The sequence below is a fragment of the Manihot esculenta genome, chromosome 11 (assembly GCF_001659605.2).
Source record: "Manihot esculenta cultivar AM560-2 chromosome 11, M.esculenta_v8, whole genome shotgun sequence".
Lineage (NCBI taxonomy): Eukaryota > Viridiplantae > Streptophyta > Magnoliopsida > Malpighiales > Euphorbiaceae > Manihot > Manihot esculenta.
The window spans coordinates 277,916-347,256 of NC_035171.2; the positions used below are offsets into that span (position 1 = coordinate 277,916).

Genomic DNA, 69,341 nt, shown 5'->3' on the forward strand with positions numbered 1-69,341 from the left:
CCTTGGTAATCAGGAAGCATCCCATATTTGGATCTGTTTTCAAGGCTAAACTTGTTTAGTTTGTTCACTTTGAATCTGCTGTGAGATTGGGGGCCAAAGATCAATGAGAGAGATTGATTGATTATGAGTAGAGAAGGAAGAACGGGAAGTTTTCTTTGGCAAATAGCTATTCCTTGAAAGATACCATCAGACAATATTATAACACTTAATTCCAAGATTTACTCAAAATGCTTTCTGCGACTGCAGCCAGCCATTGACCAAGTTTTCTCCTTTTCCCTCAATTGTGCCACTCCAGAGGAATCTTTCTAGATCCACATAATATATTATTCTGAATTCTATTTTTCTTTTTCATGCCTCTTTGATTCAATCTTAAATCATATAACATGAGCAGCATTACAAGTACTCTTCATTCTATCACATGTGGGAAATCAGGCTGATGTGGATATGTGGCAAATGCATAAACATTTAAATTCTGAAGATTTATTCAAAGTCTTATTTGGTACTTTCTCTTGATGGAAACAACTAACGAAAATGATTTAATGTTGAGATGAGCAAATATGGGTACCCACCAGGCCCAGTCACCCCCACCTCATCACCACTAAGATAAAGAAAAGCATTAAAAAAAAACAGTTGACAAAAAGATCTCCTTTCTGCAGAGAGCTTTTTCTTACCCCAACAATCCCAATGTAAATGGGAACTTACAATCCAAGAAAAAGTCAGCAATCCAATTTGGTAGTTTGATCCAACTGCCCATTTGCCTTTCATTTTGAGTTTTTATTGATCCAACGCATGGTCCTTGAAATGACTTTTGATGGTTTCATTTCTTTGTTTTAGCAAATAGAAGATAGATGCTTCCATCAGAAAGCTAAAATGACAGCTCAAAAGGCTTTAATGACACTCCCCCACACAGTCAGCAATTGAGATAAAGATCAAAAGAAATAAATGTGGTGTTGGTTAGGATTGTGACTAAAAAGACTCTCTCAACTAATCAGCTATTTTCTTTTTTCCTTTGTCCCATTTGGATGCCGATGAGATTCAAGGAAGACATCCTGTTTTGTTCAAAGAAATTCTCCAGAACCCTTATGCTCTAGCACCGCAACCGAATGATCTCAATGAGTATAACCAGAAACACACCCTCCAAATTCAATGGCCATAGAGACTACGTATTTAAAATATTTGAAAATTTGTGGTGAGAGAGATTTTTGGATAACTGAGAATAGGAAGGATTTTGCCTAGAATATCTTCTCTTAAAAGAAAACAGACATGTCATCTTTTCTTATATCTTTACTTAAAAATATATCACGTTGAGTCAATATTTGTGACTTTATCATTGTGGATGAGCCATGGGTGACTCATGCAATGAAAAGTTGAATTCACCAATCTCACCTACCCTTTTATATATGGTTGCAGGACACAAGTTTTCATCAACCTAAATAGCTTAGCTCCCTCTCCATATCTCACAGCAAAGCATATTCTGTTGTTCCAGCAATTCACATACAAGTTTTTAAGGCAAAAGGCTAGAAGTGAATCTTCTCCATTCCTTCTTTAATCAAATATGAAGAATTTGTCTAAGGACCAGGTTACTGGGATTCCAATCACTAGATCAGCAAAGCCAGTTCAGAAAATGCCAAGATTCTTACTTAAAAATACATCCCCATGCTATATTCCAACTCCTGCAAATAAATCTCTCACGGTCAAGCAAGGTACACCCTTTTCCCCCTCACTATCTCTAGCTTCCGCTTCCAACACTCGAATAATGGAATTTAACTAAGCTCTAGTTTTGAAATTGCAGATAAAGTAGACTCGTTGCTTAAAAGGATGAACAAACTAGGGAAAAAAGCTGACAAATTTGCACATGGAATCCGAGAGCATGGTAAGATGATAGCATTTCCCTTATGACTAAGGCTTATTCATTTTGCGTATGAAGATGCGCTGTAAGAACCTCAATGAACAATGGATGATGGCTAAATTCATCTCAATTTTGTGCGTTTGCAGTGAGACTGGGGACCAAGATCACCGAAACTCTGAAAGGGAAGCTCAGCTTGGGAGCTAGAATTCTCAAAGTAGGAGGATTGAAGAAAGTTTTTAGACAGTTATTTACTGTAAGAGAAGGAGAAAGATTGTTGAATGCTTGCCAATGTTATTTGTCAACCACAGCCGGCCCTATTGCTGGACTGCTCTTTATCTCTACTGACAAGATTGCCTTCTGCAGTGAGAGATCAATTAAATTATCTTCTTCAGAAGGAAAAATGGTCAGAATCCATTACAAGGTAATCAAGAAAATAACACTGCATCTCCCTCTCTCTCTCTCTCTCTCCCTCCTTATCCATTGCTTTCTGATGTCTTAATATTACATTTCTACTTGCTAACAACCTTGAATTGTCCAACTCCATGCAGGTCTTGATCCCACTAAGAAAGATAAAGACTGCGAACCAAAGTGAAAACATAAAGAAGCCATCACAAAAGTACATAGAAATAGTGACGGTTGATGATTTTGATTTCTGGTTTATGGGTTTCTTCAATTATCAGAAAGCTTTCATGGGGCTTCAGCAAGCAATATCACAAAATTGGATGAATACAAGTCATCCAAATGTCTAAACAAAGTTGACTCTCTTTTCTGCATCAGATGTAACTAAACAGCAGGATGACTGTCAACGAAATTAGTTGACCAAAAAAATTGTACAAAAGTTCTTTAGAATGAGAGTGGTTGATGATTTTCAATGTCGATTAATCAAGCTTATTTGAAGAAATCAGCTCATTTAGTAGTCATAGACTATTGGTGTAGCCAAAATTCTTTTGGAGCTGCATAATCACTTACAGTTTGTCTTTTGCATTCTAGAAAGATATTCTAAACAAGCTAAGAGCCATCTTCTTTTAGCTAATTCTGTACTCCACAATTACTTTGGAAAGGATGGTTTGTTGGGATGCTTGGGATATGTCAGTAGGCTGATTGCAACTTTTAAGCAGCTTGCCAAGTAATGGAAACCAGTAAGCAAGCGTGTGCTTGCAGCCTCATTCAAAGACTAGCGGAGCAATTAGGCAATTAGGTCACTTGATAAGCATTTGAATTCGCCTTCGAATGTTATATGGTAACTTAGCCTGGAAAACTCTGTATTTGCAGAACCCTTAATCTGGATAATGGAAGTAAATTGCTTTCAGCTCACAGCCCAGTAAATTATGAGCCTTAATTTTATGACAAAAGAAAAAGGTTCACCTTCTATTGGTGGTGTTTGTCATCTGTCGCAGACCACGATTCTCTGTCCTGCTTTCCATTCCTTCATATGGTAGGCATAATAACAAAACCAACATCAGGACCCACAATTACCATCATGAATCTCTAACTACCAAAGTGCCTAATGCATGATCCGTAGCTGCATGCAAGACCATAGACCATGGAAAATAAATCAGATGGAATTTTCAGGCAATATCTTGAATGTATTTCACATTTTAATCGTATTATTTTGGTTGGCAACCACCTGGAATCGTTTTAAATATCACCTAATTAGTATTAAGGATAAAGACTAACTATAACAGTTTTATCTATTTTTAAGTATTTGAGTTATAGTTGTATACTTATCTTGTATTTAGTTAGTTGTAGATATTAAGGATAAAGACTAACTATAACAGTTTTATCTATTTTTAGTATTTGAGTTATAGCTGTATACTTATTTTTAGTATTTGAGTTAGAGCTGTATACTTATATTGTATTTAGTTAGAGACATTATATAAGCTTCTGTAATACGTTCAGTAAATAATACAAAAACCCTTTTCTCTATATGGTATCAGAGCCGCAATCTGCTCTCACGAGTTTTCTGATCCAATTTTCTTAAACTTTAATTGATGGCTTCGTCATCTATTACTATTATTCAATTAAATACTCCAACGCATTTTCCTATTAAACTTACTCAAGAGAATTTTCCTGTTTGGAGAAAACAGATCCAATCAACCTTAATTGGTCTTGATTTACTTGATTTTATTGATGGTTCACGGGTTGCACCATCACAATTTCTTTCTGAAAAAGACAAAACAGCCAACCCAGCTTTCGCCTTATGGTTTCGACAAGATCAAATCTTGATCAGTGCTCTTTTAGGAAGTTGTTCCGATACTATTCAACCCTTGATTTCTTCAGCCAATACTGCCAAAGAAGCATGTGATCGGCTTCACCAGAGTTTTGCTAATGTTTCTCGTTCTAGAATTTTGTCCTTAAAGACTAAATTAGCACAGAACTCTAAGGGAACCAAACCGATTGCTGTTTTTCTAAATGAGATGAGGGCTATTGCAGATGAGCTTGCTCTTACCCAGAATCCGGTGAGTGATGATGATTTAATTGTTTATATTATCACGCGATTGGGAGATGATTACAGTCCTATAGTTGCTGCGTTAAAAGTTCGTGAAACCCCAATAACCTTTTCTGATCTCTTTGAAAAACTTACTGATCATGAACGATCCTTACAAGAAAAAGATTCCACAACTGTTTCAGCTACGTCACAAGTGATTGCTACTGTCAATTACACTCAACGTTCTAGAGGGCGTTCACAAAATCAGAATGGCAATTATAATCGATCTCCACAAAACTACAATTATTCTGGAAATCGACGTGGTGGTCGTGGTTCTTACTCTGGTGGTCGAGGTCGAGGTTCTTATCGACCTGATGTGGTATGTCAATTTTGTGAATATACTGGGCATACTACTGCTGAATGTCGCAAATTGGCTCGCTTTCTTAAGGAGAATAATATGTCTTTGAAGACTGATACCTCTCATTCTTTAGCACCGATACCTGCAGTTAATGTTACTTCTGCTATGGCTGCTTCTTCTCCACAACAATGGTTATTTGATAGCGGAGCTTCTCATCATATTGTGTCAAATCCAGCTTCTTTGCAAAGCTATTCTGACTATGGAGGTCCTGAGGAAGTACAACTTGGTGATGGTAAAACGCTTGCTGTATCACATACTGGTTTTGTGCAAATTCCTGCTTACTCTAAGAATTTATTATTGCCTAATGTGTTATGTGTGCCTAATCTGCGCAAGAATTTGGTTTCAATTGCTAAGTTATGTCGCACTAATCATGTTTCTGTGGAATTTTTTCCATCTTATTTTGTTGTGAAGGATCTGTACACGGGGGTGTCTCTGCTACGGGGAGAGAACATTGATGATATATACTGTGCAAGTTTTTCCAGAGTTAATTCTCAACGTCCTCAGGTAAATGTTACTACTCGGTGTCTGTCTTTGCTTTCTGAATGGCATCACAAACTTGGTCATCCCAACAATAAAGTCTTTTTGTTAGTACTTCGAAATATTGGTCTTCAGTCTATGTCTAACTATGTTTCTAGTTTTCATTGTACTTCCTGCTCTATGAGCAAGAGTCATAAATTACCATTTTCTGAGAATTCTCTTGTTAGTAATAAGCCTTTGCAACTTGTTTATTCCGATGTTTGGGGTCCTACACAAAAATCTATTGATGGCTATGAGTATTACGTTACATTTATTGATCACTATTCTAAGTATGTTTGGCTATATCCCATGAAGAAGAAATCTGATACTCATGATTTGTTTATCCACTTTCAGAAATTGGTTGAAAATTATTTTCACACTAAAATTGTTTCTGTGTTTACTGATAATGGTGGGGAGTATCAAAAGCTTAAGCATCATTTTTTGTCTTGTGGTATTTCACATTATACAACACCTCCACATACGCCAGAGCATAATGGTACTGCTGAACGTCGTCATCGCTCAATAGTTGAAACAGGTCTTGCTATGTTACAATTTTCGTCTTTACCTTCTAATTATTGGTCTCATGCTTTCCAGGCTGCTGTTTATTTGCTCAATCGGTTGCCTTCGTCCGCTATTTCGTTTCAAACACCTTTCTCTAGATTGTTTGGTATGTCTCATAATTTTAAGCGATTAAAATCTTTTGGTTGTCTTTGTTTTCCATGGCTAAGGCCATATAATAATTTTAAACTTCAGTGTCGTTCATTGCCTTGTATTTTTCTTGGATATTCTCCAACTCAATCTGCATATAAATGTTATGATCCAAAGGCTAATCGTTTGTATTTGTCTCGTCATGTTCAATTTGTTGAGCATATTTTTCCATCTGAAACTTGCACTAGTTCTCATCAATTTACAGATTATTTTCGAGATGCTTCTTGTACAGGTTCGGCACAACAACAAAATTCATCACCTGTTGCACCAACTGCAGTTGCTTCGGTTCCATTGGCAATTTCTATTCCAAGTGATTATGATTTGTTGGTTTCGAGTACTGGTTCAGAATCTATTACAGCATTATCAGCAGAATCTGATCAATCTGCCATGCCATTAATTAGTACTGAGACTCAACAAGTTGAACCTTTGATGACTGAATCTTCTACTGATGATTTAGATTTGCCACTACCGATTGTTTCACAAGACTCAGTTCCAGCTCCTGTACAACGGCAGCAGCGACAAAGGAAGCCTAACTCAAAGTATTTTAATTCTTCCTTTGTTAATCTTACAACTAAATATCCTTTACAGGATACACTCGAGCCAAGAACAGTTAAACAAGCTCTGGCAAGTTCACTTTGGCGGCAGGTGATGGATTCAGAGTACAATGCTCTTTTGCAAAATAAAACTTGGGAGCTGGTTCCGAGAGACAAACATCATCTTATTAGTTGCAAATGGGTGTTTCGGATTAAGCGTAAACCGGATGGTACTATTGATAAGTACAAGGCACGTTTGGTTGCCAAAGGATTTCTTCAGGAACCTGGGCGTGATTATTTTGATACATTTAGTCCGGTTACAAAACCGGTCACAATTCGGGTAGTTCTTACTCTTGCAATTTCTAAAGGATGGCAGTTAAGGCAATTGGATGTAAATAATGCCTTTTTACATGGCACACTTTATGAAAATGTCTACATGCAGCAACCTCCAGGATATGTGCAACCTGAGTTTTCTGATTATGTTTGCAAACTGAAGAAGTCTCTTTATGGTTTGAAACAGGCTCCACGAGCTTGGTATCTTGAACTTACTTCTTTTTTGCTCAAACTTGGTTTTCGCAAATCAAATGCTGATGCGTCCTTGTTTATTTTTTCCTCCAATGGGATTACTGCATATTTTTTAGTATATGTTGATGATATTGTACTTACAGGTAATAACAATCATTTTCTGAATACCTGTGTACAGAAGCTTTCTGCTCAGTTCTCTATCAAAGATTTGGGAATACTAAATCATTTTTTGGGGGTTGAAGTAATTTCTACAACTGCAGGATTATTTCTTTCACAACATCGACATATTGCTAATTTGTTAGACCGATTTGATATGGCTGGAGCTAAAGAGGTGAATACTCCTATGTCTACAGGAGACAAGCTGATCTTAAATGATGGTTCTAGTTCGACTGATTCCACCGTATATCGCCAAATTGTTGGATCTCTTCAATATTTGGCAATTACGCGTCCTGATGTTTCTTTTGCAGTGAATCGGCTGTCACAGTTTATGCATGCACCGACGCAAACTCATCTTCAAGCACTGAAACGTGTTTTGCGATATCTCAAAGGAACCATACATTATGGCTTATTTCTCAATCGAAATTCCACTCATACTCTGTCTGCCTTCTCTGATTCTGATTGGGGTGGTGCCCTTGATAATGGGAGGTCTACAACTGCTTATGTTCTATATCTTGGTTCTAATATTATCTCTTGGAAATCTAGTCGGCAAAAGACTGTCTCACGATCTTCTACAGAGGCTGAGTACAAAGCCTTAGCCAATGCTGCAGCAGAGGTATTTTGGGTTCAAAGTTTATTACAAGATTTGGGAGCACCAATATCACAACCACCAGTCCTTCATTGTGATAATCTTGGTGCGACTTACTTCTGCGCCAATCCAATTTATCATACTAGGATGAAGCATCTTGCACTGGATTACCATTTTGTTCGCGAGAAAATTAATGCTGGACAGTTAAGGGTTCTTCACATAAGTTCAAAAGATCAAGTTGCTGATGTGCTTACAAAGGCTTTGGGAAGAACTCAGTTTTGTTACTTTAGAACCAAGATTGGAGTCTCCAATGGCGCCTCAATCTTGCGGGGGAGTATTAAGGATAAAGACTAACTATAACAGTTTTATTTATTTTTAAGTATTTGAGTTATAGTTGTATACTTATCTTGTATTTAGTTAGTTGTAGATATTAAGGATAAAGACTAACTATAACAGTTTTATCTATTTTTAGTATTTGAGTTATAGCTGTATACTTATTTTTAGTATTTGAGTTATAGCTGTATACTTATTTTTAGTATTTGAGTTAGAGCTGTATACTTATATTGTATTTAGTTAGAGACATTATATAAGCTTCTGTAATACGTTCAGTAAATAATACAAAAACCCTTTTCTCTATAATTAGCAGTCAACGAATTCTAAAGCTGCTTCTTCCAATTCCTCTGAACAACTAAATAAATAGATAACAATAGAAATACTTTCAAAAACTCCCACCTATTCATAAATTAATTATTCACCGCAACTACAACTGTTGAACATGTTAGAATATTGATTACACCGATATCTATATAGAACTCACCATAATTAATAATTATATTATAAAATTTATACTATCTTATCCCCAACCGCATAATTAAGCATAACGTTCTATAGGAGGAATGAGCAAAAGAGAGGGGGGGGGGGGATCATAAACAGGGTATTATGGCCAAGATGATTGAACATCTTACAACAAGATTCCACTGCAGAAAGGACAAAAGGAACAAAGATAAAGGTGAAAATAGTATGCAAGACAACAAAAGAAACAATGTACATGAACATTCTAGATGATGAATTAGATATGGTTATGAACTTTTGCAATAATTGTGAGGGGGCTGCATTGTGCTCTAGGCAGTAGGCAATGGCTGTTTTCCGTTTGATAAGTTTGTTAATCTCTACGTAATGCTTATATTGATTCATATATCGGTTACCACGGTAGCAGTTATTATCTCTTTGGCATGGAATCTGAACCTTTTCAGAGTGAAGTTTACCTGTCCACCCTCTCTTTAACCCCTTCCACCCATTCCAATGCTTTAGTAAGGAACTGAAAAATTTGAAGTAACAAGGCAGGCGAAACTTCACTGTGTATGCTAAACGTGAGGGATGACGAATGACGAATGACGAACCCAAGCACTGTCCTCCCGATTGGCCATCAACAGAAACGACATAAAAGTAGTAGGCTTTATATATATATATATAAATAAATATATTTCTACGTTGAACTGTAAGCAAGCAGAAGCAGAGATAAACGCTTCACATTTTTGCATCTTATAGTATGACACGTGGAGGTTTCCTTTGCCATCCGAAGGTTTTGAAGAGGAAAATTTTCGCTCCGAATATTTGTCAGAATATTCTACCAAGTCTTTCAACCTCAAGAAAGTCTTCTAATTCTTGGTTGGATATCCCTGAAAGACTGGAGGAGAAAAGGAGAATTCATGTAAAACCAGAGATAATTATACATCCGATATATAAAAGTAAAAATTCAATGCTGATTATGCATTTATTATTTACAATTTCAGGAAATTAGAACACATATTTAATAGCAAGCCAGCCTGCGTGATATTGCAGCGGAAAAGATGCCAAATTCCTCGCGGCCACCGCCACCTCCTTCATCGAATCCCATTTTCCTCTGTTGATAACTGCGGCATCTCCAATAAACCAGGAGACTCTCTCTCTTTTAAAAGGGAAACGAAGAGCAAGAATAAGCTGCAATAAGCTCCATTCACATTAGGTCAGCTGTAATCCATTTCCTTTTTTCTTACCCTGCGATTTTCATATCTTTGATTTTCTGTTCTGCCCGTCCCTTCAGTCTGTAATCAAGAGAAATTATTATTATTATTATTATTTCTTTTCCTTGTAATTTTTGTTATAAAATTGATTTTCCTCGCCGAGAGTTTCATTTTCCTTTGAAAATATCGCACGCACGTAGTAGAGGGCATAAAAGTACTCTGGTGTGCTGGTTTTATTTGTGCTCGTAATTTTAGCGGTTCGAGCCTTCCATTTGTGTGTCTCCATGTCCGGTACTTTCCGGTAATCGCGTTAGTTAATTCATTTTTCCAATTATACCCTTCGTTCTTCTAGAAGCTCTTAAACTGCGTTTTCCTTCCACATTTTAGACACCCTGTTTGTATGTGCTTGACTAGACTCGGGAGGATTAGGAAGGTCAGGTAAGAGTAAACTGGAGAACAGCGATTCCTTCCAGGGATGCATTTCCTTTCCTCGCGTGGTTAAAGTTAAACTGTGCTTTGATTTCTTTATCATATTTTTGAGCTTCTCAACTGCGGCAATCGATTATTGACTTCATAATTAGCTATCAATCACCGTCATAAGAAGAAACAAGGAGGCATGGTTGAAGATTAATATATTCAACTTGTTTTATTTGTAGGGACTCAGTTCGGTGAAAGTAGACCTTTTGGCTCCAAAATAAAAAGGAAATTTCTTGGTCGGTGCAGTGTTGTTATTCGGGCTGTCAAAGGAGGAAGCTTGACAGCCCGATTGTCTTGGACCCTTTAAAGTAAGGTAAGAATAAGAATCCCATTGAATTACCAACTCCCTAACTTTGCATGTTTCCTCGTTTGCATTAGATTTGGTCACGTTGTTTTTTTTTTAATCAAATCCAAACCATTCTTTTCTTTGATTCTTCTTTTTTTTATATCATTGTTGGTCTATTCTTCGAAATTGTTCGACTTCGATTTGCTCCAATTTTCTGCAGGTAATTGTCTCTCCTTCCATATTTGGTTATCTGGGTTGTGGTCAGATTCGGTTTCCGCCTCTGTACTTTATTCCACGTGAAATCCTATATGATTGCCTTCATGTTCTTATGAGAGATCTTTTCTTCTATTTCCTCAATGGGTTCCTTGTCTGGAATCCTGCAAAGACCGATAGTTGCAGCTGCTGCCGTTGCCTTGGCTTCTGTTTCTACTGACCTATCAGATAAATTCCCATCTCTTAAATCATTAAATACCGATTCCGCCCTAGAACAATCACATTCTAAATTATCTAATTCAGTGCAAGAACCAAACTTTTCATGGGTTTCTCATATATCGGTTTCTAAGCTGACCGACTTGTCCTTTGTCACTAAAATTCGTGTACCTATACCAAACGCTAACTTTCCAGTTGCTAATTCAATTCAGAAATTTGTCCCCTGTACATTAGCTTCTTCTTCTCCTCTTCTTCTTAATTCATATCAGTCTGCAGAGTTGGTAAAAGTGATAGAGATATACTATTAACCATGCAAATGTAATAGTATAGTTTTTATGTTTTTCTATTGACAATTATATCTATGTATTTAATTAGATTTTTGCATTAAATAAATTGGTTTTCAGCATATGATCAATAATTGTGATTAGTACATTTTGTATGTATCTAATTGGACCAAATAGAGAATGGATGTTTATACTGGCTATTAAACATATTCTCTAGGACATTAGAAATATAGTTTATGTTCTTAATCTTGATTTAATTTAATATGAGCAAGCATTTGTTATCTTGTGCTTTGATTAATTAAAGGGTGAGTTTCATTATTGGAATAATATTCTCGGTGGATTGGGCAAAGATAATTTGTGTTTGTGAAATATTAATTAATGATGGAATCCATGTCTCGATTTAGAGATTGATGATGCACTTTAAGTATGCTTATAAGGTTTCATTGTGTAAACCCTGCAGGTGGATTTTGAATCCGACACATGAAATAAGTTGAGCGACAATCTTAAAGTTGTATTGTTATTTAAATAAATTGTCAGTGAGTTATTTAAATAACAGCATCAGTAATCTTAACATGGAGAACATAATATTATTATGTTGTGGAATTGTAAAATAAATAAGGAGTTCAATCATGAATTTTTAGTGGTATAATTCTTGATTAATTATAATAAGAATATGTTGGTCCTACATAGGTTCTTATTGTAATTAGTAGCCTAATTTATTTTATTCCTGCGGTCCCTGTAGTACCCTAGTTGTTTGGAATAATAGGGTTTTTATTTAAATAATAAATGGATTATTTTATTTAAGTAATTGATAATTATTTTAATAAAATAATTTATTATTTATTTATTTATATTAAATGTTATTTTCCTATGGAAAATACGTTTTGAAGAATATAAATAAGAAAAACCCTAAGTTGAAAAGACGCTGGCGTTATTCTTTTCTGCCCACTCAGAAAAACTTTCTAGAGAGATAGCTAGGGTTACTGCAGAAGATCGTGGGTGACTCCAAGATCTTAGGAACAAAGACCGGTGAGCGATTCTGCGCTTCAAGAGGTCAGTTAATATTTATGTTTTTAGTTTCCCTTGATATGTGTTTCGGATCTGGGTTGTTTCCGCTTAATACCCGCTCCCATCAATTGGTATCAGAGCCTTTCGAAACCATACAGGGTGGCTAAATTCATTTTGCCATTAATATCATGTTGTTCGTTTGATGTTTTCTGGCGATTGAAACATGATTGTTGTTGTTTTATATACTGGTTTTAATTTAAATCGTTTTTGATTAAAAATCTGGAAAAACGAATTGTTGTGATTAAATATTAAATAAAAAAAAGGGAAACAGAATGAACAGTAGAGAACAGAAGGTGAGTTGGCATGAAACCGGAGTCTCGTCGTCGGCAGGCGGTGCGTAAGGCCTCAAACCTTCGCTAGCTCGTCGCCGGTAGACTGGTTTGACGTCCGGAACTTGAAAACGGCAGCAAAGAATACCAATCGGTTTTCTGGCTTGGATCGCTGGCGAGCTTCTAGGTGCTGGAGTGGATGGGCGGTGGTCGCAAAGCCGCTTGAGTCCTGGTCCGGCGCGGTTGAAGCTCTTCAGACGGCGGCCATGGAGTTTGAAGGGAAGTGGCGGCGGCGGCTAGGGTTTCTTCGTGAAGAAGAAGCTGCTGCCTGCCGAATTTCTGTTTTGGTGCTTTTTTTTTTTTATAATTTTTTTAAAAGACCCATATATATTTTTATTCACTTTGAAGTCCAAAATGTGTAATTTTATTTGCAAAATGGTCCCATTATTTTTATTATTTTTGCAAAATTTACTTTATAATGAATTTTAATTAAATTTTTTTTTTAATTAAAGTTTTAATTATATTAAAATTAATTTGTGGGTGTTAATTATTACTTTTTAGTTGTGATTATTTGCATTTCTTCCCCATCGGAAGATGTCATGTTTTAATATAATTACTGAGCTAGTCTAATTTGTCTATATTAATTTAATTCTCCATCTGAATAAATTAATTGGGGACATGAATTAGATATAATTTTTTCCCACATATTAATATTTATTTAAGAAGCATGTTATCTCCCATCGAGTAGTATGTGCTGGTCTTATCTTATTATAATATGCATAACATGTGTTTGGTTGAATTCTCCCATCGAGGTTACTATTCATGAATGTTTAGATATGCATATGTGAATTTTGATATCATTGTTGTCAATGTGCAATTTTTGGTTTAAATTCATTTTTTTTTTTATTATTGATATGCTGTTTTTTTTTGTTGTTTAATGCATAATCTTACAATAGAAATGGCATCATTCAGTCCCCTTGCCAACATCCTTACCCAAAACAAACTTGAGGGTTCAAACTATGTTGACTGGAAAAGAAATTTGGACATTTTACTTACTGCTGAGGAGTACAAGTTTGTGCTAAATGAAGAGTGTCCTGAAAAACCCGGTGAGGGTGCCTCTGAGGAGGACACCAAGGCTTACCAGAAATGGGTTAAAGCTGATGAGATGGCGCGATGTTACATTTTGGCTTCTATGTCAAATGTTTTGCAGCATCAGCATCAGAAGATGGACACAGCTTATGATATGCTAGCAAATCTCAAGGAGATGTTTGGAGACCAAACTAGTGCGGCCAAGCAAAATGCACTGAGGGAGATTCTTACTTCCAAAATGGAAGAGGGAACCCCTGTTAGAACTCATGTCTTGAAGATGATGAGTCTTCTGAATGACATGGAGGTTCTAGGTGCTGTGGTTGACCAGACTACACAGATAGAAATGGTCTTGAACACACTGCCCGCCAGTTTTCAGCAGTTTCGTCTGAACTATAACATGAATAAGATGGATTTTACTCTGTCTAAATTGCTGAATGAGCTGGTAGCTGCTGAGACTATCATTAAGCAAGGAGCTCAACCTGTTGTGCTTAATGTTGAGCGAGGTTCTTCTTCTGCCCAGAAAAAGGGTAAGAAGAAGAAAAATGTTCACAAGGCTAAGCCCAATGCAAATGGTGCTGTGAAAAAGCCTAAGGGCAAGTGTTTTCACTGCAAGCAACCTGGTCACTGGAAGGCACAATGTCCAACTTGGTTAGCCAAGAAGAAGCAAGGTATATCTTTTTTCTATATGCTGATAGTTGAAACTTGTTTAGCGGTGTTGACTACACTCCAATGGTGTGTAGATTCTGGAGCCACTAATCATGTCTGCAATTCATTGCAGGGGTTTCAGGTAACTCGTCAGCTAAGTGAAGGAGATGTAAGCATTTTTCTGGGAGATGGCACAGAAGTTGCAGTTCTAGCTATAGGAAATGTTTCTTTGAATTTTGAGAATAAAAGAACATTGGTTTTGAAGGATGTTTTATATGTACCTTCTATTAGAAGGAATTTGATTTCTGTTTCTAGTTTGAGCAAGAATGGATATTCGGTTTGTTTCAATGAATTTTATGATGATTCAGTCGTTATTAAATTTCGAAAACAAATGATATGTTCTGGCTCAATGATTGATGATCTTTTTATTCTCAAAGTTTCACCTGAACTGCAAATTCCTAATTCTGAAATTAATAACTTTGATGTCATTGTTTCATTGAAAAGAAAACGTCCTATTGATTTTAGTCATACCTATTTGTGGCATTTAAGGCTTGGTCATATTAATTTAGATAGGATTTCTAGGTTGGTCAAGGATGGACCATTGAGTTCATTGAAAGTAGAGGCACTACCAACCTGTGAATCTTGTTTAGAAGGTAAAATGACTAAGAGGCCTTTTCCTATAAAGGGTAATAGAACTAGTGATGTGCTTGAATTGATTCATTCTGATTTGTGTGGTCCAATGAGTGTCCAAGCTAGGGGTGGTTTTGAGTATTTTGTGACTTTCACAGATGATTACTCAAGATATGGGTATATTTACCTGTTGCGCCGTAAGTCTGAATGCTTTGAGAAATTCAAAGAATTCAAGGCAGTAACGGAGAAACAACATGGAAAATATATCAAGTCATTGCGGTCTGACCGTGGTGGCGAATACCTCTCTAGGGAATTCATTGCTTATTTAACAGAACAAGGAATTACCTCACAGTTCTCTGCACCTGGTATGCCACAACAGAATGGTGTAGCAGAAAGGAGAAATAGGACACTTATGGAAATGGTTAGATCAATGATGAGTTATTCAGATTTGCCTATTTCGTTTTGGGGATATGCAATAGAAACAGCAGCATATATTTTGAATTTGGTTCCATCTAAGTCAGTACCTAAAACTCCTACAGAACTGTGGACTGGGCGAAAGCCTAGTCTAAGACATGTTCGGATGTGGGGTTGCCCAGCCCATGTGCTGAAAGGGAAAGCAGATAAATTGGATTCAAAAACAGACTTATGCTTCTTTATTGGATATCCTAGAGGAACGAAAGGTGGTCTATTTTATAGTTCTCAAGATAAAAAGGTCATTGTTAGCACTAATGCACATTATCTTGAGGAAGACTATATTAGAAACCATATTCCCAAAAGTCAGTTAGCCTTGTATGAATTGAGAGGAGAGAATATACCAACTAGAACTTTTCCATTTAAAAACCAACCTGATCCATCCATGGTCGGAGCTGACATTCCATTACCTCAACGTAGTGGGAGACATGTTAGTGGACCAGTAGATCGACCTCTGCATGAACATTCAGCACCCAACATTTCACTACAGCCCGAAAGTAGTGGGAGTTATGTTGGAACTGAAATTGCAGATGTTGATCCAACTTTACATGAGCAAGAACATGTTGGAGCTATTGACATTTCATTGCCTGTGGGTGATGAAGGACATGTTGACACTCTAGAACATGACCAGGATGTAGTACCACCAGTCATTGACTTGCTGGCCTTACAGCCACAGCAAGATCAAGGTGAGATTGCACAAAATGTAGTACTTCGTCGTAGTGGGAGAATTAGACGACCGCCGATTCGATATACACTTTTGGGAGAAGCATTTGACAGAATCCCTGAAGAAGTGAATATCGAACCAGCATGTTACGATGAAGCACTACAAGATAAAGATGCTGATAAGTGGCTTGTAGCTATGAAATCTGAGATGGAGTCTATGTACTCTAATCAAGTCTGGGAACTTGTAGAACCACCCAAAGGGGTTAAACCCATTGGATGCAAGTGGATCTATAAGAAAAAGAGGGGTATAGACGGTAAAGTGCAAACTTATAAGGCAAGGCTTGTTGCAAAAGGGTTTACTCAAAAAGAAGGGATCGATTATGAGGAAACTTTTTCGCCAGTTGTCATGCTAAAGTCTATTAGAACTCTTCTATCCATTGCTGCTCATTTTGATTATGAGATTTGGCAAATGGATGTCAAGACAGCTTTCCTAAATGGGAGTCTTGATGAATGCATCTATATGAAGCAACCAGAGGGTTTCATAACAAGTGGACAAGAAAATTTGCTATGCAAATTGAATAAGTCCATATATGGGCTTAAACAAGCATCTAGGTCATGGAACACTTGTTTTGACCAGTCGATCAAAACTTTTGGTTTCGATCAGTGTCATGATGAGTCTTGTGTGTATAAGAAATGGAATGGTAATAAAGTTGTTTTTCTGGTACTATATGTGGATGATATTCTGCTTATAGGGAATTGTGTTGGTATGTTGACTTCTGTCAAAGATTGGTTATCCCAGCGTTTTGATATGAAGGATTTGGGAGAAGCTGCTCATATTCTTGGGATCAAGCTCATGCGAGATCGCAAGAAAAGAATGATTGGTTTATCTCAAGCACTTTATATTGATACTATTCTTGCTCGTTTCAGCATGCAAGATTCCAAGAAGGGATTTCTTCCCTTCAGACATGGAATCACTCTATCTAAGGATCAGTGTCCTAAGACACCTGATGAGATAGAGAACATGAAGGCAGTTCCTTATGCTTCAGCAGTTGGAAGCCTCATGTATGCAATGCTGTGTACTAGACCTGATATCTGTTTTGCAGTTGGCATGGTTAGCAGATTTCAGTCTAATCCTGGGCGAGAACATTGGACTGCAGTCAAACATATAATCAAGTACTTAAAAAGAACCAGGGATTATATGTTAGTCTTTCAGTCAGAGGATCTTATACCCATTGGATATACAGATTCAGATTTTCAGTCTGATAGGGACTCTCGAAAGTCTACCTCAGGAAATGTTTTTGTCTTAGGAGGTGGAGCCATAATTTGGAGGAGTATTAAGCAAACTTGTGTTGCTGATTCCACCATGGAAGCTGAGTATGTAGCAGCCTCTGAGGCTGCTAAGGAGGCTGTATGGCTTAGAAACTTCCTTATGGATCTAGGTGTGGTTTCTTCAGTGCAATCGCCTATTACACTTTATTGTGATAATAGCGGGGCAGTTGCAAACTCGAAAGAACCACGGAGCCATAAAAGGGCAAAACACATTGAGCGAAAGTATCATTTGATACGTGACATAGTTCAAAGGGGTGATGTGGTAGTGACAAAGATCGCATCGGAAAACAACTTGGCTGATCCTTTTACAAAGAGCTTACCAGCAAAGACTTTTGACAGTCATGTAGAAGGAATGGGAGTTAGAATAATTGATGCATGGTTATGAGTCTAAGTGGGAGATTGATAGAGATATACTATTAACCATGCAAATGTAATAGTATAGTTTTTATGTTTTTCTATTGACAATTATATCTATGTATTTAATTAGATTTTTGCATTAAATAAATTGGTTTTCAGCATATGATCAATAATTGTGATTAGTACATTTTGTATGTATCTAATTGGACCAAATAGAGAATGGATGTTTATACTGGCTATTAAACATATTCTCTAGGACATTAGAAATATAGTTTATGTTCTTAATCTTGATTTAATTTAATATGAGCAAGCATTTGTTATCTTGTGCTTTGATTCATTAAAGGGTGAGTTTCATTATTGGAATAATATTCTCGGTGGATTGGGCAAAGATAATTTGTGTTTGTGAAATATTAATTAATGATGGAATCCATGTCTCGATTTAGAGATTGATGATGCACTTTAAGTATGCTTATAAGGTTTCATTGTGTAAACCCTGCAGGTGGATTTTGAATCCGACACATGAAATAAGTTGAGCGACAATCTTAAAGTTGTATTGTTATTTAAATAAATTGTCAGTGAGTTATTTAAATAACAGCATCAGTAATCTTAACATGGAGAACATAATATTATTATGTTGTGGAATTGTAAAATAAATAAGGAGTTCAATCATGAATTTTTAGTGGTATAATTCTTGATTAATTATAATAAGAATATGTTGGTCCTACATAGGTTCTTATTGTAATTAGTGGCCTAATTTATTTTATTCCTGCGGTCCCTGTAGTACCCTAGTTGTTTGGAATAATAGGGTTTTTATTTAAATAATAAATGGATTATTTTATTTAAGTAATTGATAATTATTTTAATAAAATAATTTATTATTTATTTATTTATATTAAATGTTATTTTCCTATGGAAAATACGTTTTGAAGAATATAAATAAGAAAAACCCTAAGTTGAAAAGACGCTGGCGTTATTCTTTTCTGCCCACTCAGAAAAACTTTCTAGAGAGATAGCTAGGGTTACTGCAGAAGATCGTGGGTGACTCCAAGATCTTAGGAACAAAGACCGGTGAGCGATTCTGCGCTTCAAGAGGTCAGTTAATATTTATGTTTTTAGTTTCCCTTGATATGTGTTTCGGATCTGGGTTGTTTCCGCTTAATACCCGCTCCCATCAAAAAGGACCGAAACCGACTGCACTTACAAATACTATACCTACTTCCACTCTTGATGTACTGTACAGATGGCATTTGCCAGAGCCAGATGCTATTGATGTTTCTGGATCTTCTGATTGCTCGTTGGCAAAGTCTAGGACAGTCGTGGTTTTGTTAGGGTGGTTAGGATCAAAGCAAAAGCATCTGAAGAAGTACGCGGACTGGTATACTTCAAGGGGATTTCATGCCATTACTTTCACATTTCCGATGGCTGAGATTCTTAGTTACCGAGTTGATGGGAAAGCTGAACAAGATATAGACTTGCTTGTGAACCATCTGGCTGATTGGCTAGAGGAGGAGCATGGAAAGAGCCTGATTTTCCATACTTTCAGCAATACAGGATGGTTAACGTAAGATTTTTTTTTTCTTACACATTTTATGCATAGAAGCATGCTACTATTTTGTTCTCTCTGTTCTTGTAAAACTACTTACTTGACTTGTATAGTTTAATGTGTCTTGTTGCAGATATGGAGTTATACTGGAGAAGTTACAGAATCAGGATCCTTACTTAATGGGAAGGATCAAGGGTTGTATTGTCGATTCTGCACCTGTTGCTGCTGCTGACCCCCAGGTAAATGCGATGTGTAATTTGTGTTGTCACAGTGCAGGCCTTTTAACTTATTCTTTTTCCTTTCTCATCCTTTTGAACAGCTGGCGCATGTTTCACTGTGTTTAGACATGAAATACTAGTTTTAGCATATGGGTAATGCCGGTGAATTTACTTCTCTTGGCACCAGTTTTGCGTTATGCCTTGCTTTGTGTTTAGCTTCATATTTATTACTTATTTATCATGTTGTTGATTTCTACAATACTCTTCTATTTGATGCTCATTTTGCTTTTGGTGCTATCTTGTGTTGCTTTTGGAGAGTTGAAAATGTACCTTTTGGTTGGTTATACCACTGCATCAAGTTTTAAGTTATTTGTCTATTATAACTGCGCATCTTCTACACTTTGGTTGGGGGTCTAGGGATACACCGGGTGCGTAGACTTTATGGTATCATTTTCCTTATTCTTTTGTAATCATTTTGATGGATACTTGGAGCTTCGTGTTTAAAAGCATTTTTGTTTTTGTGGAGCATGCTGGATTATAATCATTCAAGTCTTGATTTTGATTATCTGAGATCCGATGCAGGGAAAAAAGGGGTAGAGTATGTGTGAGTGAGCTCTCTCCAAATGACCTATCCCTTTTGCCTTTATCCTTTTTTCCTTTTGTTCTCTAGTGACGTGTAACCGCCACCCTGCTACAGTACCACATGTCGTTATCATGCAGAGCCGTATATATGGATGTACTATCCCTTTTTCTATTGTCTGGTGGCTATTTAATTCCCTCTGATGTTTGAGTTGACATGATCCTGGATGTATAGGGGTTTGTTCCCCCACTGACCCATCAAGTCATTTGAGCTGGATTCCTCTCCATTGGGCCTGTGAGTTTCTGTATGTCCTTCACGTAGGTCAGCTCAGGCATTCTCAATATAGCTTCTACCTTCTCCGGGTTTGGCTCTATGCCCTTTCCGTTGACCATATAGCCTAGAAATTTTCCCCCTCTGATAAAGAAGACACATTTTGCTGGGTTTAATCTCATCTTGTACTGCTGTAGTACTCCGAATACCTCTTATAAGTCGGCTACATGTTGCTGGAAGGTTCGACTTTTTACCACCATATCATCAACATAGACTTCCACATTCCTTCCTATCTGGTCCTTAAAGATCTTATTCATCAACTGTTGATATGTTGCCCCGACGTTTTTCAGTTCGAAAGACATAGTCCTGTAACAATACGTTTCATCTTCAGTAATGAGGGAGGTCTTTTCTTCGTTTGACATGTCTATGGGATCTGGTGATATCCTGATATTGTATCTAGGGACGATAAATAATCAAAATTGGTCATGGAATCGACAATTTTATTAATATCAAGAAGGGGATAACAATCTTTTGGACATGTTTGATTTAAGTCGGTAAAGTGTATACACATTCTATAGTTCCCATTAACCTTTTTTACTAGTACAGGGTTGGCTAACTATTGTAGGTACATGACTTCCCTAATAAATTTGACGTCCTCCAGCTTTTGCACTTCTTCCCTTGTAGTCTGCTGCTTCTCCTTTCCAAACACCATTTTCTTCTGCTTTACCAGTTTGGCTCCAGGGAGGATATTTAATTTGTAAGTCATCACCCCGGGATCAATCCTTGGCATGTCTGAGGGCCTCTAGGCAAAGCTCGAGGCATGTCCTCTGATTAGAGCCATTGCTGTCTCTTTCTGGTCTTTTTCGAGGCCTGCATTGATACTGAAGACGTTGTCGCCTTTTTCCTCGGACAGTGGGGAAAGTCTCCAGCTTATCAATCGGTTCAGTCTTGGCCTCCTTCTTCCCATCTCGGATCTCCATGACTTTTGGGTTTATTTTTTCTGGCTGGGCGTTTGGCTCTTCTACTATAGCCAAATATAACTATTGTAGGTACATGACTTCCCTAATAAATTTGACGTCCTCCAGCTTTTGCACTTCTTCCCTTGTAGTCTGCTGCTTCTCCTTTCCAAACACCATTTTCTTCTGCTTTACCAGTTTGGCTCCAGGGAGGATATTTAATTTGTAAGTCATCACCCCGGGATCAATCCTTGGCATGTCTGAGGGCCTCTAGGCAAAGCTCGAGGCATGTCCTCTGATTAGAGCCATTGCTGTCTCTTTCTGGTCTTTTTCGAGGCCTGCATTGATACTGAAGACGTTGTCGCCTTTTTCCTCGGACAGTGGGGAAAGTCTCCAGCTTATCAACCGGTTCAGTCTTGGCCTCCTTCTTCCCATCTCGGATCTCCATGACTTTTGGGTTTATTTTTTCTGGCTGGGCGTTTGGCTCTTCTACTATAGCCAAATATACATCTTGGACTTCCTCCTGTCTTTCTCGCACTACCCCTGATTCTGTTGAGAACTTCATGGTCAAGTGTCGAATGCTAGTTACTGCCTCGAAGTTGTACGGTATCGGCTTTCTCAAAATAGCATTATAATTCAGAGGCAGTTTTACCACGAGGAACACTACATAGTGAGTGTAGGATAGAGGTGGTTCTCTCAGAGTGAGGGCTACTTTTACTTTACCTTCCACTGCCATGGGGTCCCTCCTATTCCCTTAACTGGGGCTTGATCTCTGACCAGTAATTTCTCTGGCATATTCATCTGTTGGAAGACCCGGTAGGGTAGTAGATTTACCTTACTCCTATCATCCACTAGGATTTTTCGAACCCGGAAGTTGTGAATGATGGCCTCTATGACTAGGGCATCATCATGAGGCATTTGGACTCCATAGGCGTCTTTCGGAGAGAAGGAGATGGTCACTGGAGAGTGCTCTATTATCTGCATAATTTCGGCACTGCTCCCTTCCCCATTCTTGCTTCTCTTCTTTCCCTTTCTGCTGCTCATACGACCTTCAGTTCCTCCCACGTTCATGTTGATCGTCCCGTTAGAGCCATCATTCACTGGTTTTCCTATCTGTCTAACGGGTCTCTCTGCCGCCGTGTTCTGTTGGGGTCTCTGCCCTCCCGACTTTTTTACAAAGCTCTTGAGGTGCTCTCTCTTGATGAGACTTTCTATCTCATTTATCAATTGGTAGCAATCATTAGTGTCATGACCATGAGTCCGATAGTATTGATAGTATTTGTTTGGATCTCTTCTTCTCGCATCGGCCTTCATGGGCTTGGGCCATTGTATAAAGTCTTTGTTTTGGACAGCCACGAGCACTTCAGCCCTGGACACATTCAAAGGAGTGATTACCTCAGGGATCCGAGGTTGGTATGGTCTCTGTTCCTTCCTTTTCCACTGGTGCATGTTCAATGCCTCTGGCCCCTGGTACTGCCTCCGCTCCTGCCTTTCAGGTCATTTGTCTTCCACGGCCTTTCTCTTATCTCCTGTTTCCCAAGCGAATCTACTAGTGGTTAAGGCGTCATTTTGTCTTATCTACTTCTCTGCCCTTTTCATCAACTCTGCTAGAGTAGTGGGTGACTTTCTACACAATAAGCCGAAAAATCCCGGGGAGGTGGTCCCTTTCTGCATGGCTTCCACTGTTCTGGCCTCATCGAGCTTGGGGATCTGCAAAGCCTCCGAGTTAAACCTGGCTACGTACTCCTTCAGGGACTCATTTCTCCTTTGCCTGACTGTCTTTAGGTAGCTGATTTTTTCCTCCGCCGGGACCCCGACAATGAATCTACTAATAAATACGCTGGCTAAGTCCATGAAGCTTTTAATGCTTCCTGCTTTTAGGCTATTAAACCATGCCCGGGCTGGGCCGGTGAGGGTGGTAGGGAAGACCTTGCACATCAGGGCGTGCAACTCCATGAATGTCTTGTGGTTCAAGATATGCTTCCGAGTGTTTCCCGTGCCGTTGTATGTGGCCATTGACGACATCTTGAACTTTTTAGAAATAGTTTCTTGTTGCACCTATTTCACGAATGGGGATGAGGTCGGTAGTAGGGGAGTGTTGTTTTCTCGTGCCCCCAGTTCTGCCAAGAGCTGCTCCTTCATCCTCTCCAGTTTCTAGCCTACATCTGTCTCTTCTCTTCTCGGCTGCTTTTTCAGGCAGTAGTTTCACTCTAACTCTTCACTTTCTGATCTTCCTACTAGCTCAGAAGAATAGCTTTCGATTTCGTCATTCTCGATAAGCTCCCTTACCATTCGGCCCCTGTTCTGGCCACAGGCTCTTTTCTCCTACTGGCCTCTCCATCTCATTCACCACTCACCTGTCCTCCTGCTGCTTTGTTGAGAGATTTTGTGGTTTAGGGTAGGTTGAGATTCGTTAACATTGAATCCTTTGACTACGGGCGGTACATTCAATGGGATACTGAGTCCCCTCTACTGCAACATTTGCCCTAACCAATATGCAGTATTTTGGAGTTGAATAGCCATGTTTTGTAGCTCTTGGTCAGACAGAGTGGTTCTAGGCACGGTCCCTACCGAGCTCAGCAAGGGATTGAACAATATGGATAGCTGGTTCAATGGGGCTGTGGGGCTGAAAAATGAAAACTCTGGACCTTCCTGAGTAGAAATCAAGTCATTTGGGGTGTTTTCAGTGTGGTTTTCACCGTGGTTGGCCACGTGGATCTCAATGGGTATAATGAAGATGAGAACTACGAAAAGATCTTCTTTCGTTCCCACAGACGGCACCAATTGATGATCTGAGATCCAATGCAGGGAAAAAGGGGTAGGGTATGTGTGAGTGAGCTCTCCCTGAATGACCTATCCCTTCTGCCTTTATTCTCTTTTCCTTTTGTCTTCTAATGACGTTTAACCGCCACCCTGTTACAGTACCACATGTCGTTATTGTGCAGAGCCATACATATGACGTACTACCCCTTTTTCCATCGTCAAGCGGCTATTTAATTCCCTTCAGTGCCTGAGTTGACATGATTCCGGATGTACAGGAGTTGGTTCTCCCACTGATCCATCAAGTCATTTAAACTGGATCCCTCTCCATTGGGCCTGGATCCTGCTCTGCCCGGCCGGCCCGAGCGTGGCCTGGGCTGCGTGCTAGAAAACAGACCTTAGCAATTTGAGTTTTGATGGGATTACGGTCTGGCCTTCCTACTTGGGCTCAACTGCGGTCCGGATATCAGAGGCGTAGCGGTCATTAAATTCCATTTGTATAAGCCTTGGATTTTAGTTTCATCCAAGTGCACCTCCATCACAACTATACATAGTTCACATCTTTTATGGTTTGGGGGCCATCGTGACGATTTTTCCATTTGAACTATGATAATATGACACTGGCCTGATAACTGCCCTTCGGTGGTGTCTTTCCCTCACATATTTTCAGCATTATATTGCGTGGATCTTTCTAGTATCTACTAGTGATCAGTTTGGTTTTTTCCTGCTAACATCATGTCTTCCAATGCATTTGGTGATTGCAACTGATCTTTTCTTTGCGGATATTTTCTGTAAATACCTTTCTTTTGCCATTTTGGAGACTTGGGAGTTCTAACTTCCTATGATGCTTGTGCGTGGACCTTTCTAGCATCTACCAGTGATCATTTTGTTTTCTCCTGTTAACATCATGTCTTCCAACGCGTGTTGATTGCATCTGATCTTTTCTTTGTGGACGTTTGCTGTAAGCACCTTTCTTTTTCCATTTTGGAGACTTGGGAGTTTTAACTTGATATGATGATTGATTTCATTTATTTAGGTCTGGGCTTCGGGTTTCTCTGCAGCTTTTCTAAAAAAGAATAGTGTTGCTGCCAAAGTAAATATGAGCTCAAATGAGTCAAATATGGAGGTATTAGTTGGCAGCAAAACGTTGGTAGAACCTAAACCTGCAGCTACTGAAGCAGCTTTATTAGTAATTTTGGAGAAGATCTTTGAGGTGATTTTGAATCTTCCTACTGTGAACAGGTAAGAAATGAATCTGAATGGGATATTGTAGAGTACAAATAAATAATGATGTTATTGAAAGTATCCTCATAAACAGAGACTCATGATATTTTTTTAATTATCGATTCACAGGAGGCTCTCTGATGTGCTAAGCTTACTATCTTCAGGGCAACCTAGCTGTCCACAGCTATACATTTATAGCTCTGCAGATAGAGTCATCCCTGCAGTGTCTGTGGAATCGTTTATAGAGGATCAGCGAAGAGCTGGGCATGAGGTCAGGGCTTGCAACTTTGTGTTCACGCCACATGTTGATCATTTCAGAAATGATCCAAAATTGTACAGCACTCAGCTTAGCCAATTTTTGGATGAAAATGTGCTTGCTTGTTGTAAACGTGCTTAATTGAAGCCACGGGGGCAAAACCCTTCATTCTTTCTTCTTCTTCTTCTTCTTCTTCTTCTTTCAATTAGATCATAGAAATCAATTCATGGGCGCAAAGGTTGATGAATGCAACAGGAGGAAAAATAACTGTATTTATTGATCTTATTTTTTGCTATTATTTTTGATGTGTTTGGGGCAATTGAAATTGGAATATACCCTTTAGAGAATAGCTTGTGACTGGATGGTGGGCCATGTCTCACTGACTTGTTAATTGTAATTTTTGTTTACATCAGTGAAGTTATTTAACATCATATTGATCGTATTGCTTGGGTACAGGCGGGGTGAGCATTCGGTCGGTTCGGTTTAAAATCAAACTGAATCAAATAAATTGAAAATCGAAATTTTAGTATTTATAAAAATCGAATCGAATCGATTTTGGTCAGAAACCGAATCGAATCGAATCGGTCTGATTTAGTTCGATTCGATTTAATTTGATCGATTTCGATTTTTAATAATTTTTTTAATTTTTTTACACTTTATTTTTAATATTTTACAATTTAATTAAAATATTTTAATTTTAATATGATTTAATTTCTCTATATTATTAAAAAAATATATTATTATCACTAATCAGTTCGGTTTGATTTTTTCAATTTTTTTTATTAAAATTGAATCGAATCGAAATAATCAAAATTTTAAAATTAAAAATCGAATCAAATCGAAATGTATAAAAAATCAAATCAAATTTTTAAATCGATTTGATTTGATCAACTTTTTCAGTTTGAACTTAATACTGCTAAACCCTAGGTAATAAATCAATTTTTCACCCATTCACTTTTAGTTCTAGACTAAATTAGATGGATATTAGTGTGGCGTAACCTATAAAAATTATAATATTATTTTAATTAAAAAATAACTTATTAAATAATATTTTTATATTTTTTAATAAATATTACTCGACAAGATAAAAAATAAGCTCTACCTTGATAAGGGGTTTTTAATTATCTCTTTAAAAAGGGTTTTCTTCTTTCGGATAAAGGCTTCCTCTTTTTATTCAATTTTTTCTTTCTTTTCTCTTCTCCATTTATTTATTTTTTAATACCTCCTATCATTGAAATCTTATTTCCTTTGATCTAATTTGAACATCGAAATATCTCTACCAAAAGTATTTTTAATAGACCTCTAATCTCATTTTTTCCATTTTAAATTTTTATTCCTACATCGATCATTGCTTAAGCTGTACGAGAAATTTTCTTTCATCAATATAGTATAATGGTACCAATACATCTCAAAAGCTAAAACATTGTACGACCATTGTTCAATCATGGGATGAATGTACGATGTCTTGCCTAACAGTTTACAAATGAAACATCCTGATGTTCATCTAGCAAAAGCTTGTACCTTTGTTAACACAAAACTGTCAGGTGGTTTTATATTGGATGAGACTACATGTCTGGCTGGGGCATCTTCGTACCAGGTTTTCTTGGTTGACGGTTCGGCTGCATACCGGATGAGCCATGCTTTTCAATAAATTTTAAGGCACTGTCCATCATATACCCTGACAGCCCTAATCTCACTACTCCAACCGCTGAAAATGCCCAACAGGAGCCTACATTTTGATTGAGAGTTAGAAATTATTCAGTCATCTCAAGTATCTGAAATTTTCATTCGTAAGATCCGCAAACTGATTGAGACCAAGTCTGTAGATCTGCCTGCCTCAAAGTTAAAAGAATCTATGCTATAAGATCTACATTTACCCCGAGTCCTTGACTATTTTGTAATCCATATCCTTCTCTTTAACGTCCTTGTATATGTGTCCAAAACGAGACATCTATTGCTCATGCCTCCTCCTATAAACAGAAGCCCAAACTCCTAGTACCAAACTAATGCGCAGATACTGCTTCATGAACTCAATCCACGGTGAGCATAAAATCTTAGGCCCCTGCCAATAGTGGTGCAAAAAACACGCATTGAGCCAGACATACAAACTCCAGCCCCCCAATATGATTTAAGTAGTGAATCTGTGATTACTCTTTCATAATTTACTTCAGGCCTATATGCCCTTGAAAATGTTGGGACTAGCATATAATGTCATTCAGGCCTATATACCGCTGAAAATGTTCGGACTTGGTTCATTTTGGTATCAGTTTTGCTAAGCCACTCTAAATGCAAATTGAAGTTTGTATTACTGCTATGCTAGCACATGGCATTCGCTTTAGGCTCAGTTCTTCGGCATTCCGAGTCTCTTTCATTCATGGGGATGGGGAGCACAAATGAATCACCTAGTTTTAGTCTCAAAACGAAGCAGCTTCCACGTTGAATATTGCATTGACATGATAATGATCTCCCTCAGCTAAAATAAATGTCATCATATTCCATTAGTTTTTCTTTTAAATCAACAAGAAGAGATTTTCTTTCAATTCCACAAGTTTTGAAACATAGAGCAAAGAACGAGTCTGAGAAGCCCTGAAAAATAAAATGCAAGCCTTGTTCATTGTACTATATCAAGCCAAACTCAGACAAATGAAGGAATTGATGCAACAAACAAATAACTAAATTGTAACCTGTTCTTTGTTTATCGTAATAGTTTAGCTTCCAAACCCAAAACTGTGGAACTATTTTAGATGGTTACATGCAACCATTGACGAGTGACAAAACAAGATGTAAAGGATAGGCGATGCATCATCAAGGTTTCTGTCCTAGGAGTGCCGGCCTATAGAATACATGGCTTTGTGCTATCTCAATGCGATCTCTTGGGTCATTCATAGTTTCATCCCTTAATACTTGAAGAATGGCCTGTACTGAAAACTCCCTGGGCATTTGAATAAACGAACAAAATTAGATTGCAGTCTGCTCCTAACGTAGCATATGAATTCAGAAAAATGGTGACCATAAAAATACAGTAGGTTCACACATATTGCCTCAGATCAAGTTCCCATCTAACTTCTGCATTTACAGTGTGCATGTGTTGGTGGATAGGTGAATTTGTAAATGAGATTTATGAATAATTTTATCTAGAATGAGTCAAAAAATACCTTGCGATGAGTATTCTATATAGCATCTTTAATATGGGGCAAAGTGCAACTGGAGCTACAGGCTTGTTTTCTTCAGGATGCAGGACACTTAAGCAGGATTCACTTAGCAGTTCATAAAATGCTTTCACTGCAGAGACACCCTGGAAAGCAAAATTTCAGCCCAACATTCTAGATGAGTCAGGTAAGAGGTAAAACAGAACAAAATGAAAACCCATGTCGTCATCAATGGTAGATGGTCAGGCAACTAGAACTATGGCCTCAATCAAACTTCAGGCAACCAGAACTAGAGCCAAAATAAAAACAGACCCCTTTTAAGTTCAAGAGCATCAATCATTTATTTATCACCATGTCTATGAGTAACAATAACCAATACCTGAATCATCCCCTTGCCCTTAATGCTATCGCCCATTTCAAGGTTCAACTCTCCTTTGGCTAGCTGCTGACCATACCATGCATTACGCCCTTTCAACAAGGTTACGTAAGTGTCAGCCAACAGGGGACCGGCAAGTTTCTCAGGTTCTTCTGCCAACAAATGTGTGATAAATATCATCTCTGATGTACAGTGTGCAAAGTACACTGATTTACTGGTTGCACTCTCATTTGTAAGAGCTGCCATCATTCCTGTAGAAGCATGACTGAAAGTTAAAAACACAGATTAAAGATTTGAAACTGTCACTCAACATTCTGCTAACCTAATGAAAAATTTCCTTTAATATATTAAAGAACTAATAGCAACAAAACTGTAGTCACATTACAATATCACACAGCAAAAAATTTAACTCTTAGTCATGATGCAGTCATTAACTTCTCTCTAGTGCCAAAAGATCCATTGTTCTTCTCACTTGACAACTCAATTATAAAAGATTTGTCCAAACACAAGCCACTATTAACAATTACATCTGTAACAAATTAAATCAATTGCATAGAAGAGATAATATCACTTCTCATATTGATAAGTTCTATACAATTTCTGATATGCATCCTATTAGGTTTAAAGCCTAACCAAAAGACTAACACACTTTCCAACATGCAGCTTCTTGGTAATGGATGTTGCATTCCTTTAGGAGCCTACAGAATCTGAAAGCAGTTTATGAGTCAGAGTGGAATCAACTCAAATATTATAGCAACCTCATCTAGATCCAACCTACATTTTCAGTCTGTCATGCTGTAAAGAGCTCAACCATTGCTTATAAGGTGTGAATGACATGAGCATTATGATCTATGAAATCCAAACTTAAGGAATGAAGAAACTGAAGCTTACCAGCTCCGATGGCATAGACATTTTTTAGACCACCCATGACTTCATGAGTAACAAGGTCACCATTATCCCATACTATAAAATGAGGCTGCCTTAAAAACTTTGCCAAAGGTTTCCTCCATTTTTCTGCTCCACATATTCGAGCATTAGCATATTCCTTATTGTAAATCTCTGATGCAATGTTAGGTCCTCCAAGGTAAAGGATGTTCTCCATTGGAACTCCAGCTGCAAAGCACAACATATTCAATTATTATGCATGCAACATTGATATTAAAGAAAAAGGAAAATCACACAATTTGCAAGAGAAAAAAGATCTACGAAATGTAATTTTACTTGCTCTGTTGATCATTTGAGTGGGGGTTATTATGCGAGGCTCCGGCTCCAACTCAGCCTCTACGCCCTTTGCCAAAGAGATAATAACTGGTACCGTGATCCTCTCCTTCCAATACCTACTAATTTCCTCAAACACCTCGCGCGTTTCAGTTGATGGCAACCCATTAATGACAATATCAGCATCCCACACAGCCTCCTGCAAATTGGTCACAACCTTCAAAGGGCAAAGAGGGGTATCTATCATATTCAAGCAAAAGCCATCTTTCAAAATCTCATCAGCATGTAAAGTCCTATCACCTAATCTTGCCTCAACATACTTCAAGTATGCACAGCGCCTAATCAATCTCCTTAATACATCTTCCCTGGAATTGATCACTTCAAACAGGTGCTCAGATGTGGCCCTATCAACTGATCTGCCAGGCCTTCTCCATATCCTAATTAGAACCTTATCCCTTAGATGGCCATAACTATCTTGCAATAAGGCAGTAAATACACTCCCCCAGGCACCTGCACCAATTCCAACAATCCTCAAGGGATCACCTTCTGCTTTGCCTATGAGATGTCGAAGCTCATCCAGCTTCTCTTCTAAAGCACCATTTGAGGTCTGATTCTGAATTGACCCATTGGAGTACACATTGAGAGTCGATGGTTCAGTCTTCTCAATCATTCTGTCCTGCCAAATACTGCCTTCAATAAGAAATCGCTATAAAGTATGGGCAGCAACAATACCAAAGCACAAAAAGCTTTCTGGAAATATACCCTAAGCTCCACACAGAATATTCAATACGATAAACTCGAAACCGATCAATTTCTTTGGACTTTGAAAAAGCCGAATTTCAATTTATACATATGCTTTATTCCTGGAGCAAGTCTTAAGAGCCTAGATCTGCAAATCAGCAGTCAAATATAGCAATAGACCATAGACCCAGAAGTGTAGAACATGGATTCTTAAAGAATTTTACAACACGGGTTTTTCATGGTACTTTATCGAATCAGCATCTGTCCACAACCCAAGTATGAAATTACAAAGAAACCAAAGATCACAATTTTGGAAAAGCGGTGCACAGCCTCGGTCATCTAACCCCACAAAAGGCAGTCAACAAAAAAGAGACTGGTGACACAGAGAGAAAGGAAAGCGAAACTCTACTGTCGGCTTCTCAACGCGGTGACACCAATTCTGGATTTTTGTTTGCTTCTATGTCTGAAAGCGAGAAAAATCACGCATCCTCATGAAAAACAAAATAGGTATTTTGAGATGGAATACAAAGAAGGAATGCGTGTTTGGCCTGGTTTTCTTGCAGGAAGTAACCAAGAAGAAGAAGATGGCGGCGTTTGCATCGAAGAGCGTAGAAGCTCTTGCGTTGCCTGAGAGCCCACAGGACAGCTGATGCTGATGTGCTCTTACGATGAGCTTTGGTTTATCTGATGTTGCCACCTGGCAAAAATCATTAGCGCAATACGCTGTCGTCAGGGCCTCCCTAAACACGACAAATCGTAGTATGAATAGAAATGCTCCCCCCTTTTCTTTTCGGAAAATAAATAACATGGAAATTGTCCGCTGAAACGGAAGGATCAGATCATATCCTATTGAGAACCTCGGAAGTAAAATAAAGCAATGAAAGATAAAGGATCAAAATTTTTAAACACTGTAATTTGATGAATTGAAAAGGTAACATTTTTCATGATTACCTTAACGACCTTTACTTTTATTCTTACCTCCACAGTGTTAATGGGCCAGGTTGAATTGGGCGACGCTTCCTGCGGTTCTGTAGTTCTTTGGGGCAAATATGGGTTGTCGATTAATGCCGCTTCCCACAAAGAGATGACGGTATTTAGCTCGGGCTTTTTGTAAAATCAGGTTTAAAAAATATATATTTTTTAAATTCTGATTCGCAAAAAAATTTTTTTCGATTTATAAGTACGATAGACTCTACCGCATTTATAAAGTACGATAATAGAAAAAAATAAAATTTTTTTAAAATAAAAAATTATACCGCACATGTAAAGTGCCGAAAATTTTTTTTTTTTGAATAAAAACTTCTACCGCGGTAGAATTTTCTAATTAATTTTTCTCTCTCCCCCAAATTAAAATGAGGGGTTTCAATTTCTGTAGTATTATCGGATTGTAACGTGCGGTAATACTATAATTTATTTTTTAAATATATATTATATTATATTATATTATATTATATTTATTTATTTTTATATTAAATATATATAATTATAAAAATTATATTAATATTAATTATTTTAATATAATTAAATTTTAATATTATAATGATTATATATAATTTATTTTAATAATTAAAATTATATATAAATATAACATCATTAAAAATTATAAAAAATTATATATAAATAATTAAAAATTATAGAATATAAAAAAATAAAATAATATAATATAAAAAATAATGCTAATGATATTTCAAATATATTTTTGTGCCACATAGACGTCTTTTTATTTCATGTGAATATCGAGTTTTATATGATTGGCGGTCACCGCTTGTACCTTCATTTTCAGTAACAGCAAGATTAATATTAAAATTAAAAACTATCGTCTTATATTACAGTGTACTATAATAATAAATAGATATCATTTTATATAATTTTGATGTTATATTTATATATAATTTTAATTATTAAAATAAATTATATATAATTATTATAATATTAAAATTTAATTATATTAAAATAATTAATATTAGTATAATTTTTATAATTATATATATTTAATATAAAATTAAATAAATTAATATAATATAATATATATTTAAAAAATAAAGTACAAGTGCGGTAATACAACAGAAATCGAATCATTTTAATTTGCGGAAAAACACTTGTAAAGTGCTGTCAAATTTTTTATTTTAAAAAAAAATTTTCCACACTTTGAAGGTAAAATTTTTCATATTAAAAAAATTTTATTTTTCTTTATTGTCGCACGTTATAAGTGCGATAGACGCTACCGCAAGTAATAAGTGCCGTAAAACACTTACTTACTCTGATTTGAAAATTTTTTTTCTGTACATCTGGGTTTAAGAAATATATATGTTTTTAAATTTGATTTTGCAAAAAGCCCATTTAGCTCGATCTAATCTCTCTGGTAACAGCCTCATTTTGATCTGATCCCATAGGTTTATTTTTATGGGTTGCAGGGAAACCGACCTATACACTATTGAACGAAGGTACTTGATTTTTAGTTATTTTTCCTCCTTCAAAGTTTTCTCGTCTCTGGAGATCAAATGGTAGGTGTGAATTCTTCAGTCCAATTGATCCTAAGATATTATCTCTATGAATCTGTGATGCCATTGTAGTTGTACTTGATCGTTGCTCTTCTTCTCCTGTTGGGCATAAAATATTTATGTATTTTTATCAGATTGTCGTTAGAACCAAGATTATAGCTGGTCTTTAGTTGCAGTGCTTCTTATTTCATGATTGTTATATTTTTTATTAATTACTATTTGATGAGTCCTTCAACTTCTTATCCTATACTGAACAGACGAATTTGATTATATTTGGTAATTGATTGTTTATTAGAGACCCAAATTCATCCTCGAGGAAAACAAACAATTTGTGCTGGAAAATGACATGAGAACAATGATGTTTGGGAGGAAAACAACAAGACAAAGACTTTTAAAAAGAAAGATTGAGGTTGATCCCAAAAAAAAAAAAAGAAAGAAAGAATGAGGTTTGAAATCATACGACGTATGAGAATTGAGATTAATACCTAATATAAAAACTAGGGAACAAAAATGATTTTAAAGGCTAAGAGATGCATGGGTTACAAATTACTTGTGATGGTTTCCGAAAGCTGAATTGAATCAATGTCTACATGATTAGTGCAACTATGAAACTGACTTCCAATGAGAGAATTTCCAAGCTTCCTTTATATCTTGTATGTGTTTACAGTTCTTGATCCCTATTGGCTATCGTCAACCAAGGTAATCTTATTTCTTATTTTCCCAAAGCAACGAAAACAGGATACTCCTTGTTTTACTAATTGAACTTACCTGCATGAGCCTATTTTGTCATTCAATTCCAATTACTCAGAGTGGATTACGGTGGCAATTCAAGACAGAATCTAACGGAATGGTTTTGCTTTTAGCTCATGTCATTGGACCTGCATTCTGCATGCATCCCGACCTGGATGTCCTGATCAATACAATTGGCCCAAGTCTGATCCTGGACACGCATTAACTATCTATAAAGAAGTGGGGTAGTCAGGAAGGTTTACACCTACTTAAAACTGTTCGTTGGAAGTTGTACTTCTGAACAAGCTGTAATTTGCTTACTTCCTGATGTGCTCCTCCTTATTGTTAACAAATTGATTCTTTTGAAGTTATAATTTGATATTTTTGTAGGTTATATTTCTCTGGTCTCGAAAGATTTTATCCAAGAGTGACAGTATCATCTTGACCATTTGGAAGCATCTATATATAACCTGTGAAGCATTACAATATTCCTTAATGAAGGAACCAAACATTGTTCAAGTAATTCAACCATTTGAAACCAATGTCCCAGTACATCTCCTCTTGTTTCTTGCACTCACTGAAAGGCGTTTTGTTGATCCCAAGTACGCAATAAGCACTCAGAATTAAAACTCAGATCCGTTAATGCCCTGTTGGATTCTACAGGAACTGGAAGGCCCTTCATATTTGGAGATCTATGCTGCTGGTAAGGAATAGTCCTCCCAAATCTACCACCCTGGCACTTCAGTGGCTGTAGATGATATCAAAGACAACTTATTCGTACAAGGTGAATAGCTATCAGAGTAGACGTCAAAACTTCCTGGCCTTAGCTTTGGGGAACTCATTGATCTTGCTTTTGCCTTGGCAGATTCAGTTGCAGCCATGTAAGTTGGAACCACAGGAGACCTGGAGAAGGAATTGTCTTCTCCCAGGGAACGCTGCTTTCTGTGAAATGATCTTCTTGGAGCTGCCATCGGAGGATGTACTCCTTCATTTTGATACTGTCTCTGCAAACCTCTCAGTTCAAGTTGTCTCCCTCTATATTCCACTCTAGGCTTTGGAGTTGAAGTTAAGACTCTGTCCAAATCTTCTTGTTCTTTGCTTTTATTGGAAACTTGAACTTCCACCCACTGCTCTGGCCAATACCTCCATCTTCCGTTTGTCTTATTCCTCTCAGTGTCTGCTGAATTCTGGAATTTTCTTTTTCCCCTTCTTCCATTATGAGAAAATGCTTCTGTAGAAAAAGCTAGATCTGGAAATGACAGCATGTCAGAAGAAGAGGAAATTACCCGGTGAGTAAATGAGTATTCATTTATCCTTTCTCTCTTGATTGCAGCCTCTTTCTTGCTAAGAAACAAGGCATTTGCCTCCTGTTTTGTCATAATGCTCCCATCCCCTCTTTTTTGACGGTTTGTGTCCATCTAAAGAAGGCAAAAATTATTTGGCTGGTTAAGGCAGTAGCAGAAAAACATGGGCCCAAATAAAGCTGAAATGTTTGAAAGGAATTTTGGTATGAACAAGATTTTCTTGAGTTGCTAAGATAACAACGAAGGTCTCCAATATTTTATGCTTACCCTTATTATCTTGTCACTGAACTTATGGAACGATTTATTTTCATCGCATGTACAAGTTCCTTCCACCATTTGGATTCTCTTGGCACAGACCTGTGACTGTATATTTACAATGGACTGCAAGCATTTCAGAGTATTCATAGCTTGCCGTCGGACATTTCGCCCACGAATAATAGCCTGAAGCTTCACTATCCCCCTCAGTGCTTGCAAAGCTTTCCTTGCCTGCGATGCATGCTCCCAGATATACTTGTCAAAGTGATGCAATATGAGACAAGAAAATTGAGATTCTGGAGTCTTAGTAAAGTTTCTGAAATCAAAGATGACTATTGAGTGTTCAGTTGTCCGTGATTTGGTTGCCTGAATAATCACCGTACATTCTATACTTCTCTGGATAACATGTGTTTTCTTCTAAATTCTAACCCTCTTAAAACCATTCAAATATGTTCTTTACTAATCCAACTTATTTCAATGGACAATTGTTCATGAACAATTAATAAAGGTAATAGAAATCAGAGTAGTTTAAGTGTCAAATAAAGAAAAGAGCTTCAACAAAACTCACAAGATAACCTCGAAATGTGGCTTGAATCTTAAGAGCAGCAATTTCATGGATTTCCTTCTCATATTGATTAGTGGAGTGAAGTGCACCAGCTTGGATTTTGATGGCAGAATGTGCTTCTGTTTTTTTCTCACATTGCTGGATGGAGTGAGGGACACCGGTTAGCAGACCAACCTCAGCAGCAGCATCAGCAGCTGCAACAGCTGCTTCAGCAGCAGCAGCAGTGGCAAATGCAACATTTAAAGCTCGCTTGCTGTGCTCCTTCTCTGCCTCACTCAGAGTTGTTCTTTCTTTTGGCGGTGATGGTGCTGAAATGGAGGCCAGCCTGCGTTTCAGATTGAGCTTTCCAAAGAAAACCCATTTTCTTCTCTTGTCTTTCTGATAATGGTTAAGTTATACAGCAGATTCTCAGATGTTGAAGAGAGACAATTAGTTGAAAATAACATACCTTTTCTTGGTTGGATTGTGTGTCTGCAATGAAAAGCTTCCTCACTACGTTGAACCAACTCTTCTTAGCCATTGAAGCACCATTACTGCCAAGCATATTTATAGGCAATGAGGAGAAAGGAAGGTTGTTGAGAGATTGCGGAGAAAAGGGGAATTATATAATGGTGTATTGGAGAGGTAAGGCAGGAAAAGTCTATTCCTGGAAACTTTGGTTCTAGCTAAATAAAACTGAGAAAGATTTCCCTTAAATTCACATCAACCAAATGTTCATTAAAGGAGCTGAACAAGAGATGGGCGAAGATGGGATTTTTTTTTTTCTCGAGAAACTGAAATCACAATGACCAAAAAGTATAGTAAGTTGAGGAGTTAGTGGCGATCTTATTGTGTATGTTGGTATATTTATTAAAAAAAAATCATTTTTTTCATGATGAGTTTCATCTGTTCAGAAGTTGTGGGCCTTATCTTAAAAAGCACTATTTAGGTAGAAGCATATTGTATTCATGGAAGGAGCCTTCACCTATGAATTATCAGAAAAGTCTATTTAAGCTTTCATGGGACCTCCCATCTGTTTCCAACTCATGATTTTTCGCAACCGTAACAGATATCTTCAAATGTCTGTTGGGGGTGAAAATTACTGAACTACCCTTGTTTTGGGCCTCAAGTCACAAGTGAAATGCAATAGCGTGCAAGTTGAAAGTTTATTCGAGCTGAAAGAGCCATAGAGCATACCCTCCCCGGCCAGCAGTTCAGTCTTTATTCCAATTTTCTTGTGTTTTAATTCAACCATAAACATATGATTGCTAAAAGCCAAGTTCCAAGGTGTTAAATTATGTCTGCTTGCTAGATTTGCTAAGAAATAATGAGAGAATATTTAAGGAGCAAAAAGCATTAGTTTCTCTAGTAGAATGTAGGTATTCCATGAAAGGAACAAGTACAAGGAGAGAGTGTTAAATGGTTGCAAGGCCTGCTGCACGGACACAAACACAAAGGAGGAGGGAAGTGGGGAGAGAGGCCCATAGGCAATAGTTGAGTGGAATATGCAGAAGAAAGCAAAACAGCCCTGGGTTTCAAGATGGAAAGACAGCTGTTAAAGGGCCGTATAAAGAGCCGAGGAGGTGTCATAATTCTAATAATCTTTTGGATAAATGCTCCTCTCCCTTTGGAGAAGAAGCTTTCGCGTTTTAGGTGATTGAGTGGCCTTGAACTGGCTGGTACTCTTTCTTTAACTTCAGCCTTTAGGCCTTAGTTTCAACCAGACAACAACTCAAAGCCGATTGGGATTAATAGCATTGCGGCATTTAGAAGCAAATACCAAATGCACTAAGAAAATATAGAGCAATCATTAAAGCAATGGATGGTCTAGCTCCATTATTATTTATCTCCAAAGGCCTTTGACCATCCAAGTCACATAATTAAGTAGCTGGCTGGGCCGGCCTTTTGAAGAGGTCTCGTTATATCAAATGCTAAGCACATGCAAAAGCTGAGATGGAATTGATTGGTTCTGACCTTAGCTATGGATGTCGTTTCAGTCCCCACAAATGAAAGTGATCAGAATGAATTTAACGCCAGAAACCCATTAGGAGGAGCTTCTTTCCCTTCTTCAATAAATGCAATCATTACATTCTACTAAATATGCACTAAAATCATTTTACAACTGAAATCCTCAATACCTCATACTTCATTTATTTTTTCTTCTCAACTGGCAATAATACAATATCATTAAAACCACACAAGGTGTTGCCTTAATCTATCCATGCACAAATGCTCTTCTAACCTTCTTCCACTAATTACTAGTTCTTTCCATACAAAACAAAATACTCTTGGCCAGACTTTTCGCTTATAGATTTGAAGTAATGGGCATGACTTTCGCTTCTATGCCAACTAGATCCCACCTACAAAAAACCTAAAAGAGCTTGACCTGAAGCTTTACACCCATCCAATTTCAGGCTATGTTTGGATCTCTAGAAATTTATGCCCAACTCAATTTCAAGCATCTTCTGTATCTATTGGCCATTCCGAGGCCTATGGATATGTCAAAAAGCTCAAGGCCAAAAAATAATAGAACAACAATTTTTTTTAAGGTCTAAAAAATAAAATTCAAACTAAAATCTAACTCTAAAAATCCACAACTCATATAGAATTTGTGATTTAATTTGGACGAAGCAAAACAGATGTGTCTGACTCCTTTTTCTGTAATATCTCGACCATTGTTGCTAGCATCATCATACTAAAAACGCTTAACTCTTTCAAATGAAAGGCATAAGTTTAAGTCAAAATAAAGAACCAATAAAAAAGCTAATCATTTTTAAAATCAAAGAGAAGCATCGCGATCTGACAATGAAGTGCAAACAAGACTAAATTAGATAAAGAATAGTCTTTCCTCTCTCAAACCTAACACCATTGTCCGGAGAAACACAGAAGAACTTCCAATTTCAAAACACTAGCTAGCAAAAAGGAGAGAAGATGGTTGTGAGCTACCATCACTCATCATCTCTGTTCCCTATTACACCTCATATAACACTATACTAGAGGCTTCGATTGCAATATGCAAAAGGAAATACACCGATAAGCAATGGAAACCTCACTATTAGCTTTGCATGTCAAAAACAATACAACCACACAAAAAATATATACATTCTCATCCAAAGGAGAGAGAGAAAATTTACGTTCTCAAGAGAGAAAAGGAAACCGACACAAAAAAGGGGTATGTTGCTTACAAAAAAAGAAAAACAGATAGAGGGGAAGATTTCTCTCCCTACAAAAATGGAGAGAATTTGTCTAGATCATTAAAAAATTTTCTTCCCCGACCATATTAATCAGATCATATTAAAAGTTAAATTTAATAGTGTTCATTATAAAAGTCTAAAACAAAAGAATTATTTTTAGACTAGCTACTTTTAAAAAAAAAAAAAAAAACTTTAATGTTTCACATTAAATTGATAATTATCATTAAGCTAGGAAGGTAGTTTAATAAACAAATCTTGGGTAGCATAGCCCTGACTTCAACCAACCCACCCCACCCCCCCCCCCCAACCCTTGTTCTAAACATCCAACCATCGCGACAGTCTTTGCTTTAAATACAAGTCATCTAATAATCCAGAAAAACATTTAGGCGAGTGGAAGAGCCCTATTATAAGAGTATGCTCTGCTTTCTAATTGGTGTGTACTAATGCATACAACGCGAGAAAAAAGAAAAAGAAATCATATATAAGTACAAGCATATATATGCCTATGGAAGCGCCTAGGCCTCCCGTTTAGGTCGGTTGCGAGTTCGCGAGCCTTGAAGTGCAGGCTGCTGCGCTTCATCCTCCAAGGGAATGTCAACATCATCACCATCATCCTCTTCATCTGCTTCCCTGATTGCTTGATTAATTGCAAGCTGCTCAATAAAACATCAGAATCCATTACAATCAGAGTATGACACATTAGCATGCACACATAAGTTAAAAAACACATTATATAACAAATTCTATATATTGAGACATCTGAGTCAAATTGCGTTCTGTATTCCGCTAGATATGAGTAACAAAAGAAATAACACGGAGCCACAGCACTTTCTTTCAAAAATAGAAAGTAAAAAAACGTTGTCTTATAGCATAATAGTAGGCAAGGAAACACATCCTTGCAGTATTAGGAACTCACTAGCTGGTAGAAAGCCATTTTCAGCTGGTTTAACCTTCAAAATTCACTTCCCAAAATAATAAGCATTAGATGCCATTCTAAACTAAATGCAAGGAAATTGAGATTACAAGACTACAAATTCTGCCTTTGCTTGAAAATGGTCAAAATCTCAACCTAACGGCAAGAATGATCAGATTTAGAGACAACAGGTATTTCCCACCGCGGGAAGTTATTTAGCGTTGGGATGAGTGACTTCCGAGTAATATTGAAACAAAAAAGTATCTGTTGCTTGATATCATACATAATGCAAGTCCTCGGTGCTCTTTTATGTCACTCCAAGAAGTTCTTCCCATCGGAAAGATACAACGAGGGATTCTAGAACTAAAAATAGACTTCCCCGAACTGACTAGTGAAATATTGAAGCAAAACTCTGAGCCGCTTCAAACCCAACAAGGACTTGTGTCAAGCACCTAGTGGGTATTCAAAAGAAAAAAGTGAAATTGCTAGACCCAAAGAAGTCTCATTTCTAACCCAAAAGACCAACGTAAGCAGTAAACCTACAATAGCAACCAAAGACACAGAATCAAGAATTCCAATTTTCTAAAGCATCAACTGAAGCTACCCACTTGATATTATCACTGCAGCAGTAAAACGAGATAAAAATTTATATAATCACCTCCTCCAGATAGTCTCTGTCAAGCTTATCAGCAATTCTAATAGAGGTGAAGATGGTACCAATGAGGAGAGAGAGAGGAAACACGAAAGCAAACACATAGCTAGTCGTGCTGGGACCCGCGCGTGTGACCAAAGTCGAACCTCTCATCGTTCGTCTGTCTCGGACGAGGCTAATGGCAGGCGACGTTGGCAAGTGCATAGGCTTGAAGGAGGCAATTATGGGTGTAGAAGAGATGGGGAGTGTAAGAGCGGGTGAGTTGGGGATTAGGAAATTCCCCATTGTGCTTTTGGGGGGAAATATTTAGAGCAGATATTTAATGGTGAAGTTCGACAATTTTATTTTATTAAAGAGCTGTTGGGCATTACCGTTAACCGGCATTATTGTTAAATCCGTTGTTCCCCAAAAATTTCTGATTAAAAACCTATATATATATATATTTTGCAATAATTGAAGTAATATTTTGAAATAAATTATTTTCTAAACTTCCATGCCAATTTTATCATAGAATGTGAAAAATTAAACTATTGGAATTTAATTTTGATTTATATTAAAAATATTTTAACTCATCTTAAATTTAATTAAAAATTAATTTAAATTATTTAAATTTAATTATTATAATTCAAATAATTTTAAATTTGTTTAATTTTATATATTTTAATTAATAATTTAAATAAAAAATATTTTTATCAATAATTTTTTATTTAAAAAATTTAATATTTTTAAAAAATATTTAAATTTAATTTTTTAAATAAAAATATATAAAAAAGCTATAAATATTATTATAAAATATATTTTTTATATTAAATTAATTATTTATATAAACGAATTTAAATATTAAAATATTTTATATAGAAATTTAAATCCAATTCGAATTTCCAAAAAATGTTATTTTTAAAATTTAAATTTATTTTAAATTTAATTATATATATTTAAATTCGTTATATTAAAATTCGATTGGATTAAATATCTGAATATGTTGAATTTGTTGTACTCTCTAATTATATAGGTAGAGAAATAAATACAGATAAGATATTTAAAAATTAAACTATCCAAATTTAAATTCATTTTGAATTTAATTAAAAAATAATTTCAATAATTTAAATTTATTTTAAATTTAATTATTATTATTATAAGAATAAACCTGAAGCGTTTAATTTTATATATTTGAATTAATAATTTATATAAAAAATATTTTTCAATTAATAAATTTCATTTAAAAAATATTTCAATTTTAATTTTTTAAATGAAAATATAAAAAAAATTATAAATATTATTATAAAATATATTTTTTTATATTAAATTAATTCAGATTTTCCCGATCCGTTGCCATTCGCTCAACACCATCCTTAGTTGAGCGAAACTCTACGTAGCAAGACAAGAAAGGTTGCTTGCAAATTATTGAGCTATTTTGCTGGGGATTAAATGCTAGATCCTCCCATTGGTATGCTCAGCTGACTAATTCATAAAGGTGTAATTTATCCTTGGATTATTTTTCTTTTGGTGATGCCATAATTTGAGGCTGTAGCTAAACCTTCAATCAGAGAACTAGAAATGGCAAACAAGACGACCTTGGTTCATTTTAACTCAATTTGAGATCATGTAGGCATCCTCTCAAATACAAAAAAACTTTAAAGCACATGATATCCTCTCAAGAATCCCATATTGTCATTTTGCCTCTTGAATTTCCACAAAATTAACTAATGATACAACACTTGGCTGTGAACACTGTGGTTTCTGTAAATAAAATAAGTTTTCTGGTTGTAAACATGAAGTTACAATGCCATAAATCTCTCTTCTAAAGAATGTACACAGGCGCTTGGATCATGATCGGGAATCACGGGGAAGAACCAACTGAACTGAACACACTGCAGAAAGAGGCCTGAGGCCTGCTTGCGCTTTCTTTTCTCTCCTGGTTCTCCCTTTCAAAGCAAATCAGACCAAAATGATCAAACCTATTTGAACAGGAATGAGAAGAAGAAGCAATCACGCCAAACTCTCAATCACATTTCCACAAGGATGTCATCGTTCACTCCAGGGGGAGACAATGGAGGAACAGCTGCTTCATGAAATTCAGTAGCTTCTAGATCCAAAACCTTCCTAGCAGCTGTCTGATGCTCCCTGTTTCTTCCCATCTTTCTCGATGGTAGTGATTCAGAGGCAATAGCTCTGGATGAGTTGCTTTTATCAATAGATGCTAAAAATTTGTCTTTTGAAATAGTTGTTGGCGCAGATGCAATAATAGAACTGAATACACCAGATTCTCTTAAAGCCTGAATTATGACCTGAAATGCACAAGCAATAAATGCTTTCAAGAGATAAACCACAGAATTCAGGCATGAACTTTAGGTACTTTCAAACATACACGATCAGTGAAATTGGCCTCACTAACTAGTTGAACAGTGAACTACGGGTCATGTTAGATTATTGCATCAACACACAAACAGTAGACAAAATGCAAGATATTTCACTACTTCATGATATGGGGAAAAAAGGTTAAAAACAGACCAACGCTAGCATGCAACAATATGTTTGTAGATTGCATATAATGATCCACTTCAAGATATGGAGCCTGTCCATTTTGTCTCGCTTTTAACAAAGGAAGTTATTCAATGTTTCTTACCATGGGTGCATATATGCGGGTTAAAATTCCCTTCCTTAATAGTTTCAATTTTAGGTCTTTATCACCCCATACAACATGTTCATGGTACCTAAAACAGAAGTAAAGAACAAAACATTACTATTTTGGCAGAAACAAGAGTAACTTTAAAAAAATAAATGAAATGTGAATGCACAAGTTCTCCCACAAATATGCATAGGAGATATATAACGATGAGAAGGTAATTGTCCGACAATGAAATACTTGCCAGTTTAGCATTTCCTCATCTGTTGTTGTTGATGCTATTATGAATGCCTACAATGAATAAAGTTGAATCCATAAGAAGAAAAGGTTGTCAGAAGAACAATAGAATCTCAAGCCAACTGAACACGAGCAAACAAAAAAATTTTAATAAATTCAAACCTCGTATATTGCTATTGACTTGACAAACATAAGAATTAAAATAAACCTGTGATAATCTAAGGCTTATATCATCTATTTCCACTAAAAAGTCATTAGTTACCAGAAAATCTAATGTTGGGCAAGCACCCACAGCATCTCTGCACTTAATCTCATCTCTTATGATGATGTTTACTCAATTGTGGAAACCATATAAATGAATTCCCATGAAAGGGCTTGTTTGGACTGTTTACAGGGTGCAATGACATCTTAAATCATGACTGCAACCTCTAACTCAAGAATGGAACCACCCTTCCCAAGTATAAAGTTCTTGGGTCTATCATGCATAGTATTAGTATGCAACAAGAATTAGATCCCACATAAAACCAACTTGGACACTTACTCACTGCTCATTAAAACATAAATACTGAACAAGGAAAAGCCACATCAGCATTATAAAAGACATCATTACTTGGGTGATATCAATGTCAGCCATTTGTGAGGGCACTCTTATATGCCAGCCACTCGTGTACTTTGTTCATATGCTAAGGACTGTACCCCTCGGGCATTAATGCTCTTTTCTTGTTTTGGAAAATAGATATGGAATCAAAAAAGGAAAGAAGGAATAAATATTCCATTGAACTAAAATCATGCCGTAGATGCCTGCCAGGAATTGTCTATTTTCTAGCATGGGTTCTTCAAAAAATAGATTGCACTTTCCACTTGTAATAGACAAGCAGCAACAGCTGAAATGAAAACCAAGAGAAGGAACTGCACTAACAGCTCTGTCAAATTCCAACATAAAGCATCTCTTGACATCCTCCTTGGTAGGCTTACAGCCACATCGATCACGTCTGGAAGTCAAGTCTGAGAATTTGGCATATGTATAGTGTAGAACCGCAGCCTCTTCCAATTTCACCTCACTAAGGAAAAGTAAAACAAATAAAATGATTGTTGCAGAAAGCCAATATCATGTCAGTACAACTATTGACAAAATAAGGCAACACCAACATAATTTCAAGAACTCAGATAGAACAAGTTGTCATCCAGAACTGATAATGAAAAAAGAAAAAAAGGTAAAACATCTAAATGGTAACATTCAAGTTCTGCAAACTGTTCACACATGAAAAAATATACTCCACTGAGGGACTGCAGCAGGGATGGGAAGGCAGCCTTTTGTATAGTGAGTGTGAATTTATAATGTCAGCATGCCTTTCATTCACATTCTTTTGCATAGATTAAGCTCAAAGTCAATGCTGATAAAGGATCATACATATAATAAACATACTTGGGAGTTTTCATGTAGTTATGCCATCGGTGTGCACCATTAGGACGGAGATGATCTTGAATTCGAGCAACTGATTTCCCATTTCCATAAGTTAAGAAGTAATTTGGATTCCCACGAGTTGACTCCTTGTACATGCCAAAGTATGAATCCTTTGGAAGATGGTCATAATTCTTTTTGAACAATGAAACCTATTGGCATTATCACATCAATACGCACATATGCAAAGACTATACATGTATTCTCAATTCAAAGGCATGCAAATAAAAAGGCAAATGCCCAGCATTTTTCTAAATAACAAGAAAAATCAAACAGTACATTATTCATCCCGATTCCCAGAATGTTAGAAAATTATAACAGAAAAGCCACTCTAATTGTACAGTACTTTCTTCAAGAGTAGAAGTCATCATAATACATTCTTTGCCATACATCCTTTTTCTAACCCCAACTGACCTCCTGTTCCAAATTTCCATCATCAATACTTCCACAAACTGCCAGCCACAATTTTTCTTCTGCTTTTTAAGCTCATCTCTTGCTTAAGAAATTAGAAAGAACCTTCATCTGTACAGTAATTCTGCTCTTCTTTTAAATTATAGAATTTTTGAGCATCAGAACTAGTTCTACAAGCTTATAGAATCTCATCTATTGTTGCAACATTTGGGATTTTGCCATAGGGCAGACTAGGAACACAAAACAAGATTCAGTAAATAACCATCAAGTTAGCTATTGCTTTTGTTTAGAGGAAGATATTTACTTGTACATTCACCAGTTGCTTTCCTTTCCTTAACTTATGACTCGAATGTTAGATATTTATGAACCTCATCACGAAATCAGCTAACTATCCTGTTCGTATATTCTACACTGGTTTATTACCACACCGGTTAGGACTGAACAAATTGAACTCAAAACCAGATATTAATTTTGTTCAACATTTTTACAATCCAATAAATTTATAAATAATACAAAAGATTTGACCACAAAAACTTCAGCCAACAGTGAACTTGAAGGTATAGCATACACAAAAATCTAAATGAGTCTTTGTCAAACTGTTCAACCCCAAAATTACAATTAAAATTACTAACCTAAATTTAAATATATATATATATATAGATTATTAAGGAAATTTACCTCACTAAAAGGATCCTTGATATCATCTCTTTCAACACCACTCTCCTGAGAAATAAAAACATCATTATTATTCAAATGAAAATACAGATTACAGAAATACCAGGAGATTGCTCTCTTAAGAATACCCTGATTGACATTAAAAAAAAGTTTTTAACCTACACATGTCACTCACATAATTTGGAAAAATAACCATATCTACATTCCCAGGAACATCCAGCAGTAATTGCCTCAAGGAATATTCACTAGAACCAGCAGGATGTATCAGTTCATCAGTGTCAAGATGAAGTATCCAGTCCATACCTGCATCCTATAATTTTCACAGGCATGGGATAAGTTCCAAAAACATAAGATCAATAGCTTGTTATGACAAACTAATAACAATAAATAGAATTGCCAAAGATGAGTATTCAATTAACTATATTTCTTACCCTTGCCATGACAATAGCCATTTCCATATTGAGAGATTGCTTCACAAACAGTTCATAATTGCATGGCTTGTAAAAGAAACTTGACAGCCATGTCTCATTCCAGATCCGGCTGATTAAAAGAAGAGAGAAAATAAGAAGAAATGAACATCTTAGAGAAGATTTAAACTATATGAATATATGCAGATAATTTTCAAGGTTTCGACCCCAATACATCAATAATTATCTTAAGTCAAGAAAAACTATAAAGTAATTCATCTATACTTCAAACCTACCGTAAATTTCTACTGAAAATAGATGCTAAGAACAAAATACTGCAGAGACACTACCAATTTACTTTACAATTCAAAAGCCATGATTCAAATTCAGCATTTTGTTCAAGCTCAACCATTAGGAAAGATTAACAGACCTTCTTGCCTGTTGCTCCTCTAGTTCTCTTGTTCTAAATATCACTTTTACTCCCTGAGAAAATCATACACTACTTATGCTCAGTGACTTTCAAAAAAAAAAAAAAAAAAAAAGAAAAAGCATAAATCAAAGTGCAAAAATTCCAATATAAAGCACATTAACTCACAGGAATAGATTCAAGAACTTTAGATACACTAGGAGATGCAGCCTTTCCTTCTACAAAAAGGAAAAAGGTTGTCACGCCGATAACCTTATGATAAAACATCCATGGAAGAATCTGATCTAAGCCTGCAGAGGTACTTGTTGTTATACATATCTGCACAAGGAGTATCATTTCCATATTGGGTCAGAAATACTGAAGTTATAACAAATAGATCAGTGATAAATTAAATTTATAAAAGACTGAAATTCTAAATCCAAGCAACATCCACAAATATTCAATGGCCAAGGAGAAAAGACAGAAACCACTAAATACCAACATCGAGTAAAAGAACAGTTGAAACCTACAACTATACGGCATGTCTTGTTTGCATTGAAATGGAAACGGATACAATCTAGACATCCTCATCCAAGAATATAATTATAATTTCATTTTTTTCAGATAATTAAGTATAACTCAAGGACAGCTTTAGAAACCAATATCACAATTTTGATTTCATTTTGATCTAAATTGAAGTTATGGAAAGAGAAAAAAAATAATTAAAAAAAAAATTTGAAATACATTGAACAAGAGAAGAGTATTCTATTATATCCCTAGAATCAAATTCCTTATCCATTTTTAGGACATATCAAAAGTTCCCTAAGAGAAATCAAGCTAAAAAAAGGTATTCTAGATAACCAGCTTTAAAGACAAGTACTTCACATGGTTAAGAGTTTAGTCAAGTTTTTATTCATTCACCAAGAACCAAGAAAAATTCAACGTAATATTTCAACACTAAGTCTGACTTAACCAAGCTGCGCCAAGCTCTCAATTTCTGGGAGCCAAAACAAATAATAACAACAGATCCCAAAAGTATGCTTGTTAAGGCAATGCATAATCGAGTAACAGTCGGCAAAACCTTAAACAAATCTAGAAACAGGCCAATCCCCAAAATTGACAAGTCAACATGGACGCACTTGAAAAAAGACTCCAGAACCAAACGCAGATAACAAAAGCGAGCAAAATTAAAAGCAAAAACTAAAAAAGAATGCATACCTTAGGCCTCAAATTGGCCTCGAAATCAAACTTCCAATCACGCAGGTAGGGGAAAGAAGGAGACCCACTTCGAGCAAGAGAGAAGCAGTCAGATGAGTGGTGAGGTTTAGGAGAAAGAATAGAAGCTGAGGATTCCATGCCGGGAAAGATCTCATGGTTGTGGGAACCTTGAGGAGCCCAGCGAGCAGTGATGGTGGCGGGATCAGCGAGAACTCGATCGCCTTTCCATTGCAGGACGAAGGCCAAGGCGGCAAGAGAAAGAGGGAGGAGAGTGAGGAGTAGGATAAGCTTTGACGAGAAGGACTGGTTAGATGAAGAGGAGGAAGAGGGGCGGAGAGGGGCGTGGAGGTGGTGGTGGTGATGGTGGTTTGGCATGGTGGCTGCAGGTGGAGAGAGAAGTGGGAAATGGCAAGCGAGGAAGGCGTAAATTTGATTTAAGTATATAATATCAATATAAATTAGTTAAACTGTATTTCTCGAAGTTAGACGATGTCGTTTAAACGAAATGCAGTTCTCTTCCCTGCCCTTGTGTGTGGAGAAATAAAAGGGCGAACCTAAAACCAGAGCAAGGAAAAGAATATCCACCCAATCAGTGTTCTTTTTCCCTTCTCTCTGGAGTTACCTGCCTATGCTGCGTAGCGTCGAGCTGCTTCTCTTTAAGCTCCAAAGGGAGTGTTTCTTCGCTAAATGCTCAATTTCTTCAGACCCATCACAGTCTTTTCCCATTTCATGTCTTCAATCGACGCCTTTCTTTCCTCTGCTCCTTGTTGTTCAGAGTGGAAGTGGTCTCAAACCCTAAATCTTCTCCATATCCTCTTTATATTTTTGCTTTCCCTTTTTGCTCCTTTCTCTTTCCACTCCCAAAACGAAGATTATTATAAATCGAGGTTGGGTTTTTTACGCTCTGTGGATTCTACAGCTCTGGTTTTTACACGCCATGAGTGACAACAAGGTATTATTTGGGGTGCAATAATAACACAAAATTGCATTTTTTTTGTACTATCACTTTTGTATCGTATGTTAAAAGATGGAATCTTGAATGTTCCATCCGTCTTATGCTTGCTTCAGGGAGAAAATTTTCACATGCAGGGATTTAAATTAGCTTACTAGTAGGAAATTGGTGCTAGGGAAGCATTAATAAGGCTTCTCATAGAAATGGGTATCGTTGTAGATGATCATTTTCGTATTATTTTTGGTTTCATAACCATTTCATTGTCCATTAGTACATTAGTATAGCTTTGAAGCTGGATTCTCACTTTGCAGCTTATGATTTTTCCCCACTCTACCAGGTCCTAGTATTTGGGTCATTCACTGAAGATGAAACCAGGTCATGGCTGCAAAAGCCATCATCTGACTCTGAGAAAGATGAAAAACCCTTGGAAAAGAAAGAATTGCAATTTGGTTCTTTGAATTTTGCAACTGCAATAACTTTTGGTGATTTTAATAGTGAATCAAGCAGGCAACTGGGTTCTGCAAATGGAAAAGTCAGTTTTCAGACTAAAAGTCCACTTAAGAAGGAAAAGGATGTGAAGATTGCACAAAAAGAACATAATTTGCCTGGGGTGCTGGGAAGTCCAAAACAAAATGGAAGCATTAACGATTTCTCCCGTGGCAATGCCATCACTAATGGTGTGAAGAACTTAAATGGGGAGAGTGTAGATATGACTTCTTTGCATTTATCCAAGAACGAAGGCAGTTCCAGAAATCAATCACAAAGCTCAAACTTTGATGTCCTTGATTGTGAGAATGTAAATGATGGGAATTCTGAGGATGGTGACAATGATTCACTCGTACATGTGAAGAGGGAGGAAATTTGGAAGCCAACTGATGGGCCTGTTGCAGCAGTTAAAAATTTACTACCTCGTGGCTTAATTAACTCGGGAAATTTATGCTTTCTTAATGCGTCTCTGCAGGCTCTCTTATCCTGTTCCCCATTTGTTCAGCTTTTGCAGGATCTTAGAGTCCGCAACATCCCAAAGGTGCGCTAGCTTTGATAATTGCATTTTACTTTCATTTCTGTGTTTGTAGTGTGCCTTTTTTTTCATCTCAATGTGCAAAATAGCTAATAATACAGTCAACATTTTCACGAGGATATGCTATAAAATAGCTAACTATAAGTACTGATGCTATGACTTTTTTGAAAAAATGATGCTCTAGGTTGGCTTTCCGACGCTAACTGCATTTGTGGAGTTTGTTTCTAACTTTGACGTGCCAAGCAGTTCCAGATTGAAAAAGGACATGGCTGCAGTTGAGACTGGTTGGCCTTTTAGCCCAGCCATGTTTGAAGGCGTTCTTAAAAATTTTACTCCAGATATTCCCAATAGCTTATCAGGAAGACCAAGGTTTGTTTTTTTGCTTTGTCAGTACTACTTTTCAGTCTCCGCAAAAATATTAGAGATGAACCTAACTTTTCTTATCACAAAGTTTTTCATGCTGAAATAATCAATTTAGTTCTGTTGTGTATGACATGGGCATATGGAGGCAGATATGGTAGTTTTGGGTGCTGCAAATGTTAACCAAACCGAATTAATTCAATCCAATCCAAACCAAAAGCATTGGTTTTGACACATAGTTTAGATTGGTTTTAGAATATGATTGAATGGACTTTTGGGTTTGCTTTTGGTTTTAGGACATGAAAAACCAATTGCAACCAAATCAAACTGAGCTGAACCAAGAATGTATTAAAGCTACTCTGTCTTGAATTATATATAAACATTTCTTTTATATATTAATTTGCTTTCTTCTACATGATCTAAAATTTCTATAAGCATAAAATGAAATTTTTCGTTTTTTGGTTCTTGATACATCTGTTCATGTTATTATGTTTAAAATACATGTTATTTGAATGTTCTCAATTTTTTGAAGATTTTTATTTTTCTCATTTACTGTTATAACCTACCAAACTGAACTTAAATGGTTTGGTTTAGATAATTAGTTTCTTTGTTTTGATTGTGGTTTTATTTGTTGACAAACGACTTTGTATGTTTGGTTTGAATATCTAGCTCAAATTGACCAAACCAAACCATGAACACCCATAGTTTTGGGAGCTTTGTTACATCTATTTCTTATGAAGATTGTAGGAATGGAAATTGTGCCTTATGAATGAATGTGATATCCAACTGCATATGCAATGATGCTTGTGATACTTGTAATGAATAAGAGTGTTGATATTTGTTGCACACCCAAAGATTGGTAGTCCTCTTGATAGTCTTGATATTTGGTGCTATAATACTTGTAATGAATATGAGTCTAGTTCCCTGATACATTTGTTTACAGGCAGGAGGATGCTCAGGAGTTTCTTAGTTTCATCATGGATCAAATGCATTATGAATTACTTCAATGTGAAGGACAATCTGCTAGTATTAACGCTGCCAAATCTACTCTAGTGTCCTCAACGGAAGATGATGAATGGGAGACTGTTGGCCCAAAAAATAAATCTGCAGTAACTAGAACGCAAAGATTCAATCCTTCAGAGCTAAGTGATATTTTTGGAGGACAGCTGAGAAGTGTTGTGAAAGCAAGAGGTATGATTGTAGTTAATTTTTTAATAGTTGTAATTGGAAGCGTGTATATTTTCATTTGGAAGAATCTGTAGGAGGGATTTAGTAGAAGATGGACCCTATTCACGTACTGTGTTATATATGTTTAACCTTATTGAGAGCAACTCGAAAATTCCGAATCCCTACTTCCACATATACTTCAAAATTACTTGAGAATTAGCTATCCTCACAAAACACATTCTGATTTTCACCACTCAATATCTAGAGAAGTGTTTGGCTTAACTAATGAAAATTAGTGTATAAGCACTTTTTATAGCTTATAAGCATTCTAAATTTTAAATAGTTATGAGTTTAGTTAAAATGCTTATAAATGACCAATAAACAATTGTAATATTTGGTAATAAGTAGTTTATAAACACATTTATTATTAAATTATTAAAAATGATATTACTTAAAGTATATGGTGAATTTTTAAAATTATATGAGGGTAATATAATAACTTTGTTTGGTCAAATCAGCTTATAAGCCAAAATAAAAAGTTGGACGTCTTAGCTTATTTTCTTATAAGTTGAACTTGTAAGCCCAGAAAATATTGTAAACAAACAGGTCAGCTTATTTGTAGAGCTTATAAGCTGGTTTGACCAGCGTATAAGCTAAAACAAACATCCTCCCCGTTCCTTGCAAAGAATCATGAATTCAATATTGTGGCAAAACAGTGTAAAAAAAAATCAAATCTTGGTCAATGCAAAGCAAAGCCAACTGAAAATCCACCAAACCAAGCATCCGTAGAGTCCTTAAACAACCTGAAGGTTGTTCCGAAAACAACTGCAAGCCACAAATATAAAGTTAACAACTCAGCAAAGAGTCAAAGAGTGATATGCAAACTTCAATGATAAGTGGAAATCTACCAAACCAGGCATCCACAGAGTCATGTGCAACATTTCATGCCCATGCTAAATCTGTTTTCTCTGTTGTAAATTGAACTCAACCTGCCAAACTCAACTCTTTCTATTTAGTCATATTTGCATATGGAGAAATATGCCCTGCTTTCATGGTATCCAATAAATTCTGTACAAATTATAATTATCTAGGGTGAGGATCAACTTACATGCATGAGTTATAGCATTTTGTGCAGTTCATTTTCCCTGTGAAATCATAGTTCTTGAAATTGATTATTTGATTGGTCTGTAGATCATTTATGCCGAATGTATGAAAATGTCATGGGACCTTGTAAATAACTGTTCAACTTGCACGTGCTAGAGTTTTGTTTGGTCATGTCATGTCTTCTCTTTTGTTCAGCAGCTTAATGACTGTCATGATAACGAGTAAAATAAGTACTAGATTTAGAATTGAAGTATCAACTGTGTGAGGGAATTAATTTTGAAGAAACAGCAAGCATCAAAATGCTAGTTCATCCTGATTTATATGTGGTAGACTCTGTTATATCCTGAGTTTCTGCATTTAGATCAGTTAAGTTATCCTTTTTATGTAGTTCTCTTATTAGCATTTTCTTTTTTTGAGGCGCAGGAAATAAAGCTTCTGCAACTGTTCAACCATTTCTGTTGCTTCACCTAGATATTTATCCTGAAGCTGTTCATACTATTGAGGATGCACTCCATTTGTTCTCTGCACCAGAAAATCTAGAAGGTTATCGGACATCGGCAATGGGGAAGGTACCTGTTTGTTATGTCGTGGTTATATTTAGTATTTGAGACTGGTTAAACCTGTCTTGAACGAGGATTACAGAACCTTTATGAAGATATTTGAACTTTTCATATTTCCACTATTAAGAAATATTTCACTAGGAGTCCTTGTAGAACTCAAGTATTAGATTCTTAGAAGTATAATATTTAACAAGCATATTTATATATGCCTAGCATTCAGATATTGCCTTTGAAGGAAATTACTTATTATTTTTAGTATTATTATTTTAATTTGCTTTGTTTTAGCAAATGCTCAAATATTAAATTCATTAAACCTCTACAGGCTGGTGTAGTGACTGCAAGAAAATCTGTGAAGATACAGACACTTCCTAAGATATTGATTTTGCACCTGATGCGTTTTAGTTATGGAAGCCAAGGGAGCACCAAGTTGCACAAACTTGTGCACTTCCCTCTTGAATTTGTTCTGGGTCGGGAACTACTTTTTTCTCCATTGACTGAGGTATTCAACTTCACCTCCTTTTTGTTTTATCCTAATGGTTCAACTTTTGGCTAATAGATGCATTCTCTGGCAGGACTAAATATCACCTTAATTTTAGTCTCTTTGGATTGGGTATGAGAAACATGCAGTCGATATAGTTTGGCTTCTCAACTCGCTAAATATCAATTTTTTGAGCTTTCTAGGTTTTGTGTGTGTCTGTCCGTCTCTGTTAGTTCACTGTATTGTCTAGTTGTTGTTTTATGGGGTGGGTATATAGTTCTGATTCACTATTTTGTTGGTTGAAATTTTAAATTGCCGTTGTGGTATTATTGTGGCGCACCAAGAGTTTTCTCTTTTTCTTTTTTTCTTTTCATTTAAGAAGATAATGGTGATCATTCTTTACTTTAACATTAAACAAATGTAAATGCTTTTTTTTTTAGAGCCGAAAATACGAACTTGTTGCTACAGTCACTCATCATGGTTGGGAACCTTCAAAGGGTCATTATACCGCTGATGCCCGCTCTCCCAACGGTCAATGGCTGCGTTTTGATGATGCATTTGTCTCTGCAATTGGAACAAGCAAGGTGTTGCATGACCAGGCCTATGTCCTCTTCTACAAACAAGTATAGGGTGTGGTGGAACGAATTTTGATTACGCCATATAAAATTTTACAAACCTGTTACAGGATTAGTAGATAAGATTATCTGGTCAGCTGTTCGGCAACGAACTTGTCTGTTAGGATTGAAAGGCCCATTAACCGTCTTGTATCAAGTCCCTGGGCCAAAAAGTCAAACTCACCTGGGGGAAAGCAATTACTGCAGTGTTTTCTTATTATTATTAATTTTTCCTCACCTTCTCCTCCGTCTTCTTTCAGCTTTACATCTACGAATTCAACTGATCTGTAATTTACTAGGATAATCAAGTAAATATATGGGAAGTTGTTGATGTTCAAAGTAGATCCTCGTTATTGTGAAAATCCTTTGGAGATTATAGTTGGTATGGAAGCCAGGAAATGTGACATCTAAAGTTTAGTGACGAGGTGGCTAGTGGTGGTAATAGTTGATGATAAGCCATTCACTCTTTCACCGATGGATTGGCGAGTTGATTTGGATTAACATGCTAAGTGCTGCCACGTTTTGAATCAAACCAAGGCCTAGTTTTGGGGGATGAAAATTTGAAGCGGTAGTTTGGTGTTATGGTGGTATTCTATGATGTGTTATAAAGTATCGAGTATTAGCCATCATGATGCAATGTTTATTGGTTGTACTTCTGGCGTTAGGTTTGCTTAGGGAGCCATATGCCGTCCCCATGATTCTTGACGCATTCACAGTCTCTGGTTTAGAACTAACCAACTCTGCTATAGAGATTATATGTGAACAAACTGACAGTTTCCATTATTAGCAAGAGCATATATTTTTGTGAGATCAATGCTAATTATTCTCATCGAGTAACCTACATTGGTCATGGAACCGATTGTGCTCGAGTAGCTCTTAATCTTTTTCTTGCTTTATCAATGAGCACTTGGTGATATTGGGGCCATTTTAAGGCCTGTAAGGATTTGAGTTCGAATTGTGGGGAAAAAAATTCACCACCTTCCCTTTCATAACCGCATATACTGGAACCGTTGGAAACACCTACAAGAAGCCTGCATGCAAGTTCCAACTGAAAAGCGCAAACCTAAACATAAAGAGCATGAGATTTCAGTCAAAAGTTCCAACACAAGTAGAACAGTTGTAGTTCATTAAGATAAAAATTCAAGCTCAGGAATTACAGTTGCTTCAGAAAGTTGTCCAACTTCTTTAAATAGAGAAGCTGACTGCTTATGGCGCCCACTGTTATTAATCATCAAGAGATCACGATTTTGCTTCTTGAATCTTTCAACGCTTTCCACGGCGAACTACGTTCACAGGATCCGATTCCGTTTCCATGTGACACTAGACAAAAACCAAAAGATAGAGTATTGTTGCAGCAAATTGTCTTAGTGAACACAGATCACTTAATTGCTCGAACTTCTTTCAAGATTTTATATCATGGGGAAAAATTTGCCTACCATGAAATGGAATCTTAGCTTTTGTGGCGTTTTGCTTCAGCCGATCAAAATCAGGCACCAGCTCTATTTACATCAGCACAGAGTAAAAACAAGTTTCCAGCCTACTTTTCATGATAAAATATATATTCTGCAACAGAGATGATAGAGAAAATATACGTCCTATTTTTTTTTTTTTTTTTTTTTTTTTTTTGTGTGTGTGTGTGTGTGTGTCCAATCCATTGATAGCTAGATTGAGACTTGACACACGATTCCCATCTAAGAATAGCTAGATTGTTGTTTATTTTTATTTAATAAAAATAATTTAAGGGGTCAGGAAATGTAGAATTGTCACACCATTTCTTGGAGAATATTTTTATTTGGAATATTGTGAATATAAAAATAATTGCTTTGGTTTCAATTCTCAGAGTATATAAATATGTAAGTAATAAAATCTTAAATGGGCATTTTGCAACCCCCTTGGATTCCATTTGTTAGAGTGGAGAATAAGAACCTGCAAAAGTTTGGACAGCCAGACTGTTAGACAATTTGCATATCAAAATCGAGATTGATATGTGATTAAGGATCCTTATTCCATTGTCCTTTTCTTGTTCTTTCTGGTCGGTCAAGATTTTAAGGGAACTTGAGTACATCTGATTATTGTTCTTTTCCTCTATTAGTGGGGCAGCAATTTCAGGTGAAGCAAATGCCAACGCCATGTTCTGGTCCTAAAGCTCACCTAATAAATGCTAAAATAACACATTGTTTCACTAAAACAGCAATTGCACTTACCAGAAATGTGAAAACAAAAGCAAGGGAAAAAAAAATTATGCTGTTTTGCTGTTTTGCCTATGCTCTTCAATAAAAAATTATGACACAATCTGACTAAAAGAACAAATTGAAAAAGGAATTAGTGCCTCATCTCTAAGCCTTGAAAGTCTTACTAACACAAGGTGATGGATTGTTCCGCTGTACTCTGTATTGCAGAGGTGTCCTGTATCTGGTTGAAATGCTTGGGCACCCACCATACCCTCACACTCTTGTCAAGGCCACCACTATAGAGCAAGAACCCGCCACCAACACAATTAGGCGATGCTTGCAAACACTTGACTGGCCCTTCATGGCCACTTATGACCACTGATTTACAAAGTTTACCATAAGCCTCTCTCTTCCATATACTAATGCTCTTATCAGCTGATCCACTGCACAAAAACTCCCCCATTAAACACATACACAGAACTGCCATTTGATGTGCCTTTGTCTCTGACACCAACTTCCAACTAGCAAAATCTCCACTCCCTTCCCATCCCATCAAAAACCCATCTGAGCCCCCTCCATACACCCATCTCCCATCTTCTGAAACTACCACTGTATTAAGAGAAGCATCCTTATGACCCTCCAAAGTCCCCTTCAAAAAATGAGGGCTCTTTCCTTCTTTTCCCCAAGCCTTTATTTTCCCATCTGCTGAGGCTGAATACACTATCCCTTTACTAGCCACCAAGCCATTTATAGCATCATCATGAGCCTTAATTGACTCTAGGCACTTCAAATCTGATATCCTCCATACCTTAAGAGTCGTATCCCAAGAACCAGAATAAATAAAACCACTATGAAGTATTAAACAAGATATACTATCTGCATGCTCAATCCATAATTTCTTATGGTGCCTCCTAGTTTGCACGTAATTACTCTGCTTCATGAACTTCCCTAAATAGTCCTTTGCAGTAGGGAGTGTGTCAAGGAGCCTAAACACATTCTCTGAGCTTCTGGACACCTTCCATGCTCTAATCCTACTATCTTGATGGGCAGTAAAGACCCTATTCCCAACTGTTACTAATGCCTTTACAGATCCATCCCCTTGTCCGAACTTTGTGAAGAGCCTCAAATCAGGCTGTTGCCAAACTATAATATCCTTCCCTTGTGAAGCGCTCAAGACGAATTCACCACACAAAGCCAAGCAAGAAACTGGTCCTACATGCTCAGAGAGTACTGCCAGCAATCGATACGAGTAAGATTTGGTTGGATAATGATGATCCACATGTTGGAGCTGAAAACGGAAGGATGTTGGTGGGCTATCATCACTAATCTCAGTGGAGGAGGTGGCGCTACTACAGCTGCTAACGCTGGAACTACAAGCAGTTACATACGGTGAAGGAGTAGTTTGTGATATAGGAGGATTCATGGGATTAGCTAGCCAAATAAGATTAGGAGAATGTTAAATTGTATTCATGAAAGGATTTGGCAGAGGAAGAAGAGGAGATGGGTACTTAAATAAAGAGAGGAGACTTGGAATTTCTTGACGGAATAACAGATATATAGTATTGAAATGGAATAAAAAGATTCTTATTTTACGTGGATTTGTGATTAAGAATGAATTGGATTGAAGTGGGGTAAAAGTAATTTGATTGAAATTAATGTTAAACAAAAACATTCTTCCCTAAATGTTGTTAAGCTTCGGGACAAAAATTCACAAGTATACTTGATCATGATTGATCATAGTAGGGGATTAAGTAAAATTAAATGGTCTGACTGCTGAGTCACAAGTATACTTGATCATATTGATCATGAGGATATATATATATATTTTCTGTAAAAAGAAAAAAGATTATATGTTTTAGTAAATGGGTAAAAAGCTTTTAATATTGAAAAAGCTTGCACGTATCCAGCTATATCATCATAATTGACACCACTACCTAATACATCAAACATATTGATTTCTTGAAGAGTTAATTAGTATACCAATGGAAAATCAAGGGAAGCTATCCAAAGCTTCTACTACATTACCCTATACTCCTACTTTTTGGGTCTTTACATTGCTTTATTAATCCTTCAAGGCTTTGTTCTCCAACACAAGCCAGCCCCATATGATTCAGCTCTCTACTGAGTTCTTCAAGACCCAAGTGGCCTAATAGGCGTTCACATTTTGTTGTTGGGCTTTGACATAACTCACAAAACAAGACAAACTCAATCCAAATATGGTACGGTTAGATATAAATATACAAAAGTGGGAATTAAGCTCAAACCAAAGCCTAAATGATGTCACCACACTACATAAATGGAGCCCAATGCTTAACCATACTCCTCGTTCATATGGTTCAACGCCGTTGGTGAATTTGGTTATTGCGTAGGCCGTCAAGCAACACCCTTCGGCCTTCCGCGGTGGGATAGTTTATACTTGTCCGCAGGAGACTATACTCTCCTTCCTTCGGGTGATGTTGGTTTTGGTATGCTATCAATGCCTTGAGTACACAATTTCACATCCATTTTAACACCTCAATTCCAACATATGCACTGAATTAAACTTCAACAAATCCTAATTCCTAAAATAAAACACAATCACTTCCTCTAATTTATCAGTCTTCATTAGATTATTTAATTCCAATTAAGCATATCTAGCAATCTTAGGTTACAGATTTTTTTATACCTACCATTCAAAGCCCTATTTTCCTTCTTTCTCTCTTCATTCTACATCATCAATTCCTCAAACTCACTTTCAACTCATCATCAAAATATATATTAAACTTCTCTACCAACGACTTCACAGCATTATCATCATTATTAGCCCTGCTGTCAAAACTCCCCTCTAAATGTTTGCTTAACTAGTACTCACAAAACTTTTACCGAACTCTCATTATTCCGAAAAAAATCGAACACCGAAACACTAAGATATAGTATGGATCTCTGTTTTATGACTAAAATCATATATAACTTTTTCAACAATTAAGAACGTAATTAACTATAATAAATTTAATGAGTAAAAAAATAAATTATCACAAAATCAAAGCAAAGTCGTCCAATTGAAATCATAAAGTTTAGAATGGAAAAAGGATGATATGTGATATATTATATACATATATTATATAATTGCAGCTGGATAATAGGATAAGGATACAAAAATAAAAAAAAAAAAAGTGAGAAATATATAAATTTTACCTCATGGTTCCATAATCCAAATCTTTAACTTAGAATCTGTTTGACATTGAATTTGAAAGTTAGAAAAATATTTTTAAAAAAAAGTACCATTTTAAATGCTGTTAAAAATACAATTTAAAAAATTATTTCATTGGTCAAATTATATAAAAATAATTTTTAATCTTTTTTAGAAAATATTTTTTTCAACAACATTTTTAGCAATACTGCCAAATAAACCTTTAGACTTGAAATTTTTTTCCCATAAACGAGTAGCTGATGGTATGTGGCATTTAATGGACAAATGGAGAGTAAGAGACGGGTAATAGATTAGATCGTGCGACACAATTCACAGTGGAGAGAGATTGGAGCTTATTGCAGGGCTGGAGTTCGATGGTCGTTTTTAAGGTTTTGTTTCCTCAAATTTTGACTGCCCCGATGTTTTTAAAAGCCCAAATTAGGCCCGGTAAGCATAGAGAGAGCAATTTCAAAGTAAAACCACACCCGATTCAGAAGAATCTGGCGCGGGTCTGATCTCTCTCCACGTCAAAATTGAGAACACTCCGTTTCTCCGATATCTATCTATCCCCAACTGGCCAACTCCTGTATAATCCGCAAATGTAGAACCGGGTAAAATGGCCCGAAAACGAAGAGCTCGTATCTTTTATGATGAAAAAGAGGCAAGAATTGGGTGAAAAGCTCTCACAGTGTGTGTAGCGCAAAGACTCCAATCAAAACTCTCAAGGACTTGTCTCAGATTAAGTCCAATTTGCTTTCTGTGGGATAAAGGTTGAGTTTTTTTAAGGCTTTCGCCTTTACCATGATAATGAATGTCCTCTACATAGTATTATATTTCTGAAATGCTTTTTGGGTAGAATAATAATTTTTCAATTGTGTACTGTTTTATAGTTACGTTTAAAATTTGTTTATAAAAACGATCAGCGGCTACTTTGAACGAATTGAATGGTTGTAGAGGTAACTTATCACTAGAAAAGATGCCATGTCTCTGGAGAAGTAGGACTCGTTCTTTCTACCTATCTCTCTATTTTGGTTGTTGTGTTGTATTTGAATTCACAAGCTGTAAAATAAGACAACACACACTCCTGCTGCTATTACTATATATGTTTCCCTCTTGGAGAGTTTCTGGAAAATAAGAAGCACCATATTTATTTGATGCTTAAGGAATGACTCATTCAAATTTAATTCTATCACACAGCCACTATGCTTAAATTGATCCTATATAAAAACCAAGTTCATTTGTTGGGAAGAGCATGAGTTTAGTTCATGGGCTACACGCTACCTAGCCCAAACTTCTCACTGCCACTATATGTACCTAATCATATTTTAAAATAATTTAATAATTTTTATATTAAACGTATGTACTCACTAAAAAAGATCAAGACATGTATATATTTTTTAAAATAAATTATTATATTTATACAGCTGAGAAATTAAAAACCTTTCAATCCAAAACATTAATCTTATCAAACATATGCTCTTTTTGTCTTTTACCTTTACAATTGTGCTCAATTATAGACAGCCGCTGACCTACAAAACGAGTTTCCTTGGAAAAATCCTCATTAAACTTTGCTAAAACCGATAGCCATTTAAGACAAGGAAAATCAACTGCTTTCAAATCACACCCCTTTTTCATGTCTTTGAGAGTTTTGATTGGTTCCCATCCACCTATATATGCTATAGTAATTAGAGAGAATATTATTATTGGATATAACTACTCAACTCAGGATTTCATTGGCTGCTCCATGCATGACAATTTTAAATCCTTTTGTTAATTAAACGCTTGAAATTCATCAAAATTTTCTTTTTTTGGGTTCAACTTTTCTCGGTGAATCAAATATAGACAAAAATGAAAACCCCCCATATCTGGCACTTTTGAAAGCAAAAGAAACATATTTATGTGCATGTAGCTATTTTAGCAAAACTATAATAACAGTAGAATCATGTGTTGCTGTAAAGACAATAACAGATGATTAGAGTTGGATGGTTGATGTTGATCCTATAATAATGTTTCTTATTATATGTAATACCCGGCTAGACTCCGGTATCGGAATTCCTACCGTCCGGTGGAATTTCGGATGTCGGAGACCTCTAGAAGGGTAAAACCATGTTTTCATAAAATGTTTTAATGTTTTTAATGATTTTAAGTAAAGAGGAAATGAATTTTTGAATGAAAACACCCTTGGAGGAAACTCAGGTTCGGCCGCCGAAACTCAAAGTTCGGCCGCCGAACATGCATGCACTTCGGGAGTGCTTTAGGCCCCCGAAGGCATAAGTGAGGAAAGTCCAGGTTCGGCCGCCGAACATCAAGTTCGGCCGCCGAACATGGCATGCATACGGAGGCACTTTCGGCCCCCAAACGTGGCCTGGCCAGCCACTATAAAAGAGTCCCTTAGCCGAAAACGGGCGAGCTTTTCCCCATTTTCGGCCAGGGTGAGCTTTTCCTCCACTCCTCACCATCCTTGAGTTCTTTCCTTTAAATCTTTCAAGATTTTCACAAGCTTTTACATTGTTTTGAAGATTTTCGAGTTTTAAAGCAAGTTTTAGAGCTTTGAGGTTCAAGAACTCAAAATCTCCCACCTCCGAGTTTAGGACGTCTCTCTCTCGATCTTCAAGAGGTAAGAGCCGATCTTAAGCTCATTTTATGTTTAAAGTAAGTTTTATGCAAGATCTATGGGGTAGAATGCATGTTTAGCTCATAGTTAGGTTTTTGAGTTAATGTTATGTTTTGAGCAATGTAGGTTGGATTGTGTTGTTGTTGTGTGTTGTAGTTGGGGTTTAAGTTAGTTTGAAGCCCCTAGGAACCATTGTATGTATATTTGCATGATTTGAATGAGTTATATGCATGTTGGAAGAGTTGGGAGGCAAATGTGCATAAAAGAGTCAAGTTTCTGCCCTTTGGCAGAAACCAGGTTCGGCAGCCGAAGGCACTTTCGGCCGCCGAACATGGCTGGGGAGGCAGGCCTTTCGGCTGCCGAAGTTGCCCCCGAAAAGAGACTTTCGTCTCTGTCTGGGACTTTCGGCCGCCGAAGGTGCCGCCGAACCTACCCCGTTTTGCCTTCCTTTGCATGTTTTTGCATGATGGTTTTGAGGTGTTTTTGGGGGTTTTTGGGGGATGTTTTTTTTTTTAGAGTTATGTTCATGTATGTTTGGTCCCTCATTTGAGTCCACCTGTGTAGGTTCGGACCCGAGGAACCGAGGACCCCAGCAGTGAGTCAGTCACTTCAGAGTCAGTAGAGCTTCAGCCAGAGGTGAGTGGAATAACTCTTATGCTTTTAAATAAATAAATCAGTTTTAGCATGATTCACGCATCATGAATGCCATGAGATAATAGGGTGTTGCATTAGACTCACGAATATGTTGCATTGCATATTATGTTTGATGATGTGGATGGATGTTGAATGATCCATTAGTCCCCCTATGCTATGATGATGATGATACGGTACGGAAGACCAGTGAAGCCCATTCTACGCCCCTGGCACAGTTGGTCCATGTAGGGGACTATTGGTGACAAATTCATCCTTGATGTGATTAGCTGTGATGTGATTCATTTCATGTTATCATATGTTTTAAATGTTTTACTATTCTGCTCACAGGGCTCTTGTAGCTCACCCCTCTCCCTTAACCCCCAGGCTTGCAGGTACAGGGTAGACCAGGAGGTCAGCAAGAGTAAAGAAGTCCTTGTTTTGTAATAGATAGAAAGTGGACATGACAAATTATGTAATGATTTAATGTTATGTTTAGCCATGTTATGTAATGATGATATTAAGGTTTAGAAGTGTGCTTGACCATAGTCTGTTGTAATCCCTTTTGTTATATACATGATCTTGATGTCTATTGATGTTTATGTTTTACCAACTCAACTTCTGATGTATCGCCCATTAGGGCAAATGATGAGATCCCACTGAGGGATTAATGTTTAAGTTATGCTATGTTTAGTGCATGCACAGGTTGAGTTTGGTGTATGATGAAAAGGAAAGTTTTAATTTTTATGTATGATTGTTGATCATGTATGGGATTAAACAGGTTTACAGGTTATATGACAGGCTTGCTACTGGTCCCGGCGGCCTTAAGCCGATCTGGATCCTAGCGCCGGTAGCGGTCCGATTTACGGGTTGTTACAGAATGGTATCAGAGCCCTAGGTTCATATGGTCAGACCTAGAGTGTCGGGCTCATAGATGTTATAGAAGGTCAAGCACAATAGGAAGATCATGTCCACTAGGATAGGATGTGGAGTCCTGTCTTGTTGATGATGTGAAATGCCATGATAATATGCATGTGCATTAATGATATGCTATGCTATGTGATGTATGTGATGAGGGTTCATGTGTGCCCATATGAACCATGTGATGCTAATGCTTGCTTGATGTGTGCTGTTTTTCAGAAAATAGGATGAGAGGAACTCGTCGATCTGCACGATTGACTGGGGTGCCACCTGAGGATGAGGGCATGAGCGCCCGTCCTCCTACATTGCCTAGGGCAATGTCCAGTAGGTCTAACAGAGAAAGAGCAGTAAGAGACCCTAGAAGGTCTCTGGATCTGGGTAGAAGCAGATCAGTGAGGAGAATAGTTTAGGGAGGATTGTCAGAGGACGTGGGGGATGATATGGATGTAGAGCAGAGGAGGGATGGCAGTTTGGGAGTCAGTATGTCAGAAGAGGGAATGGGAGAGTCCCAAGGAGGCACTCAGGCCTCGGGATTTGTTCAGCCACCCCACTACCCACACTTCTCACAAAATTCCGGGTATTCGATGGGAGGTACATCGGATTACCCTAGCTTCAGCCCTTATCCCACACAGATGCCATACCCACCCTACTACCCACCATATTCACAATACCCAATGTATCCATCCCCACCTTACTATCCAAACCCTACCTCAGAAAATGTTGCCCCACCTCCACCACCCACAGAACCAGCAGCCCCAGTTACTCAACCTCCTAGACCTAGCTCAGCCAGTGGGAGCAAGGTCAAGATGACTGACTATATGAAGTTGGGTGCTTCCCAGTATGAAAAAGGGGATGACCCGTTTGTGTAACTCGAGAGGGTGAAGGTGATCACAGATGAGATTGGGGCAGATGACAGTAGAGCCATTCAGATGGCTGGGTTCACACTCAAATGCAAGAAGGCCCGTGAGTGGTTTAAGAATTATGTGAACCCGAGAGTGGACAGCATGTCTTGGGAAGAGTTTGCAAACGAGTTTGCGGGATGGGCTTTCCCCGATAGCTCGAGGGAGCTAAAAATGATTGAGTTTGAGCAGTTGAGGCAAACTGATGAGATGGGTGTAGAGGAGTTCACAGACAGATTTTTGGAGCTGTTGCCTTTTTCAGGGCAAAGCCTTGACACGGATCAGAAAAAGTCAAGGAGGTATATCATGAAACTCCACTCCAGATATTCCGCCTTGATCCAGTCAGCAGATAGGGAGAGCTTCCATGCCATAGTGGATATGGCCCGGAAAATGGAGGCCAGTGCCATCGTTCAGGGAACAGTTAAACAGTCAGTGGCACAGCCTTCTGGTTCTAAGACCCCAGGCTCTTCTTCTTTTAGTGCAGCAGCTTCAGGCAGCAAGAGGTGGAGCAGTACCACCAAGAAGCCAAAGAAGAACAAGTTTTGGAACAAGGTTAAGTCCAGTCTGGGACTAGGGAGTGGCTCAAGCTCTGGTGCTGATAATGCAGTTTGTGCAAAGTGTGGTAGGCTACACAGGGGAGTTTGTCGGGCTGGGACAGCAGCCTGCTTCAGATGCGGGCAAGAGGGACACATGGCTCGGGAGTGTCCTAGGGCAGCTTTTGGGGCACAGTCTCAGCAGGCAGCTTCTGGTAGTGTGGCTCAGCCAGCAGCTCCAGCCATGACTCAGGCTAGTGGCAGAGGCAGAGGGAGAGGGGCAGCCTTTTCTTCAGCGGGTTTCAGAGGTGAAGGTCCATCAACTCCAGCACGGATCTTCACGATGACTCAACAGGAGGCAGATGCATCTAACACCGTGGTGGCAGGTAATTTAGTCATTGGTTGTTCAGATGTGTATGCCTTGATGGACCCTGGTGCATCTCATTCTTTTATTGCTCCGAGAGCCGTACAGAGGTTGGGGTTGATGATCTCTGAGTTAGAGTGTCCTCTCTGGGTCAGTGGACCCAAGTGTGACCCATCAGTGGCAGAGTCAGTCTGCCAGTGCAGTCCAGTCTTTGTTGAGGGAAGATGCCTTTCCGCCGACCTTGTGGTTCTAGATTTGACAGATTTTGACGTCATTCTAGGGATGGACTGGTTATCTACCCATGGTGCTACCTTGGACTGCAGGGACAAGGTAGTCAGGTTCAGAGGTCAGGATGGGTCAGAGGTAGTCTTCAGGGGAGACAGGAGGGGTACACCTAGAGGTCTGATATTAGCTCTTCAGGCTCGTAGGTTGCTTAGGAAGGGATGTCAGGGGTATTTGGCTCATGTGAGAGAGCTTAGCAGTCAGGTTAGAGAGCCCGCCTCGGTGCCAGTGGTTAGAGAGTTTCTAGACGTTTTCCCAGACGAGCTGCCAGGTTTACCACCTGCTAGGGAGATAGAGTTCGAGATAGAATTGATGCCTGGAACCCGACCGATCTCTATCCCTCCCTACAGGATGGCGCCAGCAGAATTGAAAGAGTTGAAGGAACAGTTGCAAGAGTTGGTAGAAAAGGGCTTCATTCGACCGAGCACTTCACCTTGGGGTGCACCAGTTTTGTTCATGAGAAAGAAGGATGGATCCCTTAGACTTTGTATCGACTACAGACAGTTGAACAAAGTCACTACCAAGAACAAGTACCCTCTGCTAAGGATCGACGATCTATTTGACCAGCTAGCCGGAGCAGGTTGTTTCTCCAAAATAGATCTGAGATCGGGGTACCATCAGTTAAGGATAAGGGAGGAGGATGTGCCGAAGACAGCTTTCAGGACTAGATATGGGCATTTTGAGTTCCTTGTAATGCCGTTCGGGTTGACCAACGCCCCTGCAGCATTCATGGATCTCATGAACAGAGTGTTTAGCCAGTACCTGGATCACTTCGTTATTGTCTTCATTGATGATATCTTAGTGTATTCCAGGAATGCAGAGGAACATGCCCATCATCTGCGGTTGGTCTTGCAGACCTTGAGGGAACATGGCTTGTATGCCAAGTTCTCTAAGTGTGAGTTCTGGCTGAGGAGCATTTCGTTCTTGGGGCATGTAGTGTCAGAGAATGGGATAGAGGTGGACCCCAAGAAGACAGAAACTATGGCTAACTGGCCTAGACCCACTTCAGTGACAGAGATCAGGAGTTTCTTGGGTTTGGCAGGTTACTACAGGAGGTTCGTTCAGGACTTCTCGAAAATAGCAGCTCCTCTGACCAGGCTAACCAGGAAGAACCAGAAGTTTCTGTGGACCGACCAGTGCGAAGAGAGTTTCGAAGAGCTTAAGAAGAGGTTGACTTCAGCACCAGTTTTAGCTCTGCCGTCTAGTGATGAGGACTTTACAGTCTTTTGTGATGCGTCCCGTGTGGGACTGGGTTGTGTACTGATGCAGAATAAGAGGGTGATTGCTTATGCTTCTAGGCAGCTGAAGAAGCATGAGTTGAATTACCCCACACATGACCTTGAGATGGCAGCAGTAATCTTTGCACTCAAGATGTGGAGGCATTACCTCTATGGGGTGAAATGTGAGATCTTCACAGATCATAAAAGCCTGCAGTACATCTTGAGTCAGAGGGATCTGAATCTGAGGCAGAGGAGATGGGTGGAGCTGCTGAGTGACTATGATTGCAAGATTCAGTATCATCCGGGTAAGGCGAATGTCGTGGCAGACGCCCTAAGCCGGAAGTCACTAGGCAGTCTATCCCACATCGCGGCAGAGAGGAGACCAGTGGTGAAGGAATTTTACAAGCTCATTGATGAAGGTCTACAGTTGGAGTTGTCTGGTACCGGTGCCTTGGTTGCTCAGATGAAAGTGACACCCGTGTTTCTGGAGCAGGTAGCTCAGAAACAGCATGAGGACCCAGAGTTAGTGAAGATTGCCAGGACTGTTCAGTCAGGCAAAGACAGTGAGTTCAGATTTGACAGTAAGGGAATCCTCCGCTATGGGAGTCGATTGTGTGTACCAAATGACATAGGGCTAAAAGGAGACATTATGAGGGAGGCTCATAATGCAAGATACAACGTTCACCCCGGAGCCACCAAGATGTATCAAGATCTGAAGAAGGTTTATTGGTGGCCAGCGATGAAGAAAGAAGTGGCACAGTTTGTGTCCGCCTGCGAAGTATGTCAGAGGGTGAAGCTGGAACATCAGAAGCCGGCTGGAATGCTTAACCCGCTACCTATTCCAGAGTGGAAATGGGAGAATATAGCCATGGACTTCGTAGTGGGGTTACCGGCGGTGTCCAACAGAGTGGACTCCATATGGGTGATTGTGGACAGACTCACCAAATCTGCTCACTTTATTCCTGTCAGGAGTGGCTATTCTGTGGACAAGTTGGCGCAGGTGTATGTAGATGAGATCGTCAGGCTGCATGGGGTTCCTGTTTTGATAGTGTCAGATAGAGGGCTCCAGTTCACCTCCAGGTTTTGGCGGAGTCTGCAGAATGCCATAGGAACTAGGCTGAATTTCAGTACTGCCTTCCACCCCCAGACTGACGGACAGTCAGAAAGGACCATCCAGACTATCGAGGATATGCTTAGAATGTGCGTGCTAGACTTTGGCGGTTCTTGAAGGCAGCATCTACCTTTGGTGGAGTTTGCCTACAATAACAGCCATCATGCTAGCATCGGGATGGCTCCATATGAAGCTTTATATGGGAGGAAGTGCAGGTCACCTGTTTGCTGGGAGGAAGTTGGAGAAAAGGCCTTGGCAGGGCCTGAGCTAGTAGAGATTACCAGCAGGGTGGTACCCATAATCAGAGAAAGAATCAAGACTGTTACAAGCAGACAGAAGAGTTATGCAGACATCCGCAGACGATAGGTGGAGTTTCAGGAGGGGGATCTGGTATTGCTCAAGGTGTCTCCAATGAAAGGAGTGGTTCGCTTTGGGAAGAAAGGTAAACTAGCCCCACGGTACATCGGACCCTTTGAAATCTTGCAGAAGATTGGGAATGTGTCGTACAAGCTAGATTTGCCTGCTTCAATGGCAAGAATCCATCCGGTTTTCCATGTTTCAATGTTGAGGAAATTTGTGTCAGATCCGGGCAAGGTTCTTAGTGAGCCTGATGTGGAGATCCAA

At 37.6% G+C, this 69,341-nt stretch overlaps 7 protein-coding genes and 1 pseudogene across 16 annotated transcripts; 3 read left to right on the forward strand and 5 right to left on the reverse strand.

Annotated features, from left to right (window-relative positions):
* The first annotated feature begins 988 nt into the window (after positions 1 to 988).
* Positions 989 to 2,727, forward strand: LOC110625891 (GEM-like protein 7). The gene is made up of 4 exons (XM_021771580.2): positions 989 to 1,703; positions 1,793 to 1,873; positions 1,996 to 2,270; positions 2,398 to 2,727. Exons 1-4 carry the CDS (start codon positions 1,556 to 1,558, stop codon positions 2,596 to 2,598), a joined length of 705 nt encoding a protein of 234 aa, XP_021627272.1. The 5' UTR covers positions 989 to 1,555; the 3' UTR covers positions 2,599 to 2,727.
* Positions 2,728 to 9,278: 6,551 nt separating this feature from the next.
* Positions 9,279 to 34,614, forward strand: LOC110626059 (transmembrane protein 53). Of its 5 annotated transcripts, none has more exons than XR_006352630.1 (7): positions 9,279 to 10,515; positions 10,709 to 11,204; positions 18,901 to 19,283; positions 19,399 to 19,504; positions 32,014 to 32,103; positions 33,428 to 33,517; positions 34,378 to 34,614. XR_006352630.1 is itself a non-coding variant. In XM_043962103.1 (7 exons), the coding sequence occupies exons 2-6, from the start codon at positions 10,845 to 10,847 to the stop codon at positions 33,449 to 33,451; spliced, it is 963 nt and encodes a 320-aa protein (XP_043818038.1). In that variant the 5' UTR covers positions 9,280 to 10,515; positions 10,709 to 10,844; the 3' UTR covers positions 33,452 to 33,457; positions 34,378 to 34,614. The 5 variants fall into 5 exon arrangements, 4 of the variants coding, with proteins under 4 accessions (XP_043818038.1, XP_043818037.1, XP_043818035.1 ...); XM_043962103.1 differs by having other exon boundaries at positions 9,280 to 10,515; positions 33,428 to 33,457; XM_043962102.1 differs by lacking the exons at positions 32,014 to 32,103; positions 33,428 to 33,517; positions 34,378 to 34,614 and adding exons at positions 25,086 to 25,291; positions 25,403 to 25,968 and having other exon boundaries at positions 9,283 to 9,433; positions 9,516 to 10,515.
* On the reverse strand, positions 26,890 to 31,845 carry LOC110625734 (probable glycerol-3-phosphate dehydrogenase [NAD(+)] 1, cytosolic). Of its 3 annotated transcripts, none has more exons than XR_006352629.1 (6): positions 30,276 to 31,845; positions 29,946 to 30,167; positions 29,058 to 29,305; positions 28,685 to 28,824; positions 28,214 to 28,461; positions 26,890 to 28,115 (listed from the first exon to the last, which is right to left on the reverse strand). XR_006352629.1 is itself a non-coding variant. In XM_021771361.2 (6 exons), the coding sequence occupies exons 2-6, from the start codon at positions 30,940 to 30,942 to the stop codon at positions 28,335 to 28,337; spliced, it is 1,404 nt and encodes a 467-aa protein (XP_021627053.1). In that variant the 5' UTR covers position 30,943; positions 31,035 to 31,845; the 3' UTR covers positions 28,117 to 28,334. The 3 variants fall into 3 exon arrangements, 2 of the variants coding, with proteins under 2 accessions (XP_021627053.1, XP_043818034.1); XM_021771361.2 differs by lacking the exon at positions 26,890 to 28,115 and having other exon boundaries at positions 28,117 to 28,461; positions 30,276 to 30,943; positions 31,035 to 31,845; XM_043962099.1 differs by lacking the exon at positions 26,890 to 28,115 and having other exon boundaries at positions 28,117 to 28,461; positions 30,276 to 30,948; positions 31,035 to 31,845.
* Positions 34,615 to 34,679: 65 nt separating the features above from the next.
* LOC110625732 lies at positions 34,680 to 37,186 on the reverse strand (annotated as a pseudogene).
* A 2,720-nt stretch (positions 37,187 to 39,906) lies between these two features.
* LOC110626638 lies at positions 39,907 to 41,440 on the reverse strand. Of its 2 annotated transcripts, none has more exons than XM_043962106.1 (2): positions 41,112 to 41,440; positions 39,907 to 40,196 (listed from the first exon to the last, which is right to left on the reverse strand). In XM_043962106.1, the coding sequence occupies exons 1-2, from the start codon at positions 41,388 to 41,390 to the stop codon at positions 40,056 to 40,058; spliced, it is 420 nt and encodes a 139-aa protein (XP_043818041.1). In that variant the 5' UTR covers positions 41,391 to 41,440; the 3' UTR covers positions 39,907 to 40,055. The 2 variants fall into 2 exon arrangements, with proteins under 2 accessions (XP_043818041.1, XP_021628365.2); XM_021772673.2 differs by having other exon boundaries at positions 39,907 to 40,193; positions 41,112 to 41,430.
* Positions 41,441 to 42,663: 1,223 nt separating this feature from the next.
* On the reverse strand, positions 42,664 to 48,985 carry LOC110626926 (glycosyltransferase-like KOBITO 1). The gene is made up of 11 exons (XM_021773119.2): positions 48,548 to 48,985; positions 47,519 to 47,668; positions 47,354 to 47,406; positions 46,948 to 47,056; positions 46,692 to 46,826; positions 46,520 to 46,564; positions 45,395 to 45,582; positions 44,888 to 45,029; positions 43,976 to 44,022; positions 43,732 to 43,819; positions 42,664 to 43,393 (listed from the first exon to the last, which is right to left on the reverse strand). The coding sequence occupies exons 1-11, from the start codon at positions 48,920 to 48,922 to the stop codon at positions 43,112 to 43,114; spliced, it is 1,614 nt and encodes a 537-aa protein (XP_021628811.1). The 5' UTR covers positions 48,923 to 48,985; the 3' UTR covers positions 42,664 to 43,111.
* Positions 48,986 to 49,107: 122 nt separating this feature from the next.
* On the forward strand, positions 49,108 to 55,145 carry LOC110626925 (ubiquitin carboxyl-terminal hydrolase 24). 3 transcript variants are annotated; one of them, XM_021773116.2, is made up of 7 exons: positions 49,108 to 49,499; positions 49,837 to 50,526; positions 50,705 to 50,889; positions 51,824 to 52,071; positions 53,569 to 53,720; positions 54,034 to 54,210; positions 54,630 to 55,145. In XM_021773116.2, exons 1-7 carry the CDS (start codon positions 49,485 to 49,487, stop codon positions 54,816 to 54,818), a joined length of 1,656 nt encoding a protein of 551 aa, XP_021628808.1. In that variant the 5' UTR covers positions 49,108 to 49,484; the 3' UTR covers positions 54,819 to 55,145. The 3 variants fall into 3 exon arrangements, with proteins under 3 accessions (XP_021628808.1, XP_021628810.1, XP_021628809.1); XM_021773118.2 differs by lacking the exon at positions 54,630 to 55,145 and adding an exon at positions 54,284 to 54,527; XM_021773117.2 differs by having other exon boundaries at positions 49,110 to 49,499; positions 53,575 to 53,720.
* A 1,295-nt stretch (positions 55,146 to 56,440) lies between these two features.
* Positions 56,441 to 58,489, reverse strand: LOC110626277 (protein JINGUBANG). Its single transcript, XM_021772093.2, has one exon. It carries the CDS (start codon positions 58,395 to 58,397, stop codon positions 57,159 to 57,161), a length of 1,239 nt encoding a protein of 412 aa, XP_021627785.1. The 5' UTR covers positions 58,398 to 58,489; the 3' UTR covers positions 56,441 to 57,158.
* Between the last annotated feature and the right edge of the window lie 10,852 nt (positions 58,490 to 69,341).

Bases quoted from the DNA above. Each gene is read 5' to 3' on its own strand.
- LOC110626926 (XM_021773119.2), bottom strand. From the start codon at position 48,922: ATGCCAAACCACCATCACCACCACCACCTCCACGCCCCTCTCCGCCCC. The intron at 45,583-46,519 runs GTAAATTTCCTT...TAATGCCAATAG, and splicing joins TCAAGGATCCTTTTAGTGAG to GTTTCATTGTTCAAAAAGAA. The intron at 43,394-43,731 runs GTAAGAAACATT...TGTGCATTTCAG, and splicing joins CCCGCATATATGCACCCATG to GTCATAATTCAGGCTTTAAG.
- LOC110626925 (XM_021773116.2), top strand. The intron at 53,721-54,033 runs GTACCTGTTTGT...AAACCTCTACAG, and splicing joins GGACATCGGCAATGGGGAAG to GCTGGTGTAGTGACTGCAAG. The intron at 54,211-54,629 runs GTATTCAACTTC...TTTTTTTTTTAG, and splicing joins TTTTTTCTCCATTGACTGAG to AGCCGAAAATACGAACTTGT.
- LOC110626059 (XM_043962102.1), top strand. From the start codon at position 10,845: ATGGGTTCCTTGTCTGGAATCCTGCAAAGACCGATAGTTGCAGCTGCT. The intron at 11,205-18,900 runs GTGATAGAGATA...TCCCATCAAAAA, and splicing joins AGTCTGCAGAGTTGGTAAAA to GGACCGAAACCGACTGCACT. The intron at 19,505-25,085 runs GTAAATGCGATG...TCATTTATTTAG, and splicing joins TTGCTGCTGCTGACCCCCAG to GTCTGGGCTTCGGGTTTCTC.
- LOC110625734 (XM_021771361.2), bottom strand. From the start codon at position 30,942: ATGATTGAGAAGACTGAACCATCGACTCTCAATGTGTACTCCAATGGG. The intron at 28,825-29,057 runs GTATTGGTTATT...TTTGCTTTCCAG, and splicing joins AGGGCAAGGGGATGATTCAG to GGTGTCTCTGCAGTGAAAGC. The intron at 28,462-28,684 runs GTATTTTTTGAC...TCAAATGCCCAG, and splicing joins TATAGAATACTCATCGCAAG to GGAGTTTTCAGTACAGGCCA.
- LOC110626277 (XM_021772093.2), bottom strand. From the start codon at position 58,397: ATGAATCCTCCTATATCACAAACTACTCCTTCACCGTATGTAACTGCT.
- LOC110626638 (XM_043962106.1), bottom strand. From the start codon at position 41,390: ATGGGGAATTTCCTAATCCCCAACTCACCCGCTCTTACACTCCCCATC. The intron at 40,197-41,111 runs GTGATTATATAA...TGTTTTATTGAG, and splicing joins ACAGAGACTATCTGGAGGAG to CAGCTTGCAATTAATCAAGC.
- LOC110625891 (XM_021771580.2), top strand. From the start codon at position 1,556: ATGAAGAATTTGTCTAAGGACCAGGTTACTGGGATTCCAATCACTAGA. The intron at 1,704-1,792 runs GTACACCCTTTT...TTGAAATTGCAG, and splicing joins ATCTCTCACGGTCAAGCAAG to ATAAAGTAGACTCGTTGCTT. The intron at 2,271-2,397 runs GTAATCAAGAAA...AACTCCATGCAG, and splicing joins TGGTCAGAATCCATTACAAG to GTCTTGATCCCACTAAGAAA.